Raw genomic sequence first — 57,117 nt, forward strand, 5'->3', positions numbered from 1 at the left:
CTGTGAAAAATGCCATTGGTAGTTTGATAGGTATTGCATTGAATCTGTAGATTGCTTTGGGTAGTAGAGTCATTTTCACAATGTTGATTCTTCCAATCCAAGAACATGGTACATCTCTCCATCTATTTGTATCATCTTTAATTTCTTTCATCAGTGTCTTATAATTTTCTGCATACAGGTCTTTTGTCTCCTTAGGTAGGTTTATTCCTAGATATTTTATTCTTTTTGTTGCAATGGTAAATGGGAGTGTTTCCTTGATTTCACTTTCAGATTTTTCATCATTAGTATATAGGAATGCCAGAGATTTCTGTGCATTAATTTTGTATCCTGCAACTTTACCAAATTCATTGATTAGCTCTAGTAGTTTTCTGGTAGCATCTTTAGGATTCTCTATGTATAGTATCATGTCATCTGCAAACAGTGACAGCTTTACTTCTTCTTTTCCCATTTGGATTCCTTTTATTTCCTTTTCTTCTCTGATTGCTGTGGCTAAAACTTCCAAAACTATGTTGAATAAGAGTGGTGAGAGTGGGCAACCTTGTCTTGTTCCTGATCTTAGTGGAAATGGTTTCAGTTTTTCACCATTGAGGACGATGCTGGCTGTGGGTTTGTCATATATGGCCTTTATTATGTTGAGGAAAGTTCCCTCTATGCCTACTTTCTGCAGGGTTTTTATCATAAATGGGTGTTGAATTTTGTCAAAAGCTTTCTCTGCATCTATTGAGATGATCATATGGTTTTTCTCCTTCAACTTGTTAATATGGTGTATCACATTGATTGATTTGCGTATATTGAAGAATCCTTGCATTCCTGGAATAAACCCCACTTGATCATGGTGTATGATCCTTTTAATGTGCTGTTGGATTCTGTTTGCTAGTATTTTGTTGAGGATTTTTGCATCTATGTTCATCAGTGATATTGGCCTGTAGTTTTCTTTCTTTGTGACATCCTTGTCTGGTTTTGGTATCAAGGTGATGGTGGCCTCGTAGAATGAGTTTGGGAGTGTTCCTCCCTCTGCTATATTTTGGAAGAGTTTGAGAAGGATAGGTGTTAGCTCTTCTCTAAATGCTTGATAGAATTCGCCTGTGAAGCCATCTGGTCCTGGGCTTTTGTTTGTTGGAAGATTTTTAATCACAGTTTCAATTTCAGTGCTTGTGATTGGTCTATTCATATTTTCTATTTCTTCCTGAGTCAGTCTTGGCAGGTTGTGCATTTCTAAGAATTTGTCCATTTCTTCCAGGTTGTCCATTTTATTGGCATAGAGTTGCTTATAGTAATCTCTCATGATCTTTTGTATTTCTGCAGTGTCAGTTGTTACTTCTCCTTTTTCATTTCTAATTCTATTGATTTGAGTCTTCTCCCTTTTTTTCTTGATGAGTCTGGCTAATGGTTTATCAATTTTGTTTATCTTCTCAAAGAACCAGCTTTTAGTTTTATTGATCTTTGCTATCGTTTCCTTCATTTCTTTTTCATTTATTTCTGATCTGATTTTTATGATTTCTTTCCTTCTGCTAACTTTGGGATGTTTTTGTTCTTCTTTCTCTAATTGCTTTAGGTGCAAGGTTAGGTTGTTTATTCGAGATATTTCCTGTTTCTTAAGGTGGGATTGTATTGCCATAAACTTCCCTCTTAGAACTGCTTTTGCTGCATCCCATAGGTTTTGGGTCGTCGTGTCTCCATTGTCATTTGTTTCTAGGTATTTTTTAATTTCCTCTTTGATTTCTTCAGTGATCACTTCGTTATTAAGTAGTGTATTGTTTAGCCTCCATGTGTTTGTATGTTTTACAGCTTTTTTCCTGTAATTGATATCTAGTCTCATAGCATTGTGGTCGGAAAAGATACTTGATACAATTTCAATTTTCTTAAATTTACCAAGGCTTGATTTGTGACCCAAGATATGATCTATCCTGGAGAATGTTCCATGAGCACTTGAGAAAAATGTGTATTCTGTTGTTTTTGGATGGAATGTCCTATAAATATCAATTAAGTCCATCTTGTTTAATGTATCATTTAAAGCTTGTGTTTCCTTATTTATTTTCATTTTGGATGACCTGTCCATTGGTGAAAGTGGGGTGTTAAAGTCCCCTACTATGATTGTGTTACTGTCGATTTCTCCTTTTATGGCTGTTAATATTTCCCTTATGTATTGAGGTGCTCCTATGTTTGGTGCATAAATATTTACAATTGTTATATCTTCTTCTTGGATTGATCCCTTGATCATTATGTAGTGTCCTTCTTTGTCTCTTCTAGTAGTCTTTATTTTAAAGTCTATTTTGTCTGATATGAGAATTGCTACTCCAGCTTTCTTTTGGTTTCCATTTGCATGGAATATCTTTTTCCATCCCCTTACTTTCAGTCTGTATGTATCTCTAGGTCTGAAGTGGGTCTCTTGTAGACAGCATATATATGGGTCTTGTTTTTGTATCCATTCAGCCAGTCTGTGTCTTTTGGTGGGAGCATTTAGTCCATTTACATTTAAGGTAATTATTGATATGTATGTTCCTATTCCCATTTTCTTAATTGTTTTGGGTTCGTTATTGTAGTTCTTTTCCTTCTGTTGTGTTTCTTGCCTAGAGAAGTTCCTTTAGCATTTGTTGTAAAGCTGGTTTGGTGGTGCTGAACTCTCTCAGCTTTTGCTTGTCTGTAAAGGTTTTAATTTCTCCATCAAATCTGAATGAGATCCTTGCTGGGTAGAGTAATCTTGGTTGCAGGTTTTTCTCCTTCATCACTTTAAATATGTCCTGCCACTCCCTTCTGGCTTGTAGAGTTTCTGCTGAGAGATCAGCTGTTATCCTGATGGGGATTCCCTTGTGTGTTATTTGTTGTTTTTGCCTTGCTGCTTTTAATATGATTTCTTTGTGTTTAATTTTTGACAGTTTGATTAATATGTGTCTTGGTGTATTTCTCCTTGGATTTATTCTGTATGGGACTCTCTGTGCCTCCTGGACTTGATTAACTATTTCCTTTCCCATATTAGGGAAGTTTTCAACTATAATCTCTTCAAATATTTTCTCAGTCCCTTTCTTTTTCTCTTCTTCTTCTGGAACCCCTATAATTCGAATGTTGGTGCGTTTAATGTTGTCCCAGAGGTCTCTGAGACTGTCCTCTGTTCTTTTCATTCTTTTTTCTTTATTTTGCTGTGCAGCAGTTATTTCCACTATTTTATCTTCCACCTCACTTATCCGTTCTTCTGCCTCAGTTATTCTGCTATTGATCCCATCTAGAGTATTTTTTATTTCATTTATTGTGTTTTTAATCGATGCTTGATTCGTCTTTAGTTCTTCTAGGTCCTTGTTAACTGTTTCTTGCATTTTGTCTATTCTATTTCCAAGATTTTGGATCATCTTTACCATCATTATTCTGAATTCTTTTTCAGATAGACTGCCTATTACCTCTTCATTTGTTAGGTCTGGTGGGTTTTTATCTTGCTCCTTCTCCTGCTGTGTGTTTTTCTGTCTTCTCATTTTGCTTATGTTACTGTGTTTGGGGTCTCCTCTTTGCAGGCTGCAGGTTCGTAGTTCCCGTTGTTTTTGGTGTCTGTCCCCAGTGGCTAAGGTTGGTTTAGTGGGTTGTGTAGGCTTCTTGGTGGAGGGGACTACTGCCTGTGTTCTGGTGGATGAGGCTGGATCTTGTCTTTCTGGTGGGCAGGTCCACGTCTGGTGGTGTGTTTTGGGGTGTTTGCGGACTTTTTATGATTTGAGGCAGCCTCTCTGCTAATGGGTGGTGTTGTGTTCCTGTCTTTCTAGTTGTTTGGCATAGGGTGTCCAGCACTGTAGCTTGCTGGTCGTTGAGTGAAGCTGGGTGCTGGTGTTGAGATGGAGATCTCTGGAAGATTTTCGCCGTTTGATATTATGTGGAGCTGGGAGGTCTCTTGTGGACCAGTGTCCTGAAGTTGGTTCTCCCACCTCAGAGGCACAGCACTGACTCCTGGCTCCTCAATTTGGGATGATTTGTTGTCTCTTCATGTATTCCACAGATGCAGGGTACATGAAGTTGATTGTGGAGCTTTAATCCGCTGCTTCTGAGGCTGCTGGGAGAGGTTTCCCTTTCTCTTCTTTGTTCTCACAGCTCCTGGGTCTCAGCTTTGGATTTGGCCCCGCCTCTGCGTGTAGGTCGCCGGAGGGCGTCTGTTCTTCGCTCAGACAGGACAGGGTTAAAGGAGCAGCCTCTTCGGGGACTCTGGCTCACTCAGGCCGGGCGGGAGGGAGGGGCACGGAGTGCGGGGCGTGCCTGCGGCGGCAGAGGTCGGCGTGATGTTGCACCAGCCCGGGGCGCGCCGTGCGTTCTCCCAGGGAAGCCGCCCCTGGATCCCGGGACCCCGGCAGTGGCAGGCTGCACAGGCTCCCGGAAGGGCGGTGTGGACAGTGTCCTGCGCTCGCACACAGGCTTCTTGGCGGCGGCAGCAGCAGCCCCAGCGTCCCACGCCCGTCTCTGGGCTCCGCGCTTTCAGCCGCGACTCGCGCCCGTCTCTGGAGCTCCTTTACGCGGCGCTCTTAATCCCCTCTCCTCGCGCACCAGGAAACCAAGAGGGAAGAAAAAGTCTCCTGCCTCTTCGGCAGCTCCAGAGTTTTCCCGGACTCCCTCCCGGCTAACTGTGGCACATTAGCCCCCTTCAGGCTGAGTTCTCGCCGCCAGTCCCAGTCCTCTCCCTGCGCTCTGACCGAAGCCCGAGCCTCAGCTCCAGCGCCGCCCGCCCTGGCGGGGGAGCAGACAAGCCTCTCGGGCTGGTGAGTGCCGCTCGGCACCGCTCCTCTCTGCGGGAATCTCTCTGCTTTGCCCTACCCAGGTATGTGGGGAGTTTCTTGCCTTTTGGGAGGTCTGGGGTCTTCTGCCAGCGTTCAGTAGTTGTTCTGTAGGAGTTGTTGCACGTGTAGCTGTATTTCTGGTGTATCTGTGGGGAGGAAGGTGATCTCCGCGTCTTACTCTTCCGCCATCTTACCCGGAAGTGGTGGTTATGTTTTTTGAAGATCCACTCTCTTTTAAAGATACATACTGAAAAACTTACAGATGAAATAATTTGATGTCTGGAATATGCTTCCCATAATATGGAAAAGAGGAAGTATTTGAGTTATCGATGCAGCAAGATTGGCTGTGTCTAATTAGTGCAGCTGGCTGAGGGAATCTGCGGGGGCCTTATTTTATATTATTCTGCCTAATTTTGTTATGTTTGAAAGTTTTAAAGTAAACAAAATCATTAGAGATCAATTTTTCCTGAATGAGGACATGGTGGCCCAGAAGGTTGAGACATACCTCATTTCTGTTAGGTTCTATTGCCACATTGTTTAAAAAGAGAACCTGAATTTTAAAATTCACATTTGTTATGGATCAGAAATATTCCTATCTCTATTCCATAGGAAGGAGCAGCTGTGTAGTCAGGCAGCCTGGCTATGTGGTCATGAGGCAGGTCTATGGGTTTGAAGAAGGCACGTGCTGAAGATCAGCTTACCTGGAAAACAGACTTGGGGTGGAGATTGCCTTGAAGAAGGTTTCTTAGGGAGGGCTCTCGGGATCATCACCTATGAGGGGGTGGAGGAAACAGGACTGGGCAACAGGAGAAGTTGAACTATGATGCAGGTCCTGCAGGGACCTGAGCTGTTCCCACAGAGAACCCTGGAACTAAGGTGGCCCTTCCACGTTGTCCCAGTTGAAGCAAGGAGGTTGAACCTATTCCTCCTCACCAGTCATTAGAAGTGAGTTGCCCTCAGCAGGGGCTTTACCTCAGGTGAGGCAGCTTCCTTAGGCTGGGAGCAATTCCCACAGAGAGCCTCAGCTGGGGATGGCTGACGCGCCCAGCACACTCTCAGCAGCCAGGGAACAAGGGTCTCAGGCCCAAAGGGGATCTGGGCAGTGCCCCAGAGAGTTCACTACATGGCACCACACCAACTTTCCTGCACACCAACCCAAGGACCATTGCTCCTATGTGAATAACGTGTAAGGCTTAGTCCCAAAGGGCAAGTCTCTAGGTCAAATTCCTGACAACACGCACCAAACCCATACAAGGGGACCAAAGGTATTGTACTAGTCACATTGTTTATATCTATGTGACTCTGGTAGTAAATATCTTATATGACAGTGGTCCCCAAGTCCCTTGAATTTCCCAAAGTGGCAGTAGGGCTTTTTGAATTGTTTCCAGTACAATGTTGAAGTGAAATCTAACATTAATTTTTAAAAATTAGTTTTATTTTGAAATAATTTCAAGTTTATGGAAAAGTTGCAAGAATAGTGCCAAACACTACTAGGTAGCCTTATCCAGATTCACCAATTGTTTTTTTGCTATCTTCACTTTATCATTTTCTTATATAATCACCATACAATGCTTAAAATCAAGAAATTCAACGTTCATAAGATGCTATTATCTAACCCACAGTCCATATTCACATTTCACCAATTGTCACAATAATGTCCTTAATAACAAGGTTTTGCCCTCTGGTCCAAGATCCAATCCAAGATTATCCCTTGCATTTAGTTGCTATGTGTCCTTAGTCTCCTTCAGTCCAGCTTATTTCATCCCTATGACACATTTGAAGATTGCAGGCATCTTTGGCGGGAATATTGTAGAAGTGACTGTACTCACTTTCTATACAGCACAATAAATTACCACAAATTTAGCAGATTAAAACAATACACATGAGACTTTCCTGGTGGCGCAGTGGTTAAGAATCCACCTGCCAATGCAGGGGACACAGGTTTGAGCCCTGGTCCAGGAAGATCCCACATGCTGTGGAGCAACCAAGCCTGTGCTCCACAACTACTGAGCCTGCACTCTAGAGCTCGCAAGCCACAACTACTGAGCCCGTGTGCCACAACTACTGAAGGCTGTGCACCTAGAGTCCATGCTCTGCAGCAAGAGAAGCCACCACAGTGAGAAGCCTGTGCACCGCAATGAAGAGTAGCTCCTGCTTGCTGCAACTAGAGAATGCCCATGCACAGTAATGAAGATCCAATGCAGGCTAAAACAAATAAATACGTAAATAAATTTATAAAAGCAAAACAAAACGATACACATTTATTATCTCACAGTTTCTGTGGGTCAGGACTTTGGGCTCAGTGTAGCTGAGTGCCCTGTGAGGCTATATCAAGGTGCAGTCAAGGGCTGAGTTCTCATCTTGTGGCTCTACTGGGGAAGGACCTGCTTCCAAACTCACCCAGGTTGTTGGCAGGGTTTACTTCCTTTTGGCTGTAGAGCTCATGCTTCTTCAAAGTCAGCAAGAAGAGCAAGACTCTAAGATGGTTCTGCTGGCAAGATGGAGGCTGATATGATGTAAGGTAACCGCAGGATGACTCCCATCACCTTTGCCGTATTCTATCAATTAGAAAGAAGTTGCAGATCCCACCTACACTCATGATGAGGGGGTTCTACAAGGACATGAATACCAGGAGGTGGGATTACGAGGGCCACATTAAAGTCCACCACAGTGATGCTGCATCCTCCTTGCATCCTACCCAGTGGTTCACGATACCCATTAGTCTCACTACTGGTGCTGTTAACTTGCAGCACTTGATTAAGGTTGTGTCCACCAGGCTTCTCCAGTTACTCTTTTCCCCTTTATAAATCGTAAGCATTTTGTAGGGAGATACTTTGATACAATGTCAATAGTACATTTTCATCAAACTTTTAATGAATTAATGTCTCTATAAACTTGTGAATTCCTATTTTATTCAACAAGTCATAATCTATTGCTAATGCTCAAGCTGTTCCAGGTTTGGCCTGGGAAAGCTGTTTAAAACTGGCCCCTGTGTCCTTTTGACAGGGATCCATCATCCCTTAAGCACTTCCTTACTTTCTGGTTGTATTGCTTATATTTTTATTTTCTATATATCCTGATGTTTCAGTATCTTAATAACATTTCTGGCTGGGGAGAGACTACCCCTCCTGGGGCCAGTCAGCTCTTAGAGATAGCAAAGGCCCAGCATGCCTTTGACATGCAAACTAATCAGTCCAGAGCCAGATGGCCCCTATCTGGCCCATGACTCCAGGAGGCAATTCTCCTCTGCCTTCATCATCCCAGGACCAGGTGCCAGGCAACTAGGGACAATCCCTATAGCTTAGAGCCTGCTGAAATTATTCAAACTAGCCAATTCTAATTGTCTACCCTGCCTGCCTTGCATTGCCCTTGAAATGCCACCAATGGTGGCCTAAGCTCTCCCCTCACACCTGCCCCTTCGGCCTCCTGACCACCCTAGTGTCTTTTCCATGTGGCCCTGGGTGGCATCCTGTTTCCAAGGCTGTGAGTATAATACATTTTGTTTTCCAGGCTTCCACTGTGTCTCCTCTTGTGGCCACATCTGACTGACTATTACATAAAAGAACACAGAACACAGAGCACAAGATATTCCAGAATCATCTTGTATTTTGCTGCTTCAGCCCTAGAATCAGCCATTTCTCTAAAGGGTCTTGGTTCCTTTTATTGGAGAATGGTACTGGGTTAGCCAAAAAGTTCGTTCAGGGTTTTCCATAACATCTAAAAACCCAAACGAACTTTTTGGCCAACCCAAAATTTAGAAACTGGTATCTGGGTGCTAGGTGTATTTTACTTATAATTGTATTAACATCTGTGACTATACCTGTTCTCACCTGACCAAACCTCCTGGATTGGAAGCAATATGGTGGAGTGGTTAAGAGGGTCAGCTCTAGATCCAGACTGCCTGAACTCAAATCATGGCCACCGTGAACACATTGCAAGGCCTTGGGAGAGTCTCTTATAATTGATCACTTGTGTGATGGTGTTTATAGCAGTGCCTACCTCAAAAGGTTGCTATGAGGTGTCCATGTAAAGTTCTCAGTCTCAGGCCTGGCACACAGCAGTTATTCAGTAAATATTTATTGAATGAAGGATCTTCATGTTGATCAGAAGCTCTGAAGGAAGAATGAAAATGAGGGGAAAACCTTAATCTACATCTTTTTTAGAAAATAAATAAAAAGTGAATTTGTCAGGGATCTTCATTCTTCTTATGGAAATGTTTTTTCTTTAAGAACTCCCCACAATAGCTTTTAAATTGTCTTTAATATACTGTGAGAAGCTAGAAGACCTCTTGTGAAATGTCACATATGTGATTCAAGAAAAAAAATGCTTTGCACTCATTTATGTTCGTGTTCTTCCTTCTTCGTTAAAAAAAAAAAGAAGAAAGAAAAAGTAACTCACACAATCCTCATGCCAAACCTGTGTCTGGGACTCTGATTCCTAAAAACATCAAGTCACCTCAGAAGACACCACGACTATTGAGAAGACAGTCAGGAAGTTGGAGGAGGAGGTGGTCAAGAAGGACAAGGTCCTGTAATCATTCTCCCCTGTTTTCTCATGATGGGGAGCGAGAACAGCCAGAACTTGCATCTGCAAAGGAAGCTGCAAGGCAGAACAGGGTTTCTACATCCTGAACCTGCTGTTAATAATATCTTCTTGACAACTGGTATCTCTAGCCCAAATTCCTGATTTAATTACTCAGAGGGACGGCTATCCTGAAGGCTCTCACTAAAGAAGCTTATTTTGTTTCTACTGGGCAAGGAACAAATGCATTAGAAATATTCTAGATGATTTTTATGTTTCAAATTGGTATTTCAGACCCTTTGTTATTCTTGCTCAAGTATTCCTCACCTTTTAAATCTGAAAAAGTAATTTCTGAATCATTGTGAAGGCATTGTTGAGAAACCATGACTCTAAAGAATCTTTCAGTCTTTTGTAACAGGCCAGGCTAACTGTTTAACTTGAAAATGGAATAAATTTCCCATCAGGGTTCCCAGAGTACGTGACTGTGTTTTTGTAACCTACGACAATGAAGGGAGTTGTCACTAGATGATTCGGCTAATTAGAATCTCAACTCCCTTTCTGGGGAGGAAATCTGAGGCATGGTGTTTGTACTAGATGCTGGGGTAGTGCTTACTTGGACTTCGGTTCTCCTGCATTGGTGCCAGGTAGAGACTATGAACGGGGAGATAGAAAGTAAGGTCAGCATCCACCTTGGCCAGAACTGAGCCTTTGAGCCAACCCAAGTCTGCCATGTTTCCTTGATGTCTGTCTGTCTGTCTGTCTTTCTCTCACATACACACACACACACACACACACCCCAAGTCTCAACTACTCCACTGTTGTAATGCTGTTCTGGGTAAAATTCCCTGGGGCAAAATCAGCAGTAATCCAAGTTTTCAGCTCATTCAGTATCGGTGGGAATTGTGCCATGCTAGAGTTTGACTGACAGCCACAAAACCAGTTTGGCTGAGAGTGGCAAGGCCACGAGATCTAGGTGGTTACTTGGAGAAGTTCACATTGCCTCTTATTTATGCTTCAATCTAAATCTTGGAGAGTGCTGAAGTCATAGAAACAATTAAAAACTGTACAGCAGGAAGATTCTTTTTATTCAGAACTCAAACACACACACACACACACACACACAAAATCCCCTGTCACCAGGGATTCCTGGAAAGTGGTGCCTAAAAATCACCTCTGAGCCAACCACTCTCACTTCCTTATGTGATCTTCAACTGCCGGCTGGCAGAAGCTCCACTGGGCTGAATTTTAAATGACAGGAAAGCAACAGGGGAGAGAATTCCACACTAACCTTTCTGAAAAAAAAAAAAAAGGCAAGCATATTTTTTATATAAGCTCAAAGGCCAAGTGGGGAAATCCTTTTACACATTAGACTAGGGTAAAGGAAATGAAAATAGGTTTATTATTTCTCTCCTATACCAAATCTAGAAAAAGAATAAATTAGTCTTTTTTTAAACTTTTAGTGGTACACATATCTTGATTTTTGACAGTTCTATTATGCTACGATAAAGCCAAGTTCATGGACTACTGTCCATAGGCTTAGTCCTGTGCTGTCCACCAGGGTTCTGACCATTCAACCCACATTGGTGGAAAGTCTCATTTGAAAACACCAAGCTAACTTTATTTTTAAATTTTTATTTATTTTTTAAAATTGAAGTATAATTGATTTACAATAGTGTGTTAGTTTCAGGTGTACAGCAAGGTGATTTGGTTTTAGGTGTATATGTATATAACTATATTATTTTAAAAAATTCTTTTCCATTATAGGTTATTACAAAATGTTAACTATAGTTCCCTCTGCTAATACAGTAAATCCTTGTTGTTTATCTATTTTATTTTTTTTTATTTTTTTATTTTTTTTCTTTTTGCGGTATGCGGGCCTCTCACTGTTGTGGCCTCTCCCGTTGCGGAGCACAGGCTCCGGATGCGCAGGCCCAGCGGCCATGGCTCACGGGCCCAGCCGCTCCGCGGCATATGGGATCCTCCCAGACCGGGGCACGAACCCGTATCCCCTGCATCGGCAGGCGGACTCTTAACCACTGCGCCACCAGGGAGGCCCTATCTATTTTATATATGGTAGTGTGTATCTGTTAATCCCATACTCCTAATTTTTCCCCCTCCCAGGTTAACTTGAAAATCATTTATCTAATTAAAGTAGAACCCAAATGATTAATGTCTGGGAATTATGTTATTCAGAACTGCCAAATTAAAAGTCCTTAAATCTGATCAACATTTTTCATTGGAGAGGGTGTGGTGAAATAGTAGAAAAAAGCCAAACGTGTGAAGGGAAGAGCATGAGGGTCTGAGTCAGATATACCTGAGTAGGAGTCCGGAACGTGTCACTCACCAGCATCGTGACCTCAGCCTGCATGCATAACCCACATAAGCCTCAGTTTCCTCACCTGGAAACAGCTCCCCACAGGACAGCTGTAAAACTCAATTACCACACAGGAGAACTGACACGTGTTTATACATTATTGTTCCTCCCTCCTTCCTCTACTGCACAGTAACTTGATAACAGTTTTTGTCATCCTCCTCAAAGGCAGCTGGGATCTGGGGAAGTAAAAGAGAACTACAAAGGGAAACACCTGGTTGATGGGTTCCAAAAACACAGACGAATTCATCACTTTTCATTTTTTAGGGTTTGTTTTTGTTTTAATTATCTGTGGCTTTTCTTCTGAACTGAAATTAACCCTTCTGGACCTCAGTGGCCTCATTTATAAAATAACTAGAAAGTTGGGTCACCTGCATCAATGGCTTTCAACTCTGACTGTGCATCGAATTTCTTGGGGAACTTTCTTAAAATGCAAATTCCTAGCCCCACCTCGGAGAGTCTCTGTTTCCCTTGGGCTTTGTCAGTGTGTATGGTTTTAGAAACCCACAGGCCATTGTCCATTAAGACTCAGATCATCTTTGAAGCCCTCCACCATCTCATATGGCAGGCTCTGTTACAAAACCCAAGGAAATGATACTCAAATCAGAAAACAAGAGTCCTGCTCTCTTAAAAGTATTTGTGCGCTGGTTGTCACAGGCATGCTCCGGACACCCTCAGCTCACCCGTCCCACAAGGGGGCAGGCCAGCCCTTCTGAGCAGACAGCCCCCAAGAAGGGAGAGCTAGACCCACATCTGGAGCTTCAGAATATGGAGCAGATGTCCCAGGAGGTGTCTTGTCTGAAAATGGCAATGAGGCCAGGGAGTTCCCTGGCTTGATGAGGGGGTAAAATGATGGCTGTGAAATGTTGAGCTAAAACTACCAGATGGAGATGAAGGAACTGAGAAGTAAATGGGTGAGGGGAAAAATATGAAACTCTGGCTTAATCTTGGGCCAAGAAGCTTATTTTTTTTGGCATTTCCATTTGTTTGTTTTATATTTTAGATTCCACATATAAGTGATAACATAGGGTATTTGTCTTTCTCCTTCAGACTTCACTTAGTATGATAATCTTTATTTAGGCCCACCCATGTTGCTGCAAATGGCATTATTTCATTTTTTTATGGCTGAATAATATTCCATTGTATATATGTACCACATCTTCTTTATCCATTCATCTGTTGATGGACATTTAGGTTGCTTCCATATCTTGACTATTGTAAATAATGCTGCTGTGAACATTGGGATGCATGTGTCTTTTTGAATGAATGTTTTTGTCTTCTTTGGATATATACCCAGGAGTGGAATTGCTGGATCATATGGTAGTTCCATTTTTAGTTCTCTGAGGGACCTCCATACTGTTTTCCACAGTGGCTGCACAAATTTATATTCCCATCAGTGTACAGGGTTCCCTTTTCTCCACATCCTCATCAACATCTGTTATTTGTGGTCTTTTTGAGGATGGCCATTCTGACAGGTGTGAACTGGTGACTCATTGTGAGTTTGCCAAGAAGCTTATTTTCGACCCAAGAATAAATTGAGCTACAATCTAAAGTGAGGGGAAAGCCAGGAAGCTGTGGGTAGGATGGCTCACTACTGCTCCCTCTCTCTGCCTTCCTCTTACTGTTGTTGGATACCCTGACTTCAATTTCAAGTAAAGAACAGCTCCTGGTTTCTCCACCTGGTCCAACGCTCACCTTTCCCTGAGGATGCCTGCTCCTCCATATACACGGTTGCAGAGATGGCTTCTTGCAGCAAGTTATTCAGGCCCCCCAGGCATGGGCACGCGTCCCAGTCTTGTCCAGTGCAACTCCCTTCCCTCAGGATCTGGGGTTCGGATGGGTCTCTTGAACAGAGAAAAATGTAAACTTGGGTATCGTCAGTAGCCGTATTCTTTCATGTGAGAGAGAAAACAAGTTTTCATTAAGAAGAATGAAGTTATGGACAGAAGAGTCAAAAACATAAGATGGAGATTGAGGAGGACATTCTGGCTTTCTCACAGAGTTTGGTTCCCCTTGTCCATGATTCCCACCATCCCATCTGCATCCCTACCTTTGGAGTTCATAACTAATGTCCCTTTGGTTAAAGCAGTTGGAACTGGCTTCTCTTATTTATAATCAAAAGAGCTCTAATGAGTATGGTTATTATTTATGAATGGTTATGTTTTTCAAGTGTCAGTTGAATGAGAAACTAGTGCTTTCCCAACAAGGAAGGCAAAATACACATGGAAGAAAGCAACCAGGAGACAAGAGATATGAGTTAGAATCTTCCTCTTAGAATCCCACAACCACATAGAATCATAGACCACTGACATTAGTTCTTAAAGGTAACTGCTTTCTACTGCCCACTAGCTAGATGACATTGGGAGGAGTCTTTAATCCCTGTGGGTTTAACTAAAATGACCATAAAGATTCTGTGAAGGGGTGGGAGCTGAACCATTCACTCTATTGAGGCTTCTTCCAACATTACAACCTATGCTTACATTGATATTATCTTGATATTATCAAAAGGAGTTTTCCTTGGAATTATTCTTGAAGTCACATTCCACAGGTCAAATGGTTAGGAGAGCTCGTTATAAGAGGCACATGGCAGCTGCTCATGTGCATGACGGGTAAAACTGAAATTTTTCTAATTTAAGCAAAACAAATGTCAATTTTGCCTAACTTTTCATAAGACATTTTGGCTTCACTTAAGAGCAAATCATCTTTGAACTGACCATATTCAGCTTCCCTATGGATTTGAACAAAATTTCGCAAATATTTATTGGCAGCCAACTAAATGCCTGACTGTGTTAGCTGTTGTGCCTTCAGAGGAGAAAAGATAACCTTCTCTCTAGGACCTCAGTGGAGCTGGGGAAGCTGGTGAGGATGCGCATTAGTGCATCATGGTCTGATGGGTGCTCAGTGGGGGTGTGTTAAGGGCAAAGTGGGAGTGATGAGCCTCTGGGAGGTAGGCAGGGGTGTGATGGAAGGTGTCACGGAAAAGTGATGAGTTTGGCCTAGGGAACAAAGCTGTGTGGATGGAATGGGGCAGGGAGGAAGAGCAGGGCCCTCTGGCGGTGGGACAGCAGACCTAAAATGTGCTCACAGACCAGTCCTGTAGTGCAGGATAAACCCCTCTTTCCAAAGGTATTTGTCAGTTGAGGTTGATTCCAGATGCAATGAGGGAGATAAAAGTGAACTTTTAATAATTGTTGGAGCTCCAGTATTTAAAAATTAGTCACAAAAAAGAATAAAGGGACCCAGTGTATATTGGAGAGATGGAATATTAGGGACATAGATATAATGAATGGTAAACGGAGTAGAGACATCTTGCCTGGGAGAGTGTGTCGATGAAAATAGTAATAATAAGTAACATTTAAGGGGTGATTGCTGAATGCCAGGTGCTTCACACCTTAGACACGTTGACTCACTTCATACATCATAACTCTCTGATGTAGATTCTATTATTATCCTGTCTCAGAGGCCCTCTTCCTCACCCATTCGTTCCGCTTTCCTGCACTTATCACCAATACACAATGTATTTTATTTATTTAGCACTACTTTTTATTTGTCTCCTTCTGATAGAATGGACTCTTCTTAAAGGGATTTTTGTTTGTTTACTGCTGCATCCCCAGCACTTAGAAAACATAGTAGGAGCTCAATAAACATTGGTGAACCAATGAATGATAGAAACTGAGGGACAGAATCGTTGATAACTCGCCCCAAGCAAACAGCCAGGCAGTGGCAGGGTCAAGGAGCAGTATTATGGACTCCAAAGCTAAGAGGGTTCTGGAGTGAGACTGTGGGCTCACAGAGAGGCAAAATAGCGTTGAGGGACTGGAGCACCAGCCTGCTAAGAATAGCCTTAAAAAGTCATTGATCCATTTATTTATTCATTCAATTTTCAGCAAAAATTTACGGAGCACCTACTAGGCACCAGGCACTGTTCCCGGCACTGGGGAAGGAATGGTGGACGAGGCAGAAAGGGTTCTCCGGTCAGAGGGGAGGAGAGGGGAAGACAGACAACAGAAGAGGAAACAAGTGAATACATAGAATAATTTCAGGGATGATAAGTTCTGGGATGATAACAGAACAGGGGCATGTGATGAAGAGTAACTGAGGTGGGGCACAGCATCATAAGGTAGGGTCCTAGGAAAGGGCCTCTTTGAGGTGATGTATGAGCAGAATCCTACAGCTTGAAGCCGTGGAAGAAGATAAGACACAGAACAAGGAAGACAGGAAGGTAGAGGTGGGGGAACTGCCAGCGGTAGGAGTTGGAGTGTGGAAAGAAACCCATGGCGATAGCAGGTCTGCACAGGAAACTGAGAGTTCATGGCCAGGAAGAAGGCCAGGGTCATCTGTTGGGCAAAGTCTGGCTAGGACCAGAGCCAAGTGGCTAAAGAAATTGTCCAGAAAACCATATGTGGTCTTACACCGAGAGCTGAAACAGAAAGGACCCTGCTTAATTTATCAGCTGAGGGGTAGACGCAGAGGGTGGGCAAGGGAAAGGGATTCCATATTGCAAGAGAATTTTGTCAGCTCAAGCCTGAAAGCGCCTTATGCTGAGTTGTGACGTGTCGCCACAATTTGTGCATGCACTGTCTTCTGGTAGAGCTGAGGCACCATTGGAGGTGACAGTGGCCTTAGAGAACATCTAATACAAATGAGACTTTCCTGGGCTGTGGACTGGACCAGTGATCCCCAAACCTGAGTGAACATACGACCCATTTGAAATGTTTGTAAACAAATGCAGGTGACTGGACCCCATGCTGATAAATTGCTATTCAGGACGTCCAGCAAGGGAACAGGAATCTGCCTCTGTCATGCAAGTGGTCTCTGGACAGGCCACATCTCGAGCAACGTGGGAAAGGATCCACTAACGGGCTTCAGGGAGTCCGTGCACCCCCAGGAGTGGAATGAAAAATGTGTGTGTTTGCATATATGTACAGTTCTTTTTCTGGGGGGTGTCCATACCATTACAAGACTCAGAAACTTAAGAAGCACTGATTGAGTCCTGCCCCTTGTCTTAGAGAGTAGGAAACAGAGTCCCAGGAATATACGCGACTTGCCTGATCCTCAAAGCTGGCAGAGAGCAGAGTTGGGCTGTCACCTCAGACTTTCTCTTTCCAAGCCCCCCCTCCCTCTCTTCTCCCTGCACCCCTGACAGTAGGGGTGGGATAGAGAAGGAGGAAGGGGATTTACGCACTTGGAGACAAAGTCGTCAAAGGATCTCTCTCCCCCTTTTTGACCTCTATCTATGGGATAGGTCCTCAGAGGTGAGGGTTAGAATGACGATGCCTCAACAGAGGACCCAGTCATTCACCTGCACTGCCACCCCAGACCCTGACACCAGTGGAATCCCGTTTCCAGTAGGACTTAAAGCCAGGACAGAGGGCACACGTGCCTGGTTCTTGGATGCATGGTGGTGATGGATTAATGTTCTTGTGAAGACCTGCCTCCCTAAAACTGAGCAGGTGGGTGGTTTCAGGCTTCCGGGTCTGCACTCAGTTTTCCATCCATCTATTTCTTAGGCCACTCTGGACACTCATCCTTCTTAGTACACTCAGGCCATATGTTTCCTCTGGGGTCCTTTTCCCAGTCTGGATCCCACATCATTAACCCCAGCTGGCTGCTCAGTTTTGGTATGTGTCCTGCCCTCTAGATTTGATCCGAATCCTTCAGACACTGGCCTCAGCCTGAGCTTCTAGATTCACCGGTGAGGCTCACCTTCCTCTTTTGAACTAACAACTCCTCATCTTGACCTTTTGCCTCTATTTTGTACTCACCATTTTGTCCTGGTGATGGGGTCCCTCCAGTCCTCCTGGCCTCACCTGGCCACTCAGTCCTCCCCACACCCAGCTGGCCGGTGCCACCTGCTATTCAAGGGCTAAAATTATTCAGAATCCGACCCCTCCTTCTGCAAGATAACCGTACCAGAAAGTTAGTCTAACACCCTCTCTCTGCTTTGCCTTTTGAGCCTGCAACAGATCTGACTGGTAGACTACCGCTTGCCCCTGTGCCCTGCTCAACCATGTGTGTTTCTCCCAGTAATTCCAGACTCTCTCAATCTTGTTTCCCCACTCTGCTTGCCAAGTTCCTTTCTCTCTTCTCCTTTCTTTTTCTTTCTTATTCTTTTTAATCCTTCTCCCAGGCTTTAGGCCTCCCTTAGACCTTCCTGGCAACCCTTCGCCTGACTGCAGTACTCAGGAATAAAAAGGTGCCTGAGCCCTTTGTGTTGACTAATGCCACCTTTGTTTTGGTGCCAGATTTGTTTTGGAGGCAGATGTCCGGGAAGGCTGGACGGTAGGCGCAGTCCTGCCGAGCACACCAGAGGCAGAGGAAAGAAGGCAGCTCTGTCATTTTCCCAAAAGCTTCCTTAAATCCGTGGGTGATGGCTTGGACCCCTTGCCTTTAACAGACAAGGGAACGAGCTCAGAGCTCAGGAGACTTGCCCCAGGTCTCGGATTAAATCAGTGCAGAGGTGAAAGGGAACACAGAGCCCTCAGACTGGAAGCTGTCCAGACAGCTGCATGGAACAAAATCACAGCCTCAGAACTGTCATGCTGTGGACGCTTGGCACTTACTGGAAAGTTATATTAGACTTTCCTGTGGATTTTTTTTATCCTGCGAAGGAGTTACACAGTGAATTCCTTGTGGAGGATTAATCATCTTCTCTCTTGCCTATGACTGAAGCTGTTTCTCAAGTCCTGCCCCTGGTTTCGCTCGTCCCAAGGATTTCATTTGAAGGGCGGGACATTCCCCCACCCCACGCCCGCCCCCAACCGGAGCCTGCAATCAGGACCAATGAAAGCCAAGTACCTCATCCACCCAGTGACTTAGAACTCAGAGTATTTAAGAGGTTGTAGGAATGGGCTGAGAATGGCTTTGGCTTTCTCCGCAGACGGGCGCGCTCTCATCTAATCTGGGCCAGCACCGAGCCAAGGCGCAGAGTGAAGGGGGGGAAAATAAACTCCGCCACTATGTGCTACGGGAAATGCGCGCGATGCATCGGACATTCTCTGGTGTGGCTCTCCATCCTCTGCATTGTAGCTAATATCTTGCTGTACTTTCCCAATGGGGAAACAAAGTACGCTTCTGAAGACCATCTTAGCCACTTTGTGTGGTTCTTCTCTGGCATCATAGGAGGAGGTTTGCTGGTAAGTCATTCAGAATCATTCCAGCCTTAAAAAATTCTTTCTTGTTAGACGAGATGTTGTCATAGAAAGTTTTCTATGAGGCACGTTTCCAAATCCAGGATTTTTGTTCATTCTTCTTTTGAAAGCAGATTATACGAAAGTTGGGATAGGCATAGTGTATTGATTTTATTAGATGTTGTTTTACTAAATCCCCTTTCAATGAAAAGTGGACTACTTTTTTGCTAAACTCTCTTACTTTACAGCTAGAAACAGATACTCGCTTTTAAATCAGATTTGAAAAGCTATAGTTTCTAGTCCTGGAGCAGGTAGTCATTTAACCTTTGCTCTGGGGAGCTGGGAGAAGTCCACTGGTTCTCTGTCTAAATCAACAGAGTTTGGGATCCAAATTCTCTGCTGTTTATTCTCAGGCATCAGTGACAGAGAAAAATATTGTATTGTGAGTGCATGGCTATTGGGAAAGGACTATACATTTTCTCCTTTATGTAAGCCTGGGGTGTGGCATTCAGGAAAAATCCTTCAGTTAGCAGCAAATCAGTGTCTGAAGGTAATAGTGGAATGTGTTGTTTGTCCCAAGGTTTGTTTTGAAGTGAAGTGAGAGGAATTTGCCTGCCAACCTGGGAGATGAAAGTATTAGTTTCAACTACAGCATGGAAATAATGTGGACAAACTTGAGTTTGCCACTTTGAAATGCTGGGACTGAGAATTTTGAAGAGAAGTTTTATGGAATTGCTAATACCACACAGAATATTTTTCTTAGTCAAGTAAAGGATACTTAGACTTAATACACTAACTATGGTATGGCAAATCTGCTTTGAATTTAAGCATTACCATCATATTAACATACTCATTTGTCTTTTTTTTTCCCCACTAGTTTTCAGGTCTGTTTTTGTTTTGTTTTATTTTTTGAGGTATAGTTAATTTCATAATCATTTGTCTTTAAGACAACACCTTGCTTGTTTAAACTTCTTTTGATCTTGAACTCAAAGTATTTCCAACTTATGTTATTTTAAGAGATTTATTGTGAAACTACAACCATGCAATGTGTCTTCAAAGAAGCACTTCACTTCTATTATACAGAGCTTTCATCTCTCTTGTTTATAAAAAATTTCAATTATTCTGTTGAAGATTTGTTGTTATCTTCTATGCTTTTCAAGGGAAAACATACAAACAAACAGACTTAAAAGACAGGGTTTAATAGTTTCCAAACAGCGTTTACCTCTGGAACTATGTTATGAACTCTTATGGATTAACACATTTATAGGTAATTATTTTACCCCTCCCATGCTACAACCTGACCCTACCTAATGTGATACATTACATGAAAACAGAGGGATATTACCCTCTAGAGGTTTTTTTCTCTCCTCAGAGTTTACATTCTTTGAGATATTTTGCCAACCTAACCCAAAGACATTCAACAGTGTCAGAAAGAAAAATATTTTACCAAAAGATGCTGAGCCTGACTGACCCTATGGACCCGGGGAAAGACAATGACTTTAATTTGCGTGTTTTCTAAACAGATGCTCCTGCCAGCATTCATCTTCATGGGGCTGGAACAGGACGACTGCTGCGGCTGTGGCGGCAACGAAAACTGCGGCAAAAGATGCGCGGTAGGTTTTCCTGCGCTGGTGGGGAAGTGGTCCCTCAGAAGGGAGCTGTGCCTCACTTCTGGTCATCCTCCTTCCCCTAGATGTTTTCTTCTGTACTGGCCGCTCTCATCGGAATTGCAGGATCTGGCTACTGCGTCATCGTGGCAGCACTGGGCTTAGCGGAAGGACCAAGATGTCTGGATGCCAGTGGCCAATGGAACTACACCTTTGCCAACACGGAAGGAGGGTAAGTGATTGACCCCCATCAGGTCGCACACATTCTTATCCACCACGTGTGTATAGTGGTAAACCCATCAAACTAAAAAGGCATCAACCATTCATTCATCCATCCTCTCAACCAGGTTTTATTCTCACTAACTCAGGCACAATTTAGGCAAGGGGTATCGGAGGATGAAGGCCCAGTCCCTGACCCAGAGAAGCTTTTTAATGGATTCACTGACTCAGTCCTTGTGATAACGGTATGAGGTGACTTCCACTGTTGCTTCCATTTTACAGATGTGGAAATGGAGGCACAGAGAGATGAAGTAACTTATCCAAAGTCACATTGCTAAGACATGGCAGTCATGATTTGAACCCAGACAGCCTAGCTGTGAAGTTTGTGCTTATGCAGTGTGTATACTATGCCAGAGCAATTGGCTAATTTTACTATTTTCTAAGAAAATATTATGGAATCCTTATATAATATGGATTAAAACCATATGAATTTAACCAAAGCCCAGGGTCAATCATACTACCCCCCCCCAAGACACACACACACACACACACACACACTCACATATAACATAATAACTGTGTATAACACACCCTTTATTTAAAGTGATCAGGCTGTATAAGACAGATCTTATTCATGACTTTAACATCAGGAAAATTTAAGTGGCTCCATTGTTTTATGTTGATACTTATTTCTTATCCATTATTGAGAAAAGAACAGAAATAGCTGATAGAAACTGATGTACATGATGATAAATGAATGACACTCTGTTTTGAATTTTGAAAGGTTTAGTAATGAGATTCATGAGTGAAAATAATAAGAATAATGAATTTGAAATGCCTTTATATTTTCAAGAATGTTTGTCTCCCATGAATTTTGTAGCATATAATGAAGTCATCAGATCATGAATATGGAATTAGATAGACCTGAGTTCAATCTCAGCTCTGCATTTACTGTCTCAGTAACCAGGAAAAGGTGAACTGAGCTCTCTGCACCTCAGTTATTTCATCTGTAAAATAAAGCCAATGGCAGTTGTCTGGAGGATTAATAAGATACCATGTATAAAATATTTGTCACAGAAGCTGACTCAGCATGAGCACTGCCATTCTTAGCTGTTCATATTATTTACTAGTTTTCAACAGGTACAGCCCAACGGTAGCTTCTGAAGGAAAATCAGCACTCACAGTAGTTTGAAGTTTTGGTGTTCAAAATTGTTATTGATCATGATTTTTCAGCTCATACTTTTCATGCTTTGTTGTGAACATACTGAATGTACCAGTACAAATTGGTTACACATGTATACAAAAACATATGATCTATTGCACAAACCCACCTCTAAAAAACATTATGATTAATCCAAGGAGAGGTGAGAGTATCACTAAACTTTTTTATAGCTGATTATTTTATAGCCCCTCTCGTGATCCACCCCAGCTTCTGCAAGAAACCTCCTGCTTCTGTGTTATTCCTAATTTCAACTTGTCAAGAGATTTCAATATGGGGAATAACAAGCCAGTGATTAGCTGCTCAATAGCCAAGTGGAGCCAAAGAATTTTTTTTATATTGTGTTCTGAAATTATGGACTTTTGTTCCACTTTACATGCAGAAAGATGGGGCCAGAAGAACAGAATTTTTTTGTATGTAATCAACAAATTGAATTTCTGATTGGCTCAGTGAACCATTCCAAGGCGAGGTCTCTAATTTGCAGCTCTTTTGTTCTGTTGTGGTAGGAAGAAGTGATAAGGAAAGAATTATACCAGATCTCTTAGTGGAATTAAGTCAATATTAGATTTTCCCACGTGATTGAATCCTATTTCATGAAGAATATATATATTCAGATAATGACCCCAGTATGGCTTGCTAACATTTTACAGTGACTTCGTATTGTTATTCATCATTCGATGACTTTTCCAACGTGTTGAGTACTTACTATGTGCCATATACTGGCTTGGGAATTGGATATACAATGATGAATAGGTCTGGTTCCTACCTTCATGGAGCTCAGACTTGTGGACTAGATGAATAAGCAGCTCTTCTCCCTGGCCTAAGTTAGGTGTCCTTCCTCTATGGCCCTTTTACCCTTGGTTTACCTGATCAGTGTACTGGTTACACTGAGATTAGCTATTGTTTCTTCTCTTAAGCGATGCTTTTCCAGGACAGAACCCAGGCCATTATATCCCCACCTCTGTCTCAATGTCTAACCCACACCGAGTGTTCCATAATCTTTGTTGAATTTCTTGTTTACTACAGCAACAACATCTGGGCTAAATTCCTCATTTTGTGGAATGACTTGGATTGGAAGAATCTGATATAGGGCACTGAAGAAATCTATTGATTAATGAAAAAACACCACACAAAAAGTATGCTTATGAGACATCCCACTGGGTGTGGCCATATGTCAGAAGTTTCTCTTTTAATCCACAGTTACCTTATGGATAGCTCCACATGGTCCCAATGCATTGAACCCAAGCATGCAGTGGAATGGAATGTCTCTCTGTTTTCTATCCTCTTGGCACTTGGTGGAATTGAATTCATCTTGTGTCTCTTTCAAATAATAAACGGAGTGCTTGGAGGCATCTGTGGTTATTGCTGCTCTCGCCAACAGGTAAGAACCTGTGTAAAAATGCACCATAGTTTTCATCCTAGAGAAAAAAGCCAAAATCAAACCTTGCTCCAACTACCAGTGTTTATTCCATTTTTTGTGGAATAGCATTTACAGCATTCAGTTTTGCTCTCAATAGTAAGCTTCCTTGAGTGCCACAGTCACTGGGTTATCTTGGTTTTTTGTAGCTGGCCCTGTGTATATAAAACAATGTCACCCATAGACAGAGTGCCCCTTCAGGATCTAACCCACTGCCCCTGCTCTGGTTGCAGAGACACAAAAGAAGTGTCCTTTCATTGCTTGCTCTCACATTCCCAACCAGTATACACAAGTAATAGCCATCATCCATTGCCCTAAGCACTGTGCTAAACCCCTATTCCAGAAAAGCCTATGATGCAGAGATTGAGCAACATTTCTAAGATCACCTAGTAAGGAAGTAACAGGCTTCAAACCCTGGGTCATTTTATGTCACAGCTCCTTCTCTTAACCTGTATGCAGCACTTGCTGTTCTGTTGGGTTTTCTACAGTTCCTTCCTAATAAGGAGTCACAATAATGCCCAAACAGCTAAGCCTAGAGAATCACTAGTAGCCTTTGAATAGCAGCTCATTAAAAGCCTTTCACTGTGAAAGAAAACCAGGAAGCACTTGTTTCCTGGGGATATGATTTTGAGGAGAAATACACATTTGTTAATAAAGAAAGTTTTTGTTTCTATATTTTCCTAAAAAACATATATTACTGAATTGATGGAAGTCCAGCTTTGGTCCAATTTTTTTTAAATGTCTTATTCTGTAAAGCAGGAATAGATAAACAAAAACTTACTTAATTTGTATTTTCGTAACCATTCACTTCTCTGGTTCAAGGCCTCCTAACTTTCTTTCAAAATAAGACAAAACCTAATGAAAACGAAAAGCCCATTGCTACAATGAAAAACTTTGCTGAACATAGATGGAAACTTTCTACGATTTCTGAGGGGAAGTTAAAATAAAATTCTAGATTTCCTTATCAGGCAAATAAAGCAAGACTAATAATTGCCTTGGGAGCCTGCCAAATTTCCAAGAAAACAGCAGAGTGGAAAGCCTTCAATTTGGAGTCGTTTCCAGGCAATATGGTTGGGGGGGGGCAAAGAATGCTCTCGGGATTACTATAAAATAACCTATCTTTAGCCTTGAATTTCCTACAAGGCAGAGTTTAAATTAGGTGAGAACCCACTGCACTTCAGCGCTGGTGCATTTGTGGGGCGGGCATAAGTGTCAACGACCAAAATTGCTGTAGTGTTCGGCAGAATGACACTCTCCTCTGAGTGGTGGGGGGCAACCAAGAGTCCCACTGGGTTTCCCATCTGAGTCGCAGTAGGGAGGCTTCTTCCCAGACACTGCAGGTCAGATCTGTTAAGTTTGTTTGTAAAACAAAAGACAGTTTCAAAGAGCAAGGTTTTTAATGTAGATGAGTCAAATCTGTAACTCTGTAGCATTTAATTCAAAAGTTGCCTGCCTTGAGCCCCCATCAGTTGTGAAAATCCCAAAGCATTATCTCTTAAATCCCTGGATTAAAAACCCACCCCAAGCATATTCAAAGCCAGCCAAGCATTGTAAACTGCAGTTTCCATGGCCTCTTTCTGCAGCTTTTACTGGGGAAAGACAACAGTCTGGTTTGTTTAGGAAACATTTTGTGAGCATTGTCAAAGCTCTCAGTGTTGTTGATCCAACCTCTGCTGAAGCTGAGATCAGTCTGCTTTACGTTTGCTTAAAACAGGAATTTAAAGCACTGAAATTATACCATCATTGTTTAGCCTGATCAGAACCTGATGCTTATTTCATTTTCTTTACAGCAATATGATTGCTAGAAGAACTACCCCAAGATAAAACTACAATCTTCCTCAATGTCACTGTAATTTATATAATTTACTTGTAATAATTTGTAAAACTTTGTACTAGTGTATCATACAGCACATGTTCTACTTTTATAAGTGAGTATAAAGACTGGCATCTTCACGGGATGTCAGTGTTTGAATTTAGCAAAAAAATTCTTTTTTTTTTAGGAATAAGAAAATAAACCACACTCTGGAGGTGATTTACAAACTGAGTGACAGTTCTCAGCCTACCTGAGATAAACCCTGGCTGAGGTCACGTTTTTGAGAAACATTACAAGGATAAATATCACATTCTGATTACTACTGTAAATATTTATATGTGCATGTGTTTATGAAATGAATGATTTCAAGTTGCTTTTTTAAAGACCATTAAGGAGAAAATCCAACAACCTGAAAAGATGTATTTTTTCACTGTTTATATGGTGTTTCCCATTTGCATGCCTGCAAATCTCTAACAAGGGACCTTTTGAATTGATTCGTGTTATAAAAGAGACAGATACTTCCCTGGCGTGGGAGGACAGGTTGAGAATGCGCGAAGCCAAATGAGTGAGTCAAAATACACATGCAGCGAGTTGTCGCAAGGACTACCAGATCCTGAATTTTCCTAACACGTGGAAAGCTTTTCGTCCTTCAAAGACAGGACTGAGGATCATGGATTTAAAAAGAGAAAGGCCTGGATAATTGGACAAGAAGAAAGATGGGGAACGGAATAAAGCAGTTGATCAGCATCATGGGAACATGGCGGAGGAAGGGCGGGAGGACCATGAGGAAATACCCCGCCCCCCCAAATTTGCTTGTTTAAATACAACAAATAAAGTATTCACTACCGTTTTGTTGTTTAGTTTCATCATCCTTTGTTTCAAGTTCCTCCTTTTTTCTCCCTTTTTTTTTTTTTTTTTCCAGTCTGCAGGTTGTACGGTCTCCATTGCTAGGGGCTTTGTGTCTTCTGGTTTCTTTATCCCACTTTCTTTTCTTCATCTTCTCCCTCCTCTTCCACCTTCCTCTGCTATCGTTGCATTTGGGCCATCATCCTAGTTAGGCAACCTTCCTTTCCACTGGGTGCTGCAGACATCCAGCTCCTGAGGAATGTAACAGACATTTTCTCTCGATATCTTACATCTGTTTTATGGTTAGGCTCTCTCCAGTGACAGGATCCCCTGACCTATTGTGAATTGTCTTCAGAAATTGTCAGCTTTTGGTGTTTATTGGCCTATGCAACAGACAAGCTAGTGAATAAAGAAACTTCACTGGCAGTTAGACAGCAGAACTCCTCCTAAGAGCCAGTTCTCCTGCCCAAAGGGGTCTAATCTTTCTTGTGCCTCTGTCTTTCTGGCAGTCTGGTGAAGCTTATGGACTCCTTTGAAGAATACTGTTTAAGATGCATAAAACAAAGACATAGGATGACAAAGTAAACCCAGATATCTATTTTATCAAAATATTTTTTTAAATTATAAGATAGTTGTCTTGATAGGCAACTCCATCACACAAACATCTGTAGACTGGAAAACAATGATCATGTGTGATCTGGCAGTGGGCTAAGGAGGGGAGAGTCTAAGAACTACTGTACTTTTTTTTTTTTTTTTTGCGGTAGGCGGGCTCCTCACTGCTGTGGCCTCTCCTGTTGCGGAGCACAGGCTCCAGACGCGCAGGCTCAGCAGTCATGGCTCATGGGCCCAGCCGCTCCACGGCATGTGGGATCTTCCTGGACCGGGGCACGAACCCGTGTCCCCTGCATCGGCAGGCGGACTCTCAACCACTGCACCACCAGGAAAGCCCTACTGTACTTTTGAAATATGATTCCAACTGAACGATATTTTGAGATACATGCAACAATTTTAATGTGATATTGAAAAGATGTGTAATTTTGTATTGTTGCTCAAAGGACCATCAGTGTTGCTGATACTGCTGTGATTTGTTGCCTGCAGTCACAATAAAGGAAATACTAATTTTTCATAGACGTTAATAAAAACAGTGACAAAGTTTTTTTCCCATCCAAGTTTAACACCTCCTCCCACCACAGATATCTATCCATGGGCCTCTTAGGAGTTCTTAGACACCAGGTTAAGAACCCCTGCATCCAAAAAAGAGGCATAATGATCAGTCATAAGCACTTTTCCCTCCTAAATCTATCCTCAAAGGAAATGGAAATAACGATTATTAACCATGATAGTAATAATAGCAACTCAACTATTGAGTTCTGTGTCAATTACTGTACTTCATTTCTACACACATTATTTCACTGAACTCTCTCAACAGCCCTAGTAGGGGATACTTGTCTCCATTGTATAGAGTCTAAGACCAGAAAGGTTAAGTAGTCTACCCAAGGCCACATCTTTAGCAAGTGATAAAACTATGCATAAATCCACGTCAGTCTAACATGAAAACCCACTTCTTTCCTTGACCCCCTCCACCTCCTCTGCTACCCCTGCCCAGGTGCTGGGGTCTTGTCTCCTTCAACACTGGAACTCAGACTCTCCGCCCACCAAAAGGGGCTTTGACGACCCTGTGACCTCAGTCATCCGCATCAGAGCTCAAATTTGAGTGACTCAAAGTTTCCTCTAGTTTGTAAATCCTTTCACAGTAGACATTGCCATTGTCCAGAGGAAATAGCTTACACAAGTTCCCTTCTACCCTAGTTTATTTCTATTCATAGCTCACACTCTGGGTCTGTAATATTCTAAACCCCTCAATTCAGCTGGAAATTCCCTCAGGGATTGTACCAAAACAGCTTATTATCACCTGGCAACATAAAAACAAAAATTTCTGTAGAAACTGAATCACCTGAATAGCACACATGGCCTCAAGGTTAGATAGTTCCTTCTGAGGATCATTTTACTGTAGTTACTAGATTTGCAAATAACCACCTGCATAAAGGAAATCTCTTGAAGTGAAACCTAAGGAAATTGATGGAATGGTACCTTTACTACAATCTCTTTTTTGTACGTGTGTGAGATTTCTTTGATTATGTTTCCTCTGACACTTACCCTAGTATGAACGGGTATGGGATTTGGAGCAATTTTTCAGAAAAGGGACAGTCTAGAAAGTCTGCCAATCTTTTTTAACCCAATATTTTTACTTTAATACCTTTATTTTAAGAGGATCATCAAGGATGTTCAGTTTCCAGGGATAACTTTGGGAGTATTGTTTATACCTAGAAAAATGACAAGAGCTTAAATGTCTGACAACAAGGAACTGGTTTGATAAAATGTAGTCAACACAGTAAAATATTATGCATATTTATATTTATAACATATGCATACACTAAAAAGTAATTTGGATGAGATTCTGGGTGATTTTTGTCTGGATTCATTTTGCTTATCTATACTTGCTGAAGGGTCTCCTATAAACACATACTACTTTTGGGAAGAAAACAAAAAGGAGAAAAGAAAGATTCAGGTCCTAAAATTCAGGGAACAGTCCACAGTCTTTAAAGGACACTTCCCAAGTGTGTGAGAAAACCTTTGTTCTTGTGGGTGAACAGAGGAATCATTCCATGGTAAACACTGGAGAATAACTGTGTCTGCAATTAGGTGGGGGGATGAGCCAGGTGAGATAGGCAGTGACTACAGGCTAAAAATATTATGGGGAAAACCATAATTCCCACTCTGTGTTTGGGAAACATAAGTACATGGTATCTACTTGGTCTAGCTACTAAATGAGATGTTTTATAAATATCAAATATGTATCTGTTTTTTCATTTTAAAAATGAAAGTAATGAAATACTTCTACTTTAAGCAATGGCCTTTTTTCAGGACATTTTGTAGCACAGCCCGAATTTTCCTCATTTTACTTTTCTGAGATGAGAGGAGGGTTAACAACAGCATAGGTTTATAGGACTTGGCTCAGCCTGGTTTGTGAAAATGATCCAATGCATTTGAACAAGTAGAGGAACTGAGTCACCTACCCAAAGGTAGTACAAATTGTTCCTCCTTCCCTTTTCACATGAAATATTTGTGTGTGTGTATGTGTGTGTGTGTGTGTGTATCTTTGTCAATTTAGGTACTTATTTTGATTACTGCAGTTATAGAAGTCTGCTAGGCCTTTCTGGAGCTGGATTTCATGTTAATTCTTGGAACTGATCAAACAGCTTCCCTCCCTTTCTCTCTCTCTCTCTCTCCTTCTCTCTCTCTCTCTCTCTCACACACACACACTCACCACATATGTACACACATTTTCCTACTATATAGCAATAAAAAGGAACAGACTACTTCAAACGAGACAACATTGGTGAATCCCACAAATATTGAGAGCAGAACCCATCTACACTGTCTCCACCCCCAATTTTGTCAACACAATTCTGGATGTAATCTTAACTGATGTAGCCAAATCCTTACAATAGAGGAAGGGGTGGTGAGTCCCTTTATGCAATATCCCACACATTAGGTTTTTATAGGAGCAACACTGTAAGTCCCTAAGAAGGGCTGTTTCAAGATGTCTGTATTCACAAGTTGCATCCTGGAAGTGGAAGACTGTGTGTTCCAATTGCTAATTCTCACCACAACCTCCTTTGTTTCATGTGTACAAATATCACCGATTCATGTACAGGGTTCAAGGCCAATGGCAGTGGCCTCTCCTGTCTCAGGTGTAGATGATGCCTAGAAGGGTTTGAAAGCAAAACCGAGGTCGCCAGGTTGGGATCTCTCACAATACCTGACTCCACGTCATTTAAGGCGACTCCCTGACTAAAGCAATAATTTAAAAACTACAGTCAGCTCTCCCCATAATCTCTGACACCTATTAAATTTTGAACTTTAACAAAAAATTTTAAATCTTTTATTAAATCTTCCTGTTTTTACATGCAGTAAAATGCACACAAAATGTACTTCTCAACGAACTTTTACATATGTTTATACTCATGTAACCACCATCTAGATCAAGATACAGGACATTTCCAGCACCCAGAAAACTCTCTCATGTCATCTCCCAGGCAATACGTACCTCTCGAGTAGCTACAGTTCTGATTTCCATCAGCATAGATTATTTTTGCCTATTCTTGAACTCAATATAAATTGAAGCATAAAGCATGTTTTTTTGGTGTCTGGTTTTTCTCACTACACATTATGTTGTTGAATGCTGGCTCCTGGCATATCACCAGGACAATCTGTTCATAAGACAAAGCTGAGTGTATTGCCTACTGCCCTCAGGGAGAACACCACCTTGAAAGAGCTTTGGTAGTGTGTTGGAGGGGGAAGGAAAAAGTTGAATTTGAGATTTTAATTCTGGTTTAAGGTGAGCCGTTTGATGGGAAGGCTTGAATAGGATTAACAAGAATTATGATATCTTTTAGGATTGTTGGGAAGAGTAAGGCAAGGATTTTGAGATGAGAGGTTCAAAGACCCTTGAGATGGAAACGGTTGATGTTTTCTACTGAAGAGATGATAGGTCTTTCAGGAAGTTCCTATAATAAACAATAAAGTTGTTTGCCTGGGCAAGAGTGTCCTGGAATAGTAAAGCTATGCTAACAAAGACTATGGAATAATAAAATCCTAATAAACGGTAAGCCTTGGAGCAGTTTATGGTGTCAGTCCTCAGTATCCAAGCTCAGGGTGGGGAGTAGATAGTTTCAGTTTGCAATATTTTTGAGATTCATCTGTGTTACCTCATGTAGCAGTAGTTTGTTCATTTCCTTTGCTGTGTGATGTTCCGTTGTTTGAATATACTACAGTTCATTTACTCAAAATTCTATTAATGGCTATTTGGGTTGTTTCCAGGAAATATGTCACTATGATCATTCTTGTACATGTTTTTTTTTTTGGTGCATATAAGAACTTATTGATGTAGGTTGGTTTGTTTTTGCCTTGTTAAGGAATCACACTATCAATGGAGATTCTTTCATTGGGCTTTAGTTAGCATCTCAGGGGGTCCAGAGTTTCCCCTTGCCCCAGCGACACCAAAGCTTGGTTCATCTCTTCCTGCCAGGGGACTGTCAATCATTTACTGGTTCAATATTTCTGGATGCACATTGTGTGCCCTGCACTGCACAAGGTGCTGGAGACACAGCTTGGAGCTTTCCAAGTTCCAGGAGACAGAGTTCTTGACTATATTGCTTACTATTGTATCCCCAGCTCCTAAATCAGAGCCTAGCATGCAATAAATGCTCAATGATCAGGGGTCATCAAACTATGGCTCATGGGCCAAATCTGGTCTGCTGCCTGTTTTTGTGAATAGAGTCATGGGGACATAGCCATGCTTATTTGTTTACATATTGTCTATGGTTGCTTTCCTGCTACAATGGCAGAATTGAGTAGTTGTGACAGTGAACACATGACCCACAAGGCCTAAGATAGGTCCCTATCTGGCCCTTTACAGAAAGAGTTTGCTGACCTCTAGCTTAGTTGCCCATTTGCCTAGCTAAAAGTTGATATTCTATTACAATGGAAGAGGAGAACAATGAATATTTTTGTTATTTTTAAGCTTATTATAAAAATTTTCAAATTTTTTAAAAAGAAGAAGTAGAGAGAGAAAAAATGAACCCAATTTGCCTACCATCTAACTAGAATGGATATAGGGGATGTATTAGTTTCCTAGGGCCACCATAATAACGTAGCACAACTGGATAGCTTAGAACAACAGAAATTTATTGTCTCACAGTTCTGGAGTCCAGAAGTCTGATATCAAGGTGTCAGCAAGACCACACTCCCTCTGAAGGTGCTGTTCCAGGCTTCTCTTAGCTTCCAGTAGCCTCAGGGATTTCTTGGCTTGTAGAAGGTCATCTTTTCTCCGTGCCTCTTCACATCGTCTTTCTTCTGTATATGTCTATCTCTGTGTCCAGATTCCCCTTTTTTACAAGGACCCCAGTAGCATTGCATTAGGGCTCACCCTAATGACCTCGTTTTAACTTGATTGCTTCTATAAAGACCATATTTCCAAATAGGGTCACATTCTGAGGTGCTGGTATTACGACTTCAGTGTGTCTTTTTTGAGGGAACACAATTCAACCCAGACCAGAGGAAGACATAGCAGTCTCTATCTGAAACTTCATCAGCATCTTCTAAACTAAACAGATGTCCTATGACATGTCCTTGAAAAAGTCTAGGAAAAAAAAAAAAAAGAAAAGAAAGCCTGGAAAAGAGTGCACACAATACAAATCTTCCTGAAGATTCATCACACACATTTCCTAAGCTCTAAGAATTCTTGATGTAAAAGCCTGGTTAACTCAAAACTTCCCAAATAATTCAACTATCAGACCCTAGGGTTGCAGCTTTGGAAAGAAAGTGAACAGCAGGTGAAAAGGAAAGCACAGAGCTGTAAACATGATAAACTCATTAAAGAACATAGAAGTTAGAGGTCAGAGGAGTCCTTCAATGACAATGGGGAACTTAGGATGAAAAGAAACATTTCAGTATGATTAGCTGCTGCCTGTTCAATGGACAGGCACTCTGATATGTACTCGGTTCATTTCTTCTGCTCTTGAATAGGTGCACAGGGTACCACCTTTGTAGATCTTGCTCCAATTCTATAGGAAAATATTATGTGCCCTTTCAGCAATCCAGCTCCCTAGGTTTTGGGGGAGTCCTAACTTCCGATGTCACAATTTTGGAGAAAAAATTTCTATTGTAGCTGTCTTAGTCTCCAAGCGGGAGACCTCTCTGAGTAGGAGAGACAGGAGAATTTCAGAGATATAAATAACCCAATCATAAGACATTTCATCCCTCCATAATTTAGGGTCAAGCCAGTTCTCCCACCAACTCCATTTCTGAGTCCAAATGTGTTTATCACGAGGTGGGCCTGTATGTGAGTACGGGTAGTGGTATATGAAACATACAAAGCCCTGCAAAGGTTGAAAAACAACTTCCATCTGCATTTGCCAATACTTCCCCTTGTGCATGGGTACAGAGGTACTAGGGGAAAGGTCATGTCATGGTTGTATGACAGGCAAAGCTGGAGGCTGGAAAGAGACAGAAATGAAATGACATATTAGTAACCAGTTTCTGCAAAGGCAAGCTCGGTGAATCAGTCTTCAGCGTCCATGGCCAGAGGGTCAGGGAGCCCTTTGAGTCAGGTAAACTGTGAACTCCTGGGTGTTTCGTTGGCCCAGGGAAGCGTCACCCTAGAGGCAATGGTGAGTCTCATCTTGTATAATGAGAGAAATATTCATGTCCACATCCTCAGGGCTCCCTATGCAGGAGAGAACATCAGAGTTTGATGGTTTGTGGAGATGTCCCAGATGGGAGAATGGTGCTCAGGTACAGAATGTGTAACACCAAGGGTGAATCCTAATGTAAACAATGCACTTTGGATGATTATGATGTGTCTTGTAGGTTCATCAATTGTAACAAATGTACCACTCTGGTGGAGGACGTTGATAATGGAGGAGGCTGTATCTGCATGGGGGCAGAGGGTATATGTGAGTCAAACTCTCTGTACATTCTGTTCAATTTTGCTAAAATTAAACCTAAAACTGCTCTAAAAAAATTAAGTGTATAAAAAAAAATTGCTGTGCTTTTGAAATTCCCAGTGTCTAGGCCACCCCCCCCAGATCAATTAAATCAGGATATACAGGCTTGCAATCTAGACATCAATAAATTTTTAATACAATCCATGTAATGCCAATGTACAGTCAAGGCTGAGAACTACTGCCCTAGCAAGTGATAATCTCACTTCAGTGGATCTCAGACCTGGATGTCAATTAGAATCACTTGGCACTTAAAAAATATCAATATATAGATATCCAGGCCTCACTCCCTGAAATTGATTCATTTGGTCTAGGATGAGGCCTGGGTACCAGTATTTTATATTTATTTTATTTTTTATTTATTTATTTTTTTGCTTTATAACAAATTTAATCAGTTATACATATACATATGTTCCCATATCCCCTCCCTTTTGCATCTCCCTCCCACCCTCCCTATCCCACCCCTCCAGGCGGTCACAAAGCACCGAGCTGATCTCCCTGTGCTATGCGGCTGCTTCCCGCTAGCTATCTACCTTACATATGGTAGTGTATATATGTCCATGCTGCTCTTTCACTTTGTCACAGCTTACCCTTCCCCCTCCCCATATCCTCAAGTCCATTCTCTAGTAGGTCTGTGTCTTTATTCCTGTCTTACCCCTATGTTCTTCATGACATTTTTTTTTCTTAAATTCCATATATATGTGTCAGCATACAGTATTTGTCTTTCTCTTTCTGACTTACTTCACTCTGTATGACATGCTCTAGGTCCATCCACCTCATTACAAATAGCTCAATTTCGTTTCTTTTTATGGCTGAGTAATATTCCATTGTATATATGTGCCACATCTTCTTTACCCATTCATCCGATGATGGACACTTAGGTTGTTTCCATCTCCAGGCTATTGTAAATAGGGCTGCTATGAACATTTTGGTACATGACTCTTTTTGAATTATGGTTTTCTCAGGGTATATGCCCAGTAGTGGGATTGCTGGGTCATATGGTAGTTCTATTTGTAGTTTTTTAAGGAACCTCCATACCGCTCTCCATAGTGGCTGTACCAATTCACATCCCCACCAGCAGTGCAAGAGTGTTCCCTTTTCTCCACACCCTCTCCAGCATTTATTGTTTCTAGATTTTTTGATGATGGCCATTCTGACTGGTGTGAGATGATATCTCATCGTAGTTTTGATTTGCATTTCTCTAATGAGTAAAGATGTTGAGCATCCTTTCATTTGTTTGTTGGCAGTCTGTATATCTTCTGTGGAGAAATGTCTATTTAGGTCTTCTGCCCATTTTTGGATTGGGTTGTTTGTTTTTTTGTTATTGAGCTGTATGAGCTGCTTATAAATTTTGGAGATTAATCCTTTGTCAGTTGCTTCATTTGCAAATATTTTCTCCCATTCTGAGGGTTGTCTTTTGGTCTTGTTTATGGTTTTCTTTGCTGTGCAAAAGCTTTTAAGGTTCGTTAGGTCCCATTTGTTTATCTTTGTTTTTATTTCCATTTCTCTAGGAGGTGGGTCAAAAAGGATCTTGCTGTGATTTATGTCATAGAGTGTTCTGCCTATGTTTTCCTCTAGGAGTTTGATAGTGTCTGGCCTTGCATTTAGGTCTTTAATCCATTTTGAGCTTATTTTTGTGTATGGTGTTAGGGAGTGATCTAATCTCATACTTTTACATGTCCCTATCCAGTTTTCCCAGCACCACTTATTGAAGAGACTGTCCTTTCTCCACTGTACATTCCTGCCTCTTTTATCAAAGATAAGGTGACCATATGTCCGTGGGTTTATCTCTGGGCTTTCTATCCTGTTCCATTGATCTATCTTTCTGTTTTTGTGCCAGTACCATACTGTCTTGATTACTGTAGCTTTGTAGTATAGTCTGAAGTCAGGGAGCCTGATTCCTCCAGCTCCATTTTTTAAAAAGCCCTTCAGCTGATTCCAATATGCAACCCAGCTTGATCTGTAGCAAGAAGGGCAACTTCCTGGAACATATGCTTTACACTCTCCAGTCCTGTCCCCATGGCAGACATCACCAATCATTCCCCATGAGCCCAGACATGGTCTTAGGATCCTTCTATACTCAGCGTATCAGGCAATCACCAATAACTGATCAGAACTGCCAACGGAATCCCCTTTGGCAGCTCTGCTTGATAGATCTATTCCCTCTCCAAACCACAGATGGCTTTGTTGGTTCTGCCTCCCCCAATTCTGCCTCTATCTCCTCCAATTCTGCCTCTATCTCCATCACGTGGAAAGTCTGACATTTTCATAGAAGAGGTCTCCAAAGCTGTGACTCCACGACAACTCTTCAGACTTTAGAACAATGTTGTACCTTCATCCTGTGCCTATAGTCTTCAAATCTCAAGGACTTTTCTGCAAACATTAACTCATTTGTTTGAAAAGGTCTGGTGCTGTGAAGACTAATGAGATAACATTTACGAAACGCTCTGTGTTTCCAAGATGAAAGACAGCATACTATTCATGTAAAAGGCATATTCAGAGACCACTGAAAGCTCTCACAGGAATTGGCAGCCTTTTGTGCTTTGCTGTGAATATCACTTAAGGTCAGGAGAGAGGCCACACCACTGCTCTTTGGAAAAGGCCTAGTGATGTGGGAGACGTAGCAGTAAGAACAGCTTCCTAGAACCCCAGCCTTTGTCACTTTCTAGTTTTGTTACCTTAAGCAAGTTTCTTAATGTGTCTTCCCTCATATGTCCAGTGGGAGTGACAATGTCTGGCTCAGATAAAGTAAGTGAGAATGCTGACGTGGACCCTCACGTCAGCTCTTCCAAGGAGTTGGGAGCCGCCTCAGGCTGGTGTTAAAGGGCCACATATGCAGTACATTTGCACATCACAAAGAGGAAATGTACGGGACAGCGTTGATTAAGAATCCAGAAAGGAACCTTCCTTTGACTAACATAAGAATTAGGAGAACTTATGTCTTTTAGAATTTTCCCATGTAGATCTGTAATTAAGAACAAGATCTGTGCTGAGTCCAGCTTTGCCCTAGAGGTCATGTTGACCTCTTTAGTAAAAACAAGACCTCTTAACGGGCGTATACTAAGTAGCTACTCCACAGAAAGCTAAATAATGGCGATGAAGAGAAAGCTTTCATTTCCCCAGTGCATGAGAAGAAATTCCTGCCTTAAAAAGCAGATAATATGTGAGATGTAAAAATAAATAAGTAAATAAATCTGAAAGTAGGTAAAACATAAATTAAAAAAAAGCAGATAACATTATCAATTCTAAGATGCACATTTTTGTTACATATACCTGAAATTGGAGCACATCTTACACGTGAAGGCATGTCATAGTCTAACAGCATTTCTTTCCTTTCTTAATGGTTCATTGAATAAATGGGGTATCTTGAAATCAATGGCATCTTTTTTTTTTTTTTAGAGGAACGTTTATTTATTTATTTTTGGCTGCGTTGGGTCTTTGTTGCTGCGCGCGGGCTTTCTCTAGTTGCAGTGAGCAGGGGCTACTCTTCGTTGCAGTGTACAGACTTCTCCTTGCGGTGGCTTCTCTTGTTGCAGAGCATCGGCTCTAGGCACACGAGCTTCAGTAGTTGTGGCACGCAGGTTCAGTAGTTGTGACTCACAGCCTCTAGAGCGCAGGCTCAGTAGTAATGCACGGGCTTTGCTGCTCCGCGGCATGTGGGACCTTCCCAGACCAGGGCTCAAACCCATGTCCCCTGTATTGGCAGGTGGATTCTTAACCACTGCGCCACCAGGGAAGTCCTCAATGGCATCTTAGATTCAGTGAAATATGACAATAACAATCCTTCAGGGTTGTTAGAGGCTTAAGTGGGGTATCATTGGAAAAACATCTGTATTTATTATTAACTGTTGCATAGCAGATTACCCCTAAACTTAGCAGCTTAAAGCCATAAACATTTTCTTTTCCTCACGGGGCCAGGAATCCAGGAGCAGGTTAGCTCAGGTTCTAGCTAAGGATCGCTCAAGAGGCTGCAGTTACAGTGTTATTGGGGTCTGTTGTCATCTGAGGCTTGACTGGGGGGAGGAGAATCCACTTTCGAGATCACTCATGTGGCTTTCAGCAGGAAGCTTCAGTCCCTTGCAATGCGGCCCTTTCCACAGAGCTGCTTGCTACAAGGCAGCTGGCTCCTCCTAGAATGAGTCATGAGAGAGAGAGAAAGAGAGAGAGAGAAAGAGAGAGAGAGAGAGAACATGCCCGGGATGGAGGATGGAAGCTGCAGACTTTTATACCTAATCTCGGAAGTTACATGCCATCTCTTCTGCTATATTCTATTGGTCACACAGGCCAACCCTGGTATAAGATAGGAGGGGACAACATAGGTGGCAGGGATCACTGAAGCCATCTTGGAGACTGGCTACCACAACACCCAACACATGGAGTGATGAAAAGAAAGTAAGAAAAAATGTTAGATTTCCCCCCCTTCTATAGCACTTTCCTTTTTACCTCATATGAATTTCGTTGGAAGAGATTGAATCTGCACTTATGTTTGTACCACCATCAAACTCATAGTTTCAGTTTATTCAGCGGTATAGCTGGAGTGGCAAATGGAATGAAGGTGAAAGGACGTTGCAAAGAACATTTTGTGTTTGACTATTTAGTGTGGCTGGAAATGAGAATCTTTCTTTCTGGCTTCTGTGAGCAAAATGGAGAATCTTAGGATTTCAGTCATCTCTCTTTTGAAAGAAATGCATCCAAACTCTAGGGGCTAGTCACCCAAGAGAACTGGGCCACCCTAGTTCTTCTGGTCTTTGTAGAGCAGTGGTTTGGCACCAGATGGGAGCTCTACATACAGCAAGAGCTCACAGGATCTCAGACCTAGGCTCTTCTGGTTGGGCACAAGGGGACCGGCTAAGCAAATCATCATCATTCAGCATAGCGAAAAGAATAGACAGGTGCATTATAAAATTCTGGAGCCATCGAATCCTGATTTTCACAGTATTATTGGAAATAGAAGCCTGCTCATTATAAGATGAATTTATGGCATCCCTGGATATAACCCCGCATATCCTGAGTATAGGATTCTCAAAGTGTGGTCCTGACCCAGCATCATTAGCACCACTTGGGAACTGGTGTTTGAAATGCAAATTCTCAGTCCTCACTCCAGATGAGGTAAATCAGCCCACATGGGAGTGGAGCCCAGTGAACCATCTGTGTTTTAATGAACGCTCTAGGTGATTCTGATGCTTATTCAAGCTTGAGAACCACTGCCCTGAAAAGCTTGAGAACCATTGCCCACTGTAAAACCCTCTTCCTTGGTATAAGACATAGTCTTTCTCCAATACCCAACCCCGACCCCCAAACACACACAAAGGCAAAAATAAATTTTAGTATTTGGAGATGCACCTGGGTGATAAAGTTGTAAAGAAAAGTAAAAAAATGATTACTCTCAAGTTAGGATGATGGTTATTTTTAGGGGAGAGGGAAGGAGATGTGGGCTGTGCAGGAAGGGGCACACAGAGGACTTCTGGGATGACTTCTGGGATGGGGGTGTTACCCATTTGAAGGAGTGTGGGAGCACCCATTATGTGTCTAGTATGGGTTTCAGGAAGACACAGTGGAAATACGGTGGCTAGGGATTTGACACACTCATACCTCTGTTCCCAGCACAGAGTAGCTATGCAGCTCTCCTCATAAAATTAGAGTCTCAAACAAAGGAAACCCAGTATATGTATATTTGACAAAATATGGGGTATTTTCCAACACCAACAGTTTTCCAATTCTTTGGACACCAATCAGGTGTCAAACAATTAAATTCAATTCTGATACTAAATCCCTGGAGTTAGTGTCAGATTCTACAGATTTAAGGGTTCAATCCCCCAAGACTGCCCCTACTTGAGATACCAGTTGCAAATCCTGGCCACTCATACTTCTGACCAAATGGCTATAAGTTGCAGGTTCTCACCATCCCCTTAGGCATGATAATTTGCTAGAATGACTCACAGAACTTGGGGCAAGAATTTACTTAATGTTTGCTAGTTTACTCTTAAGATATAACTCAGGAACAGCCAGATGGGAGAAGTGCTTAGGGCAAGGTCCAGGGGATGGGCACAGCTTCCACTCCGTCTCTGGCTGGACCACCCTTCCAGTACCTTGATGTGCTCACCAACCGAGATGCTCATCAAATCTTGTTATTCAAGAGTTTTTATAAAGCTTAATGTCCAGCCTTCCTCCTACTTCCTGGAGGTCAATGGGTGGGGCTAAATCTTCTAACCTTTGAATTGCTTCATCTTTCTGGTGACCAGCTCTATCCCGAGGCTCTCTAGGGGCCTCACCCTAAGTCACTGCATCAGCACAAGCTCAGGTGTGACCAAAAGTGGTTCATTATGAATAACAAAAACATTCCTATCACTCAGGAAATTCCAAGGGTTTTAGGTGCCCAGAAATCAGGGACAAAGACCAAATATATTTCTTATTATACCACACAGAGGAAAAATCTGAAAGGGGAAATATGTTAAATGTAACAGAAACTCGACTGGGATGACAATGAGTTCAAGGGACTCTGGGCCTCCCCCAAGGCTGTCTATACATTTTGTTCTCTTCCTCTCTTCCATCTCCTATCTCTGCATCACCTGGCATGTTGACCTCGTTTATTACAGAAGACAGTGTGTGGGCAGAATGCATAGTGTCAAATAATTCCTCAATTAAATGATTTATCATCCCAGCTTAGTGATTCCAGAGGAAAGACTCATCTCTCCCAGTGTCCATAAATAAAATCCCAGGGAAGGGCCATATTGCCTTGCTTGGGTCAAAAGACCAACTTGTTGTGGCCCTGGAGTTAGGGTATTTTGACTGTCTGGTGTGGAAGGAAAATAAAAATGGAGTCAATATTGCCAAGAGAACTCTCTACTATGGAGCCAGGAAGCCATTGAAAAAGTATGACTCGTGTCTGTCTCAATCTGTATGGAATTTGACCTTTTGACCATGCACTGTCCTACTCCAGATACTTATCAGACACTTACTCTAAAACAACCCATGATGGCCTATCTACTTATCGAACCCCTACTCTAAAATTAGTTGTGATTCCTTAAGGACAAACATTTCCTGACTTGCATCAGAGTTGATCACAATCCTCTCTGGGCAACTTTAACCACCTTGTGGTTTTCGTCTTTATAAGCCCTTGACTTTTTCTCTTCCCTAGAACACTCTTTCGGTTTCATTTGAATCTGTGTCTTCTGAATTATAATTCTGAAGACCTCAGATGAGGCTGGTTGTTCTTTTCGGCCTTGATACTGGGCGTGGGTCATGTGTTTACACAGCGGTGGTTGGGACTAGCCAAACCCACCAGAATCACATGGAATGCTAGAGGGTAGTTCCCCAAGGAGAGAGAAGAGGAATTCCAGGGGGCCAAGACAATCATACACGTTTGCTCTAAGTTTGGATGGAAACCCCACATGGTGGTACTATATGCCTGGGATAGAGAGAGGGACATAGAAAGTAGAGGGCAGGGTGAGGTTTCTCCAAAGTTCAGCTGCAGTTTGAACTCATTGGTCCCTGGAAAAAGACATGTGTGTTGAGTGGAGGGATGCAGAAAACTAGAACAGATGCTGAGGGGTCTGCCTTGACCATCTACCTTGACTCATTTCCATCTCTCATCCAGCCTCTAGGAAAATCCTTGACCGTCCCAGCCTGGGAGTATTCTCCAGAGGCAGAGATGCAGAGCTTTGTGGCAGAAAGAGCACTGGACTAGAAGTCAGGACCTTGAGTCCCAGGTTTGCCCCTGCCTTGATCAAGTTCATTCCCTTCTCAATAAACACAGCGTTAGACCAGACCATAGTTAAGCAGAATATGGTAAAAAAGACAAGGACAGGGCTGGGGCTGGGGAGAAACAGAAGGAAAAACACCTCCAAGGAGTTGGATACATTTACTATCACAAAGTTATTGTATTATAAATCTATAACGTCATTGAAAAATAAAAACGATAGAATGGAAATATATTTCGTGTTTTTTTATCTTAGCCCTTTAAAAGGAGAATGATTTTCTCTTGTATCTCTTCGTTTCTTTAGTGAGAAAAGTACAAGCTACTTTCCCTTATGGACCAGGATGGAAAATAGCTTTATGGACTCCTGCGGGGAGTTTTCATTTAAGAGGATACATATCATTTAAGCCACACCAGACACATAAGTGAAGGGTGAGTAGCCTAGACTGACTAGGGAAAGGCAATATAAAGAGACCCTTTATGTTTGGGAAGTTGGGGGGCAGGGGGCTGCCACCTTGCCCCTTGGACATCACTAGAGAGAAAGGATGGGAGGGAGTTCTATGAATAGTGGAGTCCATTCTGATTCAGAGCTTCAGGAACCAAATCTGGGTATACAGAAACTAAAAGAGCTTGGTTGAAAGGGCAGCCACGTTGGGGTCCCTGGCAAAACGGATTGCTGAGGGAGGGCACTGTCTTCCGTGAATTGCCCCCGTGGTTCTTTCAGGGACTGGCATCCTGAGGGCTCCTCACAGAAAGAACGCATTTTAAGGTGAACCAACTGGTCTTCAAGAGTGACACCATGTGGTCGAGAGAAGTAAAGACAGCATTGGACCAATCGTCTTGCCCCTGGGGTTGAGGTTGCCTGGCGAAACTGTGCCCAAACTTGAACGACTGGAGACAGTGTGAACTTCAAAAGGGAAACACTGACCCTCTTGTTCTTGGCCAGGTGGGGCTACAGCGATTTTTTTCAGTATTGATACTTTGAGTTGTTGGAGCAATTCATACTGGTTACATACATTCTAAAACAAAGGTTATAAATAGACTTTACTTACATTTCTGAAAATCTATAACCCCGTCAGTTTGACTTTTGCAGGTTTTGCTGGAGCCCTGAGCATCGCACTCCAGGCCACTGAACACAAGCTTTGTTTTGTTTCCTCTTTCACCGCATGATGTGCCAACTTGTTTTCTGAAAAGGGGGAAGAGGGAAGAGTGGAAGGACTCAATTTTTGACTTTCAAGCGGGACTCCTCTGGGGTCATTACATTTTCCTCTAAGGTAACTTTAGTGCAAGTATCTACATTTTTATATGGAACTGTTTAATGTTTTAAGAATCTCCTGGGAAAGTTATTCATGCTACTCACTACAGGCTTCTAGTTAAGAAATGTTTCATTTGATTTCTAGCTGAACACCACCGTATCGATTTCTCAAAGCATTTATAGATTTATTAGGAATATGACTGTGTAAACTAGTCAAATGGGTATAGACCATGTGGCTTGGAAGGTCATACATTCAAACAATAGGGAGCGTGTGAGCCCCACCATGTGTCAGGTGGGGCTGGGCATGGAAGTCCCACCATGTTTCGGGGCTTGGAAGATAGATTGGTACAGAGCAAAACATAGCCTCTCCATCAAGGAGCCTGCTTGGCAGGAAGCAAGCCCAGGAAGAGCAGAGAGGAGGAAGATCCGAGCCGGTGTCAGTTGCCACCGCTGATTTTGAAAGGCATAGATAGACAGATGCCGACAACCAAATGTAGAACTAGCCCTTGAGATCAGTCATTCACACGGGAGGCAGTGTTGCTCTGAAGTTCGGTGTGTCAAGTGCTGGATTTGAATCTCAGTTCTACCACTTAGCAGCTGTGTGATCTCGGGCACGTCACTGAGCCCCAAGTGCCTCAGCTTCCTTGCCTGTGAATTGGAGAGAATTCCCACCTCCAGGGAGGTTTTAATCAGAGAATACTGGCAAAGTGTAATGACGAGTAAAACTGCTCTATAAATTGAGCTTTACTGTAATAATGATAGTGGGTCAAAAATTTGTAGACCAATCAGACCTTCGATGTATTTTCGTTATCTTCAAATCAAGAGTTGATCCATTTCATAAAGAGGTGTGGTTTTAGACCAGATTAGATTCATCATATTTCTCTAACTCTTTGGATCTCAACCTTGGCTGCACATCAGACTCACCTGGGGGGTTTTAAACCTACGGATGCTCAGACTTCAACCCCACAGAGTCTGATGCAGTTGGTCTGGAGTGTGCCTTGGGCTTCAGGATTTTCAGTCATGAACTGATGTGCAGCCAGGGTTGGGACCCGCTGGTCTAACTGAATATGAAGAGTGAGCAGATCTGTCCTTGGGTCACAGGCAGCCAGGGAAGTTGCTGACGTCTTTCTCCTTATATATCCACATTCCGAGCTAGGAGTTGTCTTGGAAACAAGCAGTGGGAGAGGGTGCTAAAACACTGGCACTAAAAATTGACTGAGGTACCAAATAATTCTATCTCCATGAGGCATTTGTGAGTCCTTTTGGAACTAGGGCATGTTCCTCAGCCAGCAGCTCTGGGATGCGTGGAACAGCTGGAGTTAGAAAGATGGATTCCGGGGCGAGCTCTGCCATAGCCCAGCCAAGAGAGTATGGGCAAGTCAGTATGCCTGTGCCATCTTGGCTTGGTTGTCTATATGTTTACGAGATGAAAATGTTCTCCTGCAAACCCCACAGAGCTGTTCTTAGGTCACTGAGATGATGTCGAGAAAATATTTTGTAAATCATAAAATACTATATGAATGAAATCAAATACCCAGTAGAGATTAGACATTGCATTTTATGAGACTGTAAAAAAATTCTAAATTATGGTTTCTGCTGTCCTGAGCTAAGTTTTCCACCACACTGTAGCAAAGTTGTGATAATTGAGACCATTTTACAAAGCAATTCTATATGCAGGATTTCACAAAAGCAATACTGCAGTGCACTCTATTTTCTATCCTAATCAGTAACATCATGATAAACCTTTGGCAAAACACTATCTAGGGAGTGGGCCTGCCTGGTAAAATGATTCCTTTTTGTGCAGAAAAATAATTACTGTAATGAGTTTCTGTTATGCAAATATAAAGCACAAGAGTCCATGCAATTTTACTGAGGATGAAAAGTAACCAACATTCAAATTAAGGGGTCTAATTTGTTATGTAAATCGAGTGGGTTTTTTGTTTTGTTTTGGTTTTGGGTTTTTATGGTGACTTTAGAAAACATTTCTTTTGTTAAAGAACAAAATGTAACTGAACACATTTTAAAGATCTTACTGGCTTTTTTCAGTGATTCATGAATCTGGCAGTATCCTATCTAGCAGATAGAAAGGAGCTCCAATTAGTTGTACAGTTCAAGGGGGTTTTATAGACCAATATGAGCAGGAACAAGGAGGTTACACTGGGCAAAAGCAGATTGGTTATTGCAAGGCTATTTCCTTACAGAGAGCAAAGGGAAGCCTCCGAGCAGGGCCAGGTACCTTGTGCCGAGCAGTCGAGCAGTGATTGGTTGATGTAGACCTTCCTTTTCTGGGAGAGCCCAGCATAGAAACTTAGCTAAAGTTTTGGTTTGCTGACATGGAAGCAAACTCCACCTTGGGCCCAATCTGGTTACTTTAACCCTTTCCTAAGTCTGATTGGGACTGTCTAGCGTTTGCGTGTTATCATGTGTTCTTATGGGGTTACGTGTGTTGTACTGAACAGCTGGATGCAGAGGTGGAGTTTGTCGTTAGGGACCATAGGGGAAACCTGCAGGCTGATCTCCATCTCACGCTGCAGAAAAAAGGTTATATGAAAAAGGCAGCTGCCCACCTAAGGAAAGGTCAAAGGTATATTGAGAGGCAGGCTAGAGCACAGACTCCTTCTAGAGTCACATTGCCTTGTTTGAATCCCAGTTTCAATTCTTACCTGCTGTGTGACTTCGGGCAAGTAATTTAACCTCTCCGTGCCTCAGTTTCCTCTTCCATCAAATAGAGATAATAAAAGTACCTAAAAATCATTAAATTTTTATGAGAATTAAATGAGTTAATATTGATAAAATGCTTAAAACAGCTGGAACATTGTAAGCATCCTATAAGTGCTAAATGAAATATACTTTTTAACCCACTATTATATCATCTGTAATTTACTTTAAGATGCATCAGCATAGGCAGACTCTCTGAGTTAACTTAACTTTAACTGACAGCTTAGTGGTGAGAAATGAACAATGAAATATCCAATTTGAGAGTCCACTCTCCAAGGGAGGTTAGAGCAGAGCTTCATTATGTAAATCAGTACCAGAAGGTAAGCTGTTTGATTTAGTGTTAAGAAGAGAAAAATAGCAAATGATGACAACAGCAAACAAGCAACTTATTGAATAATGTGCTCTGTACAATGTCATTTACTTAATACATTCATTCATTCAAAAAATATTTATTAAGAATCAACTATGTGCCAAGCACAGTGAAAGGTACTGGATATATTACATTTGTCTAAGATGGATGGGAAGCCTGCACAGTGGGCTCTAAGTTGAGACCTGAAGGATGAGATGCTGCCCATGAGCCAGGACAGGTGAGGACAGAGTTCCAGGCAGTAGGAACAGCAAGGACAGGACCTGGGGGCAGGACACACTCTGCAGTTTGGGGCAACTGGAAGGCAGTTTGGGTGGTTGGATAGTGGAAGGCAAGAGGATGGCCAGCAAGGGATGCTTCTCTGGGCACGTTTCACTTGACCTCTCCAAGGCACTGGACCTACTGAACCTTGAAATTGTCTCCTCTTGATTTCCATGTTGCTTCTACTCCTTGGTTTTCTCCCAGCTTAGGTGGATTGAATAGTGTCCCCCCTACCACCCCAAATTCATGTTTAACTAGAACCTCAGAATGTGACCTTATTTGGAAATAGGGTCTTTGCAGATGTAATTAGTTAAGATGGTTAATTAGATGGATTAGGATAGGCCCTAATCCAATGATTAGTATTCTTATGAGAAGTCCGTGTGAAGACACACAGAGAGCTGAAGGCCATGTGATGACAGAAGCAGAGATTAGAGTGATGCAGCTCAAACCAAGGATTGCCAATGATTGGCAGCAACCACCAAAGCTGGGAGATCCACACGGAACAGAGTCTGCCTCAGAAACTCCAAAGAACCAAACCTGCTGGTACTTTGATTTTGGACCTCCGGTCTCCTGAACTGTAAGACAATAAATTTCTGTTGTTTTAAGCCACCCAGTTTGTGGTCATTTGTTATGGTGGCCTTAGGAAACTAATATGCATCTCTTCAACTGTACATTCTCAGTCCTCTTCCTGTGCATCCTCTTGGTGTGATCCAGGGTTTCCATCCTTGGTTGATAGGCTCTTCTTACACCCTCTCCCTGGCACCTATTGACAAAAGGCTTTATTCCCCAATCAAGGCAGATAGGAAAGAAGTCTGGGAGTTAGCCTGGACACTTTCCTCTATTCCAACTTCCATATTCAATTAGTCACCAAGTCCATGGACATGGCACCTTTATAAAAAAATTATTTTCAAGAAGAATGAGGAGTAACATTTGCATATGATTTTTTTTTTTTTTTTTTTTTTTTTTTTTTTTTTTTTTTTGCGGTATGCGGGCCTCTCACTGTTGTGGCCTCCCCCGTTGCGGAGCACAGGCTCCGGACGCGCAGGCTCAGCGGCCATGGCTCACGGGCCCAGCCGCTCCGCGGCATATGGGATCCTCCCAGACCGGGGCACGAACCCGTATCCCCTGCATCGGCAGGCGGACTCTCAACCACTTGCGCCACCAGGGAGGCCCTGCATATGATTTTTAAAAACATAGCATGAAGAGCTTGTATCTGTTAATCTTACACCCCTAATTTGTCCCTCCCTCCTTCCGTCTCCCCTTTGGTAACCAGAAGTTTGCTTTCCATCCATTAATATTGTAAATCAACTAAACCTCAATTTAAAAAAGTATGATATGAATAGATAGATATACAGACCAATGGAATAGACTAGACATTCAAAAATAAACCCAAATATATATGAAATTTAGTAAATGATTGAGATAGTCACTAGTGAAAATATTAACTCTTTAAAAAATGGTGTAGGGACAACTGGCTAGCCATTTCAAAAATGATCAAATTAGATCCCTATCTCAATGCCACCAGAATAAATTTCAAATGGATCAGTAATGTAAATGCAAAAAAGGCAAGGCATAAGTACTAAAAGAAAACATAACTGGGTTTGGAAAGAATGTCTCAAAGCTATAAAACAAGATCCAAAAGCAACAATAGAAAATCTTGATAAGTTTGATCATGTAAAAATAAAGGTTGTTTTATTTTGTATCATCATAAGCAAAGTCAGAAAGCAAATTACAAATTAGTGGAAAATATTTGCAACTTATATTGCAGAAAAAGAACTGATCTCTTTAATATATAAAGAGTGCCTAAAAATAAAAGAGAATAAAATCCAAAACATGATAGAAAAATCATCAAAAACATAAACAGACAATTCACAGAAGGAGACATAGATTAATCTCTTAAATTAAAAAATTTTTTTTAATTTTTAAATTTAATTTATTTTTTTATACAGCAGGTTCTATTAGTCATCAATTTTATACACATCAGTGTATACATGTCAATCCCAATCGCCCAATTCATCACACCACCACCCCATCCCCACCCCCACCCGCTTTCCCCCCCTTGGTGTCCATACATTTGTTCTCTATATCTGTTTCTCAATTTCTGCCCTGCAAACCGGTTCACCTGTACCGTTTTTCTAGGTTCCGCATATATGCGTTAATATACGATATTTGTTTTTCTCTTTCTGACTTACTTCACTCTGTATGACAGTCTCTAGGTCCATCCACATCTCAACAAATGACCCAATTTCATTCCTTTCTATGGCTAATATTCCATTGTATATATGTACCACATCTTCTTTATCCATTCGTCTGTCGGTGGGCATTTAGGTTGCTTCCATGACCTGGCTATTGTAAGTAGTGTTGCAATGAACATTGGGGTGCATGTGTCTTTTTGAATTATGGTTTTCTCTGGGTATATGTCCACTAGTGGGATTGCTAGATCATATGGTAATTCTATTTTTAGCTTTTTAAGGAACCTCCATACTGTTCTCCATAGTGGCTGTATCAATTTACATTCCCACCAACAGTGCAAGAGGGTTCCCTTTTCTCCACACCCTCTCCAACATTTGTTGTTTGTAGATTTTCTGATGATGCCCATTCTAACTGGTGTGAGGTGATACCTTATTGTAGTTTTGATTTACATTTCTATAATAATTAGTGATATTGAGCAGATTTTCATGTGCTTCTTGGCCATCTGTATGTCTTCTTTGGAGAAATGTCTATTTAGGTCTTCTGCCCAGTTTTAGATTGGGTTGTTTGTTTTTTTAATATTGAGCTGCATGAGCTGTTTATATATTTTGGAGATTAATCATTGATTCATTTGCAAATATTTTCTCCCATTCTGAGGGCTGTCTTTTCATCTTGTTTATGGTTTCCTTTGCTGTGCAAAAGCTTTGAAGTTTCATTAGGTCCCATTTGTTTATTTTTGTTTTTATTTCCATTCCTCTAGGAGGTGGATCAAAAAAGATCTTGCTGTGATTTATGTCAAAGAGTGTTCTTCCTATGTTTTCCTCTAAGAGTTTTATAGTGTCCAGTCTTACATTTAGGTCTAGAACCCATTCTGAGTTTATTTTTGTGTATGGTATTAGGGAGTGTTCTAATTTCATTCTTTTCCATGTAGCTGTCCAGTTTTCCCAGCACCACTTATTGAAGAGACTGTCTTTTCTCCATTGTATATCCTTACACCCTTTGTCATAGATTAGTTGTGTTTTTTCCCTGTAATTCATTTCTAATCTCATAGCGTTGTGGTCAGAAAAGATGCTTGATATGATTTTAGTTTTCTTAAATTTACTGAGTCTTGATTTGTGACCCAAGATGTGATCTATCCTGGAGAATGTTCTGTGAACACTTGAGAAGATAGTGTAATCTGAAGTTTTTGGATGGAATGTCCTATAAATATCAGTTAAATCTATCTGGTCTATTGTGTCATTTAAAGCTTCTGTTTCCTTATTTATTTTCATTTTGGATGATCTGTCCATTGGTGTAAGTGAGGTGTTAAAGTCCCCCACTGTTATTGTGTTACTGTTGATTTCCTCTTTTAGAGCTGTTAGCAGTTGCCTTATGTATTGAGGTGCTCCTGTGTTGGGTGCGTATATATTTATAATTGTTATATCTTCTTCCTGGATTGATCCCTTGATCATTATGTTGTGTCCTTCCTTGTCTCTTGTAACATTCTTTATTTTATAGTCTATTTTATCTGATATGAGTTTTGCTACTCCAGCTTTCTTTTGTTTTCCATTTGCATGGAATATCTTTTTCCATCCCCTCACTTTCAGTCTGAATGTGTCCCTAGGTCTGAAGTGGGTCTGTTGTAGACAGCATAAATATGGGTCTTGTTTTTGTATCCATTCAGCAAGCCTGTGTCTTTTGGTTGGAGCCTTTAATCCATTCACATTTAAGGTAATTATCAGTATGTATGTTCCTATGACCATTTCTTAATTGTTTTGGGTTTGTTTTTGTAGGTCCTTTTCTTATCTTGTGTTTCCCACTTAGAGAAGTTCCTTTAGCATTTGTTGTAAAGCTGGTTTGGTGGTGTTGAATTCTCTTAGCTTTTGCCTGTCTGTAAAGCTTTTGATTTCTCCATCAAATCTGAATGAGATCCTTGCCAGGTAGAGTAATCTTGATTGTAGGTTCTTCCCTTTCCTCATTTTAAGTATATCATGCCACTCCCTTCTGGTTTGTAGAGTTTCTTCTGAAAAATCAGCTGTTAACCTTATGGGAGTTCCCTTGTGTGTTATTTGTCATTTTTCCCTTGCTGCTTTCAATAATTTTTGTTTGTCTTTAATTTTTGCCAATTTGATTACTATGTATCTCAGTGTGTTTCTCCTTGGGTTTATCCTGTATGGGACTCTCTGAGCTCCCTGACTTGGGTGGCTATTTCCTTTCCCATGTTAGGGAAGTTTTTGACTATAATGTCTTCAAATATTTTCTCGGGTCCTTTCTCTCTCTCTTCTCCTTCTGGGACCCCTATAATGCGAATGTTGTTGCGTTTAATGTTGTCCCAGAGGTCTCTTAGGCTGTCTTCATTTCTTTTCATTCTTTTTTCTTTAGTCTGTTCCACAGCAATGAATTCCACCATTCTGTCTTCCAGGTCACTTATCTGTTCTCTGCCTCAGTTATTCTGCTATTGATTCCTTCTAGTGTAGTTTTCATTTCAGTTATTGTATTGTTCATCTCTTTTTGTTTGTTCTTTAATTCTTCTAGATCTTTGTTGAACATTTCTTGCATCTGCTCTATCTTTGCCTCCATTCTTTTTCTAAGGTCCTGGATCATCTTCACTATCATTATTCTGAATTCTTTTTCTGGAAGGTTGCCTATCTCTACTTCATTTAGTTGTTTTTCTGGGGTTTTATCTTGTTCCTTCATCTGGTACATAGCCCTCTGCCTTTTCATCTTGTCTATCTTTCTGTGAATATGCTTTTTGTTCCACAGGTTGCAGGATTGTAGTTCTTCTTGCTTTTGCTGTCTGCCCTCTGGTGGATTGGGCTATCTAAGAGGCTTATGCAAGTCTCCTGATGGGAGGGACTGGTGGTGGGTCAAGCTGACTTCTGCTCTGGTGGACAGAGCTCAGTAAAACTTTAATCCACTTGACTGCTGATGGGTGGGGCTGGGTTCCCTCCATGTTGGTTGTTTGGCCTGAGGAAACCCAACACTGGAGCCTACCTGGGCTCTTTTGTGGAGCTAATGACAGACTCTGGGAGGGCTCACGCCAAGGAGTACATCTCAGAACTTCTGCTGCCAGTGCCCTTGTCCCCTTGGTGAGCCACAGCCACCCCCCGCCTCTGCAGGAGACCCTCCAACACTAGCAGGTAGGTCTGGTTCAGTCTCCCCTGGGGTCACTGCTCCTTCCCCTGAGTCCCAGTGTGCACACTACTTTGTGTGTGCCCTTCAAGAGTGGAGTCTCTGTTTCCCCCAGTTCTGTCAAAGTCCTGCAACCAAATCCCAGTAGCCTTCAATGTTTGATTCTCTAGAAATTCCTCCTCCTGTTGCCGGACCCCCAGGTTGGGAAGCCTGACGTGGGGCTCAGAGCCTTCACTCCAGTGGGTGGACTTCTCTGGTATAATTGTTCTCCAGTCTGTGAGTCACCCACCGAGCAGTTATGGGATTTGATTTTACTGTGATTGCGCCCCTCCTACCCTCTCACTCTGGCTTCTCCTTTGTATTTGGATGTGGGGTATCTTTTTGGGGGAGTTCCAGTGTCTTCCTGTCGATGATTGTCCAGCAGCTAGCTCTGATTCTGGTGTTCTCGCAAGAGGGAGTGAGAGCACGTCCTTCCACCCTGCCATCTTGGTACCAATTCTCCCAATGTCATCAGCAAGCTGAGTAGTCTGAAGTAATGTTGCCCGTCTTTGAACAGTCAAATTAGTTCTGCACGAACCCAGCTGCTGACGTGGAGCACAGAAGAAACTCTTAATTTGAAGTATAGTTGATTTAAAATATTTAGTTTCAGGTATATCATAGATGACTCAAACATATAAAAAGATGTTGAAATTTACTCATCATAAGATAAATGCAAATTAAAACTATACAGAGATATTATTTCTCACCTGCCAGATTGACAATAATTCAAAAATTTGTCAATGCATTCTGCCAGCAAGGCTGTGGGGAAACAAGCACTGTTAGACAATGCCAGTGATAATGCAAAATGATACAACCCCTGGTGAAGGGAAATGGGCAATATCTAACAATAATAATTATGTATTTACCCAGGAAAACCCCTTCTAGGAAACTATCTTGATAGTAAACCTCGACAAATATGAAAGAATGCATGTACAATGTTCTTCATTACAATATTGTCTGTAATAGTAAGATATTGAAAACAACCCAAGCAGCCACTGATAAATCAAACTATGGTACAGCTACATGATGGAGTCTTATGCAGTCATAACAAAAAAATTTGAAAGATTTCTATAAACTGATATGGAGTGATTCCCAGGATGTATTGTTAAGCGAAAAGAAAATGAGGTGCGTATGGTGTATTACCATGTAAAAACTAAGGGAACATAAGAATATGTATATATATTTGCTTGTTTTTTCAAAAAGAAAGAAAGAAAGGAACACAGGAAGGATAAAACAGAGACTAATGAAAATATCTGTTTATGAAGCTGGAGAGGTCAGAGTGGAGGAAGGATGAGAGTAACACTTCTTTGAATATACTTTTTTATATGGCTCTGACTTTGGAACCAAGTAAAAGTTGTTTATTAAAAAAATGTAATAAAAAGATTTTAAAGAGCCAACCCTAAAATTGACTATAAAAAGAAGCAAATGCATCTCTGTACCAAATTATTATCAAGATTTTTTTTTTGCAGTCTCTTTTGACCCCAGAACATGTCTCACTAAGGATTTATAGAGGGCTGTGTTCAAAGTTACTTGAATTACTCTGCTCTGTACTAAACACAGTACCCCAGTTACACATCCTTGAGGGCCTTATATTCTAGAGAAAAGAAGGACTGCAAAATATTTAAACTCTACTTCATAGATTTATGTTCGGTAGTAATATCAGAATTGTAATTCTAAAGTTGTTTTTTATATATTGTAGAATAAAGCAAAAGAGTAAGTATGCTAATGCTGTTAGGAACTAAGATTTTCAGTGCAGTCATGTAGAATGTTTTTGGTCTTAGAAGATGCCTGTGGAAGTTTTTCCAATGAAGCTTCATGATGTCTGCAACTTTCTTTTAAATGATTGAGAGAGAGAGAAAAAAAAGAAGTACAGTGAGAAACATAAAGCAAAGGGAGCAAAACATAAGCAACTGTGAATCTAGTTGAAGGATAAACAGTGACCATTGTATAATTCTAGTTTTTTCAATTTTTCTAAGTTCAAAATATTTCAAGATAAAAATTTTTAGGATAAGTAATATATCTTATTTGGCATTTTATAAAACACATTTTGCTATTTAACTCTAATCAGAAACACATCATTTATATCAGTAAGAATAAGCTAGATTTTGCCTCAGTGAGAAGCAGCATCAAAGTATCAAGGGCTTAGAAAATCAAAAGTTTATTTCTTGCTCATGCTATCTAACCATTACAGTTAACACAGAGGGTCTGTGCCAAAGGAGAATGGGAGTTACTGGGGCTCTCTCACAAATAATGAAGTGAACACACACAACTCATTAATCTCGTGACCCACCCCACCCCTAAGGGGAGTCAGAGATGGGGTGTATCTGATGAATATCAGATGAGTAGTATAAAGGACTCATATCTCATTCATTATGTTTTATGCCAAAGTAAATACTGACAGACGTAGGACTTAGTCATTAAGAGCACAGATTCTGCAGCCAGATTATCCATCACAGTTCAATCACTTGCCAGCTAATCTTGGGCAAATTATTTAATCTCTTTTTGCCTCAGTTTCTTCCAGTATAAAAATTAGGTCTAATAAGAGTTACTGCTTCGGGGAAAGATTAGGTGATTTAATACAGCAAAAGCATTTGAAATAATGACTGGCACATTACCATCATCAACAGCATTCTTATTTTACGGTATGAAATTCAGTATAATGTATTAAAGAAAATTTGTGGTGCCCCTCCCGCAAATCAAGCAATAGAAAGATGTGCAGTGAAAAGTACATTTCTCTCACATCTGAGCCTGATCAACCAGTTTTTCTCCCCAGATATAATTGTTACCAGCCATGGCATTTATGAATTTATTTCCTTTTAGACCCAACCCCCGCCTTCATTTCTCTGCTTGTGATAATGACACATCTTTCCTTTTCCAGCTGACACGATGTTAAAGTTGGCCAGTAGGGGACGCTGAAGGGACTCTGGAGGAAAAATGGGCTTCTCTTCCTGGTTTTAGTGGGCTTTCCATTCTTCTTGCTCCTGTGGTGCTGCGCTGGTGTATGGGAGACCCAACGATGGATCTCACCCCAGAAAGTTCTGTGGGTGCCGCCACCGGTTCCCCAGGGTCAGCTCAGCGACACGTCTGTAAAGCAGCTTCCTGGCAGCTTTCCAGTGAGTCCAGTCATGGCCCAGCCAGCTTCCCACAAGTTCCACAGCTCTTTCCATGAGGCAGTTTCCCGTTGAGTTTCATCAGCACCGCCCCCCCCCCCCCCCCCCCCCCCCAGCTAGTGATTTCTTTCCCAGCAGCCTCAGCCTACAGTTTCCCCAGTAGAGGAATTTTCAGCTTGTCAGCCTGGTCTGTGACTTATAGTTTGTCAACTGTGGGCCAGCTCCGACCTGAGGCAACCCAGCAAAATACTACACCATCAGAGGGGCTGCCCCCTCTCCAAGGAGGTCTGTGTCCAACCTTGAGAATCTCACTCTTCCAAGTTCATTCCGTTATTGGGTACCCTTTCTCAGACCTAGTGTATTCTTTTTTATTATTATCATTATTTTTTATTGGAGTATAGTTGATTTACAATGTTATATTAGTTTCAGGTGTACAACACAGTTGACTCCATATTTTTATAGATTATACTCCATTTAAAGTTATTATGAAATATTGGTTATATTCACTGTGCTGTACATTCATCCTTGTATCTTATTTATTTTATACATAGTAGTTTGTACCTCTTAATCCCTTCTCCCTGTCTTGCCCCCCGACACTGGTAACCACTAGTTTGTTCTCTATACCTACGAGTCTGTTTATTATTTGTTATATTCATTTGTTTGTTTTATTTTTTTAGATGCCACGTATAAGTGAAATATAAAATATCTGTCTTTCTCTGACTTACTTCCCTAGGCATAATACACTCCAGTTCCATCCACATTGCTGCAAAGATCAAAATTGCATTCTTTTTTATGACAGTAATATTTCATTAATATTTCATATATATATACATACACACATATATATATATCTTTATTCATCTGTTGATGGACACTTAGGTTGCTTCCATAGCTTGGCTGTTATATATAATACTGTTATGAACATTGGGGTACATACATCTTTTCAAATTAGTGTTTTCATTTTCTTTGGATATATACCCAGGAATGGAATTCCTGGATCAAATGGTAGTTCTGTTTTTAATTTTTTGCGGAACTTCCATACTGTTCTCCATAGTGGCTGTCCCAATTTACATTCCCACCAACAGTGAACAAGGGTTCCCTTTTCTTCACATCCTCACCAACATTTGTTGTTTTGTGGTCTTTGTGATGATAGCCATTATGTCAGGTGTGAGGTGATATCTCATTGTGGATTTCATTTACATTTCCCTGATGATTAGTGATGTTGAGCATCCTTTCATGTGCCTATTGGCCATCTGTATGTCTTCTTTAGAAGAATGTCTACTCAGGTCTTCTGCCCATTTTTTAATTGGGTGATTCGGTTTTTTTGAGTTGTATGAGCTGTTTATATATTTTGGATATTAACCCCTTATCAGACATAACATTTGCAAATATCTTCTCCCATTTGGTAGGTTGTCTTTTTATTTTGTTGGTAGTTTCCTTCACTCTGCAAAAGCTTTTAAATTTAATAAAGTCCCATTTGCTTATTTTTTTCTTTGTTTCCCTTGCCTGATGTGACAGATCCAAAAAAAAAAAAAAAAAAAAAAAACATTGCTGGGGTGATCCTGGCAAGCCAAGCCTGATCACCAGGCAGTTTTCTGTCCGCTGCCTCCATGCTGTGAGCACAGTTTTCAAGAGTGGACTCTTGGTTTCCTACAGCCCTAAGGTAAACTCCACTGCTTTTCAAACCAGCTAAGTGTTCTCAGTGTCGGAAGCCCTAGGGTATTCTTCAGAATTCTTTTATTCCCATTAAGTAAATTATTAATCATTTTCCATATTAAACCTTCACTATTCAAATTATTGTGTAATTTCTGTCTCCTGAATGGATCCTGACAGATAAAACAGCTTCTGTAGTAGAGACATTCTATGCCTATATAATGTGTGTGTAAAGATAGATAGATAGATAGATAGACAGATAGATAGATCATACCTTTTTGTTATATAAATAGAATATTATATACAGTGTTTTTCTAACTCAGCCATCATTGCATATAGATTTATCTCATTTTTAACAGTTGTATAGTATTCCATTATTATAGACTGCCATTATATGGCATAAATTATGCCATAATTTATTTAACCAGTTTCCTATTAATAGGGAGTGAGATTATTTCCAGTCTTCTTCTTCACAAATAATACATTAGTATTCTTACTTGATAGGTCCATATCCCTATGTGCAAGCATACCTTACCTGAAAAATCACTTCTTAGAAAAATTCTACCTTCTTAAATTCTCTCCAAACTATTTCCATGTCCACTTCTGCTGCTGTATTATAGGCATTTTTCTTTTTAAAAAATTAATATTTAGTATTTTTCATTAATTAGAACTAAGAAAGCATTTTGTATACATTTTAATTGTTTAAAGAACATGTAAAATCCGTGAAAAACATATTCCAAGGAAGAATATCATCAGATGCTTTGAGACAGGCATGGGCATGCATATATAAACACACAGAAACTTGATGTGTTCCCAGAACATAAATTTCTTCTTGGGAATCCATTATATGCTTTTAAAAGTTAGTAACATTTTCCTCACATTTGTGCCAAATTGGCCCCTAAAGTAATATAAAAATGGCTGAAAATATTTTAATATATTCTGAAATACTCCTCAATGTAACTTTATTCAGCATTTCATTCTTTCAGCAGTTAACTGGCTGTATCAGGTACCACTTCTTTTATTAATATGTCTGCTTTCTAGACCATTGAAACATATTTTGCTCTTCCTTCTCCTATTCTCTATCCAGTCAGTCCTCAGGTCATATTATTCTTTTTCTTTTCCTTTTTTTTAAAGTGAGGCATATTGAGATATAATTTCTATATAATGAAGTTCACACTTTATACAATTTTGATAAACATATATGACTGTGTAAACTCCACCACAATAAAAATACTATATAAAGTATTTCCATCACCCCAGA

At 41.3% G+C, this 57,117-nt stretch overlaps 1 protein-coding gene across 1 annotated transcript; it reads left to right on the forward strand.

Annotated features, from left to right (window-relative positions):
• Window positions 1-18,466: 18,466 nt before the first annotated feature.
• Window positions 18,467-25,890, forward strand: TM4SF1 (transmembrane 4 L six family member 1). Its single transcript, XM_060100203.1, has 5 exons — window positions 18,467-18,773; window positions 20,291-20,380; window positions 20,461-20,606; window positions 23,013-23,193; window positions 25,020-25,890. The coding sequence occupies exons 1-5, from the start codon at window positions 18,597-18,599 to the stop codon at window positions 25,032-25,034; spliced, it is 609 nt and encodes a 202-aa protein (XP_059956186.1). The 5' UTR covers window positions 18,467-18,596; the 3' UTR covers window positions 25,035-25,890.
• The last annotated feature ends 31,227 nt before the right edge of the window (window positions 25,891-57,117 follow it).

The sequence above is a fragment of the Mesoplodon densirostris genome, chromosome 5, assembly GCF_025265405.1.
Source record: "Mesoplodon densirostris isolate mMesDen1 chromosome 5, mMesDen1 primary haplotype, whole genome shotgun sequence".
NCBI lineage: Eukaryota > Metazoa > Chordata > Mammalia > Artiodactyla > Ziphiidae > Mesoplodon > Mesoplodon densirostris.

Bases quoted from the DNA above. Each gene is read 5' to 3' on its own strand.
- TM4SF1 (XM_060100203.1), top strand. From the start codon at position 18,597: ATGTGCTACGGGAAATGCGCGCGATGCATCGGACATTCTCTGGTGTGG. The intron at 20,381-20,460 runs GTAGGTTTTCCT...TCCTTCCCCTAG, and splicing joins ACTGCGGCAAAAGATGCGCG to ATGTTTTCTTCTGTACTGGC. The intron at 20,607-23,012 runs GTAAGTGATTGA...TTTAATCCACAG, and splicing joins TTTGCCAACACGGAAGGAGG to TTACCTTATGGATAGCTCCA.